General features: G+C 33.2%; 2 protein-coding genes across 2 annotated transcripts; one reads left to right on the forward strand and one right to left on the reverse strand.

The window, feature by feature from the left end:
- Window positions 1-6,582: 6,582 nt before the first annotated feature.
- Window positions 6,583-48,843, forward strand: Cpr47Ee (Cuticular protein 47Ee). Its single transcript, XM_065512854.1, has 4 exons — window positions 6,583-6,654; window positions 47,430-47,660; window positions 47,735-47,993; window positions 48,064-48,843. Exons 1-4 carry the CDS (start codon window positions 6,583-6,585, stop codon window positions 48,639-48,641), a joined length of 1,140 nt encoding a protein of 379 aa, XP_065368926.1. The 3' UTR covers window positions 48,642-48,843.
- Window positions 48,844-57,737: 8,894 nt separating this feature from the next.
- Window positions 57,738-63,324, reverse strand: Cpr47Ef (Cuticular protein 47Ef). The gene is made up of 5 exons (XM_065512855.1): window positions 63,235-63,324; window positions 60,319-61,066; window positions 60,091-60,258; window positions 59,551-60,039; window positions 57,738-59,496 (listed from the first exon to the last, which is right to left on the reverse strand). The coding sequence occupies exons 1-5, from the start codon at window positions 63,322-63,324 to the stop codon at window positions 57,758-57,760; spliced, it is 3,234 nt and encodes a 1,077-aa protein (XP_065368927.1). The 3' UTR covers window positions 57,738-57,757.
- Window positions 63,325-72,089: the final 8,765 nt, after the last annotated feature.

Consider the following 72,089-nt stretch of genomic DNA (forward strand, 5'->3'; position numbering starts at 1 on the left):
GGACCCTTATTAATTTGGCCGGCAATCCTCAGCTGCTGTTAGAAGAGTCAAGATTTTCAGAAATGTTTTTAAAGAATTTTCAGAATTATATATAAAAAGATAGATTAGAAAAGCGATTGTTGTCATTTATAAGACATCACACATCTGATACAAAGTTTTAGTCAAGTTGTCATTACTCAATGACAAGTTGTCATTACTCAAATACAACTATGAAGTGGTATAATGAGAATAATATTGATGTTATAGCAAAACACATCAATTAAACAAATTGCCCAAATCTTCGTCCAATCGAGATATATTGGGCAATTGTTAAACGTAAATTGAAAAAGCGTGCAGGTACGTTAAATAATCAGATTTTGATGAGAATAAAGTGGAATAACGGTAGAAGTGGGAAGTAAAGTTGTGCAGCTATTAATAGGAGGCATAAAAAGAAATGCCAGAAAATGTATTCGAAATAAAAACACATAAACCTGCAGTTATATTTTTAAAGCTTAATAATTTACCTTTAATTTCATGTATACAATGTTAACATACGTTGTTTCATTTAAAAGTTATGCTCGTTTTAATTCATCAGGATTTTAAGTGGCCACTTCTTTATATACTTATTGTCCTGTTTCGACGTGTTTGTTGAACACTTTTTTCGTTTGAATGAAATTACTCCCAAATTTTTTTCTATTTGTATTTTACCTGTTCATATGACTGGCGCAAAGTACAAGTCGCAATTTTGAAGATATTGCGATAAAATTTGGTACATACATTTTTTCGGCCCGAGGACGAAGCATATTGTAACTGACTGAAACCGGTCCACTATTTCACCTAGCACCCATACAAATGTTCCCCCGAAATTATACTTTATAGGTCGTAAATGGTTAATTTATATAGGTATCTATAAATTTTGCTATCAAATTTTGCTCCAAATAAGTTTTAAATAAACTGACTTAATGTCACCTAATTTTATGATGATCGGTCCGTAATTAGTCATAGCTCCCATATAATGCCCGCTTCCAAAAATCAATTTAACGAACATACATCTATTAAAACTACAGGTATAAACATAAAATTCAACAGAAATAAACTTCATATGGACATAGATCACACAGCCTAGTTTTATTGCGATCGGTCCATTATAAGTCATAGCTTCCATATAACTCCCGCTTCAGAAAATCTCTTTAACGAGCATAAATCTCTTAAAAATGTTGGTATAAACACAAAATTCAACAGAAATCATTCACGAAAATAAATTAAAAAATCCGCATTTTCATACTAAATGCTATAAATAATTAAAAGTTCAACTTTAGCATTAAATTTCTCAATAAATGCTGAACCGATTTTAATGAAACTTTTAATTCAAGAAGATATCTGTCCATCAAAGAAAATTCTAAAATATCTCTATCGGTTCAAAACTTACAGAGTTTTGGCCGATGACAAACTATAATGAGCCACTGTGCTACGTATATAAGACCATAGTAAGTTGGACCTACAATGGGTTAAAATCGGAAAAAATTATTTTTAACCCGAATTTTTTGTTCACCAAAAGTTTGGAAAAAATGTTTACCTAAATATATTTAAGATTTTTATTTTGAAGGGTATATAAGATTCGGCACTTGTTTTAATTAAATTTTTTTTAAATTGCCCAAGTTTGGATAGGTCTTGTGTTGACTAGGTCCACTTAAGTTAGCCAAATTTTTCTTCTTTACACGCTTTTGCATTAAGTTGTCTTTTCGGATCACATAACAAATATAAATATAGTCCCAAAGAACAATTTTTTCTATAAATGAAAAAAATATAGGGACGTTTTGGGGAAAAAATTTAAGAAATACGGACCTTTTTACATGATTCAACAATAGTACTTCTTTCTTTCTAATGGTACCAAAAATCCATGTCAATAGAGGGACTAATGTATTATACATTTAAATATACTAACTATTGTGCACATTATTATGAGTTTAACAAATTTAAGTTATGTCTTTTAGACATTTATACATTTATTTAAATTAAATACAACATAAAAACACAACAAGTTACTTATGAAATTTAGTACCAAACATTTTTGAAATATTTTATACAAATCTATTTGTTAAGGTTAAAAAGGCAACAGCATCGCAACACGTTGATTAAAGGGAGCAGTCTTTTGGATTTAGTACTTCTTGTAACATCATAGAAATAAATGACTAATAAGACATGGATGTTTTTCAGGAAGAAGTTGAATATCTTATATTAAGTAATTTAAGTTCAAATGTTAATTGCCTGTAATCTTAGTACTAAGCAGCATTTAAGTAAGCACTAAATTAATAATGTTTATCTAATTGAAAAATCTGTTGCAAACATCATGTCTAAATGATTTTTACTTTTTCATTTATTAATAGAATTATTCTTAATAGAAATTATAAATTCACATTTATTAAGATTAATATTATGTTTATTTATTTAGATCAATCGTCTAATAAATATTCAAAAGCTGTTTAGCAAATACCAATAGCTTCGTTTTGTCGGTATTTTATATTAATAAATTAAAACAAATTTTAAAATATTGTATTCATTTTAACAAGTTGTATCTTTTTTATTTGTGGATTTCACAAGCTTTTTTTACAATATATTCATTCAGTGATTATAAACATTAACAAGTTAGAATGTTGTATACGGTTGTACCGAATTCTAAATACCCTTCACATATAACTAAAATTATACTCGAATCAACATTGTTTCCCATTCACACATACCTTCAGTGTATGTAGGGTCTCTAAATAGATGAGTGTTATTTTAACCCCAAGTGCCATTAAGGGTTAATTTCCATTTTGGAGTTGTTATTATAAATACTAAACTGCATGTTATATTCTTCCTAAGTTTATACATATAACATCACGCTTTCTTTCCATGAGAATTCCAAATACATATTGAAACATTTTACCTTTGACCTTCGCGATTTAAGGTTTAGTGTTTTCCAATTTTAGTAAAACTTTCAGAGTATATTTAGAATTATCTGCACTATATTATTCTGAATGGATTTTACTTAACCCTCTAACCGGACAATTTTATTTCGAGGTAAAATAATATACCAGGTTATTGTTTGAAAAAAAAAAGAAATACGTTGGAATAAAAACAAACAAAAGACAAGTGTACGTTCTTGTTTATCACAATAATTAAATTGTTTGTCTCTTTACACATATTTACCGTTATAACCGGGAAAAATAACCAAATAAAGCAGCATTACATACATTTAACATACCCGCCTAAAGGCAGCCTTGCCGGTTAGAGGGTTAAAATTCAGAACAGTAAGGAAAATTCATAACAAAATATGGCCAAATAATTAGAATTTCTCGAAAATTGCTTAATTTAAATCGCAGATACGGAAAACCTATTGTAGATATTGTCACACTTTTTTCTCATTTTTATTCTCTACTGAGCTGATGGCCATAGATGCTTGTGCTCAAAGAATCTAACTTTATAATAATTGTATTATTATGTAGTTATTAAATAAATAAAATTATTACCCACTAGCAGACCCGACAGATGCCATCTCTGGTGAACTTTCTACAATGTTCTTTAAATGTCAAAACTCGTATATTCAAATTCTAGAGCTTTCGAATACACACGCCATCTTTGGTGAACTTTCTACAATGTTCTTTAACTATCAAAACTCGTATATTCGAAGTCGAAAGCTTTCGAATTCGAATATACGTTATATACGAATATACCTACGATCAATGATCAACTCAAAGCTTTTATTCAATGTTAATAATAACCACAGATATGATACAGTTTGAGAGGCACTGCTGTTTGACACAATTTGTACAATTTCGTAACAATATACATAGAAGCGTTACTGAGAAACAAAGAACCTAAGTCTGTTGGCAAAAACCAATGTTTTGAGTTTTTATATAAGTAATCGAATTTTGGTCTGAAATATGAGTGATCACAGATAGAGCTCCTTTTCTTGATTAAGCGAATTTAGATATTTTAGATTTTTTCAGAAATATGAGTGATCACAGATCGAGCTCTTTTTCTTGATTAAACGCTTATTGGCCGAGTTATTCGCGAATTTATATATTTTGAGTTATTATATAAAAAATCGATATTTGATCAGAAATATGAGTGGTCACAGATCGAGCTCCTTTTCTTGATTAAACGCTTATTGACCAAGTTAATAGCGAATTCAGATATTTCGAGTTTTAAATAAAAAATCGATTTTTGGTCAGAAATATGAGTGATCACAGATCGAGCTGCTTTTCTTGATTAAACGCTTATTGGCCAAGTTATTAGCGAATTTAGATGTTTTGATTTTTTATATAAAAAACCGATTTTTGGTCAGAAATATGAGTGATCACAGATCGAGTTCCTTTTCTTCATTAAACGCTTATTGGCCAAGTGATTAGCGAATTTAGATATTTTGAGATTAAATATAAAAAATTGATTTTTGGTCAGAAATATGAGTGATCACAGATCGAGTTATTTTTCTTTATTAAACGCTTATTGGCTAAGTTATTAGCGAATTTATATATTTTAAGTTTTTATATAAAAAATCGATTTTTGTTAAGCAATATGAGTGATCACAGATCGAGCTCCTTTTCTTCATTAAACGCTTATTAGCCAAGTTATTAGCGATTTTAGATATTAGCGATATGAGTGATCACAGATCGTGCTCCTTTTCTTGATTAAACGCTTATTGGCCAAGTTATTAGCGACTTTAGAAATTTTGAGTTTTTATATAAAAAATAAATTTTTTTATCAGCTCCTTTCTTGATTAAACGATTATTGGCCAAGTTATTAGTTTTTGAGTTTTTATATAAAAATCGATTTTTGTTCAGAAAAAGCAGCTCCATCAGTGATCACAGATGGAGCTGCTTTTTTCGATCAAACGCTTATTGGTCAAGTTAATAGCGAATTTAGATATTTTGAGTTTTTATATAAAAAATCAATTTTTAGTCAGAAATTTGTGATCGCAGATCGAGCTATTTTTCTTGATTATTCGCTTATTTGCCAAGTTATTAACGAATTAAGATATTTTGAGTTTTTATATAAAGAATTGTTTGTTCAGAAATATAAGTGATCACAGATCGAGCTGCTTTTCTTGACTAAACGCTTATTGGCCAAGTTTTTCGCGAATTTAGAATGTAGACAAGCGAATTTTGAGGTTTTATATAGATAGATTTTTGAAATTGAGTGATCACAGAAATATGAGTGATCACAGATCCAGCTCTTTTTCTTGATTGAACGCTTATTTTTCAAGTTATTAGCGAATTTAGAATGTAGACAACACTCAAATGCATACTTTTAATTTGATTTTTAAAGTTTAGTGAATCCCCTTAAATAAAAAAGTGTTTGCATCCTCTGAATGATGAGTAATTTTATTTGCTATGTAATTTTATTTCAATGGAAACTTTTGTGGACTATTGCGTGGTAAATTTTTCTTACGAATTTCACTACGAACAATTAAAAACAAATTAGCAAAATAGGTGCAGCCGTTTTCCGATTTTAGATAAATTGAAAAAAGTGAGCGTGGTCGATTTTTCTTTCAGTAAAAACTTAAAGGATAACTGCGAACATTTAATCAAAAAATTAAATCGAAAAAAGTGGGCGTGGTCAATTTTTCATTCCGTAAAAACCTAAGACAATCTATCTTTAAAAATTGGTCATAGCCCAATTTTTAAAGATAGATTGTCTAAATCGGTCCTGCCGTTCTCAACTGATGCAATTACCAAAGAATGACATTTGATTTTTATTTATACAGATTATATTGTCAATAAATCCTAAAGTCATGTTCAAAAAATTTTTAAATTTGTAGTTATGAATCTGTCGTTAAAAAAATTTAATTTGTTGGTCTTACTTGCGAATAGGTTATAGCTTTGCTACGACGAAAAAAACTCATATACAAGTAAATATGGATATACTTTAAGTAACAATCAACTTTAATTTTAATATTTCTCAAAATATGTTAATTTTGTTCCACCATTTCTTGTTCTAGTGGCCTGAGACACGTTAATGGCTGGATGAATTTTTAATAACTTTAAAATTTTTTAACCAATTTTTACGTACACATTTCTATTCTTTTAAATTAAATTAAAAAATTAAATTGTTTCCCTCAAAACTTCAGCGAGCTTGCGGCTCGTCTTAACCCCTACCGATTCACCTAAATTTTTTTCAAAATTTTACCAAAATACACCAAACTTGGGAGTGAGAGTGAAAAGAATCTGCAAACAAAATATCCGCAATTAGCTATATGCCCACCCTTATTATACATCTAAAATTATTCATCCACAACAGAAAATATACCGATCGACTCAGAATCACATTCTGGGTAAGTCTGGCTTGCTGGTTGTCTATGTAAACTTTGTGCACTAAGTACATGTCGCAATTTGGAAATTTTTCAACACAATTTATCACATGCGTCCAAGGACGAAGCTATTGAAATTGGTTGAAAACGGTCCATTATTTCACCTAGTCCCAAATGTCCTCCCGAAATAGGATTTTATAGGACATAACAATTTAATTTAGTTTAAATAAGTTTTCCGTCCAAATAAGTTTTATATATATCTACGGAAGTCATTTTACTTAATTTTATCGGTACATAAGTAGTCCCACATAATGCCCACTTCCGGATATCAAATAAATGTCTTAAGAATATTGGTAACGGTATTTACGATTATATCGGAAATGGTAATTGCAGTTATTTCGGTAACTATAGCTTAGCAGTGTCTGTAGTTGAGCTGAAACGATATTTTAGAAGTGACGGTAGCCAACATTACACTTAAATGACAATTGATTATACGCTGGATTATTTGGGATGTGTGAAGTAATCTAATGTTTTGATATTTCTTAATTGGCTGTCAGAAAAATATTTCCAGCTATTACACACCGGACGACAAACTTATACATGACTTGTATATCATCATAATATTAATAGGCAAGTCGATTTCTTTAGACCCCTTTTACACTCACATTATACATTTAATTTGGGCAAGAAATATACCATTTTAAAGGGATTTATTCACAGAAGTGCAGAATATATTTTATTGAAATCGGTTCAGTTTTTTAGAAGTTATAAGCGTTTAAAGATGTTACTAACACATATGCAAAAACGTGTACATGTGAACCTTAAGCTAAACAGTAAACAAAGCATTGCGTGTTTGTTCAATTTGTTGTTGTAAATAAATAGGAGAAACAATTAAACAGTATTGATTTCGCTCTGTTTTAAGTGAGAGTTGTTATAGAAAACAAAGAAGAAGAATTTAGTAATTTAAATTCGCTTTAATAAATATATTTTGAAGGTGTTTTTTTATTTTCTAACTCCCATAAGCATAAACAATTTTTAAATTTATCAAAGGTTTATAAAACAAATTTTGTTTATAAACCTTTGATAAATTTAAAAATTGTTTATGCATATTGGGGTAAATATGTAATTGTAGATAAGTAAATAGTTATTTTATAATTGTGACGATTTTCAACGGTTTATCACTGCATGAAGTTTAATGAAAAATGGGACGGGTCGGAAAAAATGGTGAGTCGCCTCTCATACAAAGTAAAAAGTTATTTCTAAATATTTTGTGAAATATAATTGCAAGATTCTTCAAACTTAGTCTAAATGGCTCTTTTATAAATTTTCACAGTTTCGCTGAAATTGTTCGGGATTGGAATAGTGGGCGTGGCACACCCTATACAAAGTAAATAATTAATTTTGAATATCTGGAGAACTATAATTCTAAAAGAATTTAAACTCTGTATCAATCAATTTCTCTGTTCGAAGTTTAGCTAAGCATGATCGGCTTAGTAGGAATGACCCCTCCCTTATAAAGGAAAGTTAAAGTAAAGCTTGATATTTACATAAAAGGTTTAAAAATGGGTGGGATCAGAGCAGCGGAGTGGTATCTCCCATACAAATTAGTTAGTTATTTTCGACTGTCAAGTGAACTGTAATTGAGAGATTCTCAAATTTTGTATGTGTAATTGTCGTATTTCCATTCATATTTTTTTAATTTTACTAGGGTAGGGGTAGCGAAGTGCACCGGGTTATGCTAGTACCTCTAAATATACAAATGGAAATATAAATAATTGAAATTTTGACAGAATAATTATTAAATTAATAAATAATATGCCACAGAGTATATAAATTAAATACATTAATAAAGTAAATTTAGCAATAAAAATGTATTTTAAACATGTTTTGAAACGCTTCTTTTATTTTTATTTGTAGAGTAATTATTAACAAATCATCACAACCATAATTTAATTTAGCGCTTGCACAGAAACGTATAAAATCTATTCATATTTCTTGTAATAAATGTTGGTTTTTAATTGATGGCATTAAATTGAATTGCTTGCAATTATTTGTTATAAAAATATTTATAATCTTGTGTGAGAGTTTTTACATTTAAATAAATTTTTTAATAGCAGCAATTGTTGGGTAGTTAAACTTAAATGTCATGAAGTTATAAATATGAAAACGGTGTTAAGAGGATTTTTATATGATCAGGTTAGAAACAATTGTTATACAATCACATTTACTTCCGTCTGCATTAATGGTATTTTAAGTGGTTCTTTTGCTCAACTTAAGGAATTTTTATTTATTATAGTGATCGATGGATCGCATATGGACAAATCCAGCACATAATGCATTTTGATTTTGGACGAGACTGGAATGTATTGTGAAACCTTATATATCCTTATGAATCCTTCTCACCCGAATTTCAACTCGTAAAATATTTTTCCGAAGTAAATTAGGTTATGATCTTAATCCGCAGGCTTTTAAATGATCAAATTTTGTTCGAAACAGAAACCATAGATAAATACATACATAGAAGGCAAGGAGAGAGAAATAAAAATTAAACATAATTGCTCTCATTTTACACTTGACAATACACTGTCAACAATTAAGTTTTTGACAACAAACATAAGATGTATGCGATACACTTGAACATGTTGAGCCAAGAATGTTGACGAATCTTTGTCAAACATCCACTTAATGATCGTTCCATATACTCGTAATTAACTCAATTGACAATTTATATTTAATGCTAACTAAATTACATCATTTTATGGCCAATATTAAAGCTGGAATTTCCCATTGACTTGCGGCATAATTATTATTTTTATGAATAAAATATGACAAACTAAAAGTCATAAAGAAATAATAAATTTTAAGTTTAAAGTGAACACTTGTGAAGAATAAGCAATTGAAAAACAATGTATTGAAAATAGAACTAGAATACGATTTTTTATTACAAAGTACATAAAGATTCCACTCAAAGAATAAAATCAAATCAATTTGTAAAATTTTACAGATCAAGTGCAATGCGGTAAATCAAGAGGTGGTTGGAATGAAATATAATATTAACTACCCAGCAATTCTAGGAGACAGTCCCGAACTATCATCAGGGTGACAACATAACAAGCTACGTGACTAGTTATTTTAACACGTATGACCTTTTTGGATTACAATGAGACTGCCGGATAGCTTGTCCAAAGTTGTCAACTCATTGGATTCATGTACCGGTTACATAGAGTCAGTTACCATAATAGGTACCTAAATGGTTATTGATCAGCTACATAACTAGTTATTATAGCCTACATCACCATAGTGGGGAGGGTATAATGCCTTTGTGCAGATGTTTATAATGCCCAAAAATATTATCCCAACACCCACCTTAAAGTATACCAATCGACTCAGAATCACTTTCGGATTGAGCAATGTCCGTCCGTCTGCCCATGTAAACCTTGTGCGCAAAGTACAGGTCGCAATTTTGAAGATATTTCGATAAAATTTTGTACATACAATTATTTTGGCCCAAGGACAAAGCCTATTGAAACTGGCTGAAATCGGTCATTTATTTCACCTAGCCCCCATACAAATGTCCTCCCGAAATTGGACTTTATCCGTCATAAATGTTTAATTTATAAAGGTATCTACACAAATTTGTCTCCAAATAAATTTTATATACGGAAATCATGTCACCTAATTTCATAATGATCGGTCCATAATTATTCATAGCTTCCATATAAGGCTCATTTCCGAAAATCACTTTTACGAGCATAAATCTCTTGAAAATGTCGGTATACACGTAAAATTCATCACAAATAACTTTCATATAGACCAAATTTCATGGCGATCGGTCTAAAATTAGTCATAGATCCCATATCAGCATAAATCTCTTAAAAAATTATAACTTTCATATAGACATAAATAACATGATCGAATTTCATGGCGATCGATCCATAATTAGTCATAGCACTCTTCCGAAAATCATTCAAGAAAATAAATTATGGACATTTTAAAACAAAAATAATTTTGCTTATTTACTTAGTGTAGTTTATTATATGGTCGGGCTTGACCGACAATAATTTCTTACTTGTTTTTACATGTACGTGTGCTAATTGACCTCAAATATGCAGTTTTTACTTCCAAAAAAGTACAGTACAAAAAAAAAAACGTTTCAAGTCTAGATTACTTAGAGACACTTAAGTGACAATTGACTTCACGATAGTTTACATGGGCTGTATAAAGTAACTAATTAACATCTTAATGCACTACTAAAATACATAATTGTCAAATGACCCAAATTATATAAATTTAATTCAGCCAAGTGGTCAGACATTAGTGACAATTACTGTCTATAAGGGATACATTGACTACTTGCTTAACTGCTGGATATAATCAGAACATTAAGTTGACATTTAAAATATACGATTTACTCATACCCACAGACTGTCAAATGTTATAAATATATGAGTGTAGCTCATAAATAATGAAGTGGAAGTCAATCGGTTCCATCCATCCATATATAGGTATAAGCATTCAACAGCAATCGGTTAGTATACCTTCATGTCTATAATTTGTGTTATTTTATCGATTCTTAGTAAATTTAGGTGAAATCGTTATATCTGCTTGTCTCTAGTTTCAACTAATTTATTAGGAAAAATCACGGATTACGCGTTATTACTCCAAATATTAATTAATTTATTAACTAATTGCTTAGTAGGTTTCATGAAGCGTAGTACAATATTTATTTGATATTAGATCTGAAATCCAAATGCTGAAAATCTGAGCAAAATCCTGATAAAATTTTGCACAAAGTAGTTCTATGTACTCTGAAATTACGTAAATTTCGACATAAGTCATTTAGGCTCAGTACTACAACTTGGCAATAGAAATATTTGTTGTTTCTATATTCTTACGAAAATGTATTGTAAGACTGAATGTAATGATTTATATTTTAAGGTCAAACTTAAACAAAATCAATTTTAAAGTAATAAAAATGATCTAGTAAGCGTTTGACAATAAACAATAATTTTTTTTATTTTTTTTTGAAAATTGCATTGATTTGTATTAGGTATAATTTAGTTGTTTTTGCTACACCTACCAACCAGTAATTGAATAGAACCAATTTAAAATATGAATAATAATTTCAAGAACAATACAATTGGAAAAACAGAATGTAAAACATACTTGATTACAATTGGCACCACAGCAGCAGTGATCAATATATTTCCATACATCTTATATATAAAAAGAAGTGTACATTTTGATGTCACCACTAACTGCGAAAACGGGTCGACCGATTTCAACCAAAATTTCTGTAGATGGTTTATGTGAAGTTTGCACGAAATCAAATTTTCAATGAACCTTCAGATTTTTGATTTTCGGTCTGTGGGCGAAGGGGCGTGGTAAAATCAAATTTATACACTATACCCCTAATGACACTATACCTAATGATTTCAAGGTCAGTAATTGTGGCCAAACTTTTGCAAATAAAAAAAAAGTTAAAAAAAAATTGCCAAAAAATTATTCTTATTTTTTCATTCGAGAAATAAATGCTGTTTTTCATTCCCAACGATCAAACAATGCTAATTTTAATTTCGTTGCTTAACATCATTCTAAAAATTTTAATTTACAGTGGTGTACTCTGAAACGAATGATTTGGTGTAACATGTCCGGTACATACCAAATTTTCATATCGTTCGATAAAACAAGTAGGCCGCTGTTAACATTGTACTATAAAAGTGCTTTTATATTATCAACCGATGATAAACAAAATTTCCTAAAGTACAACTAATATAGTAAACAACGTCGACAAATCAAATTTCGTTCCCGCCGAACTTCTGCCAAATACAAATGAATATTCAATCCGTTGTCGACAAGGTATTCACAAGTCTTACAACCAACTACAAACATTCGGATTGGCTGTGGGAACGTGCAATTTTGGTACCAACAAATTATGATGTCAACAAGCTCAATGAGCAAATTAATTGAAACTGACTGGCGAAACAATGAAATACAAATCGATTGACACAGTAATGAACGAAGAACAAGCCTCAATTATGCTACTGAAACATTGAAGGTTGGATCACAGATAATGTTTCTCCGCAACATAAACGCACCAAAATTATGCAACGGAACACGATTGACCATCAAAAAATGTTCACCAAATTTAATTGAGGCAACAATCATCGATGGCAGATTAAAATGCGAAGACGTAATGATTTCACGCATACCAAAGATTTCTAACGACAAAGCATAAGGCCAATCGTTGACTATTGCTGGCTTACATTTGGAAAATTCATATTTTGTATGTGGTTTGCTCCCGAGTAAATAAAAAAAAGAAACGTATATCCCCTGACCTTAAGATGAATTCATAAATATAATATCCCATTTGACTTAAATACATCCGTTTCTCTTTTTAAGGGCATATCATGCCACTGTACTTGTTACAGTGCTACAACTTTGTCAAATGACCACCTCAGTGTTTCGGGTGCGATGCCAGGTCGGGGAAGTCCGTGTTTTTTTGTCCGACACTGTATATTCAAATCGAGATGCAATATAAAACAGAATTATTGTAAGGGCCAGCAACGCGGACTGGGTTCAGCTAGTTCATTATGACTCCAATTAAAATATTTTATTACTGATTAGTGATCACAATACAGGTATCCACACAAATTCCATTACAAATAATCTTTATATAAAAGTAAATCACATTTAATTTTTTTTGGCGGATCGGTCCATAATCGGTCTCTTTAAAATGTTGGTATCGACATAAAATTAAACTGAAATATGTCTAATGTAGAAAAACCTAATTAGACGATCGGTCCATAATTGGCCATAGCTCCCATATAAGGCCAAATTCCGAACATCAGTCACGAAAAAAAATTCAAATTTTAAAAGAAAATTATCTGGGTTCAAATCGTGTTCCAGCCAAAACAAAAAATTTCTACGTATATAAATCGTTTACGTTTATCGTGAACAAAAATTTGTATTCAAAAACGTTGGGGGTATATTGATTTTGTAACAAATCGATATATGCAACGCAGACCCATAAATGTATATATGTATATTTTGGCTTCTTATTAAATTCTAAGACGATCTAGCTATATCCGTCCGACTGTCTGTGGAAAACACTGTAAAGTATGGTGGAAATCGGACAGCATCTTACTTTATCTTACTTGTTCAGCTTAATTTGAGAGTAAGGTTTTTGCTAGTAGGTTGGAAGCATAGAGAATATACTTAGAGCGGAAACTCTCCTGTCAAAGACCTAACTCAGTTCAAATATCATAAAATATATCTCGTTGCTGGGCGTTTAATTATACCATTATTCTGCCTCATTTTCAATTGGTTTAACGACAGCGGCTCCAATTGTAATCATACAGTAACTAATAGAGGGGCCAAGAACTGTGTTTGTAAATGAGTCTGCTATTAAAATAATTATTTGTGTATTTGGCAACTTCACACCTCAATCATAAATAATAAAAATGGAAGAACATAATAATAGACTTAATCAATTCTCCAAAATAACAGATGAAAAAAAGAAACACAAATCTAAAAGATTAACAAAAATTTAAAGGTGTTGTTGCATACGGAGAAACATTAAACATGAAAAGAATTTGTAAAATTAAATGATGATGATGATGATGCACCTGAATTATGAAAACATACATAAATTGTTTGTATGAATATGAATGATTCTTTCATAAGAGTACAACAAACAGTACGTAGATCTCTGTAAGTAGCTAAAATAATACACAATGATTATAAAGAATACGTTACAATTACAATTCATACGTTCATGAATGTAAAATGAATGAGCGTTTTTCATACATATTTTTTCTTAATATTTTGTTCATTTAGCGGTTGCCAAGGTAAATGCCAAAACACAAACCAACCTTTAAATCCAACAGTTAATAGCATTCGTTTTAACTTCATTCATTTCTATATATTTTTGATTCATCCACCCCGATCATCATCCATACTTGGACCACATCTTCTACTCCTATGCATGGGTAGATGTGTGTGCGTTTGTATTGGTGATGTTGTGCAAATTATGATTTGAAATTGCAGAAATTATTAAGTTGCCATATAAATGTTAGTAGATTCTCAGATGAAAAAAAACCATTTAATGCGGCAAAAAAAAAATAACCATAAAATCCAAGAGTAACAAAATTAAACGCAATCAAACAAAAATTTAAAGAAAACACCCACTTCACTGATACATGGTGGTAGATACTAATACTTTTAGGCGATAGATTCAAAAATAAGTGTGGCCAACTTTATATCAGTTTCGGAATCGAATAAAATTTTAAATCAACAAAAAACCGAAAACTAATTCACGTTTTCTTATATTTCGGGAATTCATTAACCGATTTAGATGATTCTTGACCCCATTACAAGTCATGTTAACAGTCAGTAGCATGGTAGAGATAGGAAAGAGGGCAGCTCACTTGGGTTCAAACAGTATGTCCCTTTGTGTTACCTACAAATTGAGATAAAAGAGGGCCAGATAGAGATGAGTAGAAGAAGTTTAGATGAAGGAGGTCAGAAGAAGAGAAGTGAGGAGAATAATATGCATCAGTCGTTTAACGGATATTAGGTCACTGCGTGGCGATTCCAGTGTCTGGCTTGATTAGTCAATTGACCTTCCTTAATAAAGGCACGAATGCATTTTAACTTCATATCCGAAAGCTCAGAAAGACTATTTAAGGAACGATGTCCCAGAAACCAGATGCGTAGATCTCCTAATGCCGGTCAACGACAGAGAAGATGAAAAATTGTCTCATCCTCCTCTTCATTTTGACAACTTCTACAGAAGTCGTTGCAGGGCAGACCAAGTCTCGCATGGTTGCCAAATATGCAGTGTCCGGTTATCACCGCCACAACATTGCTTAATTATGAGTGTGTCAGTCCAAGATTATATGTTTTCCGCCTTCGGTTTAGTGACGACTTTATCATTCTGCTTATAGTACAGGTGGGTTCACATCCCCAGCTTGCCTGAGCGAGCTCATAGTAAAAGTCACTAATTGCTTGCAATTAGATAACGGAATCCGCCATATGAAGTCTATGTATCCGTCAGGCATTGACTATACGAATATCCCTGCCAGATATCTTGTTATAACTGAGCTAATTAACCACCCATTTAATAGCCGATATATGTATCAGCATGAATAGTGCTAAATTCATTTGGAATTCTAAAACATAACCTAATTCCGAATTCCTGAATATAGACACCTGCGCCAACTCGATTTCCCTTCCTAGAACCGTCCGTATAGACTGAGACACTTGTTGTGTGATGTAAAAGTCAATCTATTAATTCCGTGTTGTATGGAATTATGAAACCGAAATTCCTTGGTAGGAAGGGCCTGGAAGTGCAATAATCAATCTGGAAGAATATGTAAACTTCCGATTATACTGGCGAGACCGTATATTACATGATTCCATGCACCAATCGCATTTATCCTGAAGGCAGTAGTGAATGCCATTTTTCTGGCCATTAGATCCACAGGGAGCCAGTTTAATATAAATACCGACTTTGTTGCAGTTGTTCTTCGGGCTCCTGTTATTAGGATTGCCATTCTCCTTAAAACCTTCTCGAATAGCATGCAAATTGAGTCTTTGTATAGTGCCTAACACATTACAAAGACTCTATAGAATAATATCGACCAATTTAAATACCTTCCTGCAGACATACATTGCCAAGGCTTTGCATGTCCTTGCTAGGGTATTGGGTTGCCAGCATAGAGTACTATCCAGAATAACACACTATTTTGAGCTGTCTGATAGTGTCAGTGCAGCACAGTGTAGCAGTACAAGCTCAGTTTTGCTCCACCGACTTAGTATACTGAGTGCATTTTCTAACAGTTGTGATAACGTGCGCAAGTGGAACCCAGAGATCCCCGAATGATCCTGTAATGTAGAAGGTTCATGATAAACCTAACAATTTATTGGTACAGACTAAGATCTTGTAGGGCTGATCCTACAGTTGCAGATTGTACATTATTCAAAGTACCTTCTATATCCAGAAATGCCATTAATGAAAAATTTACAAATTCAAGGGATTTTTTCAATGTTCCTCACTAAGGAGTGAAGATAGTAATCCTTATTTCAAAGACACTCGTAAGTGAATGATTCTCTTAAGGGTTTTCAGCAAATGCTTATTTGTCCACAATCTTTTGGACAAGGAGTGACCAGATCTATATTTTTCTGTAGATCAGCGGGTATTATTCAATCCAGGCTAGGAGACTTGTTAGAATCGTAGCTCCGTATGGCCCATTTTACAATATCGTCGTCAAAAAGTGCCGATTGCTCACCAAAGCTTGTGGTGAATCTGTTCCATCGGTTTCAACTTGCGTGAGGTGGTTTGTTCTGTTCAGTGATTTTGACAAGGAGAAAGATCAATAATAAAAACAAAGAATTGGAGGCATTACTCCGTGAAGATTGTTGTAAAACTCAACACGAGCTTTCATAATTATTGGGATCTACTTAATCAGCAATTTCAAAACGTTTGTAAGCAGCAGGATTCATCCTGTGTGGTAGGGAAATTTTGCCTCACCCGCCTTATAGTCTGGACCTTGCCAGAAAGATTGGAAAGGTCACAGATATCAAAAGCCAATACTTTGAATAAATTTATGTATGTATATTGTACAAATGTTTCACAATAAAAAAAAAATTAAAAACATTAAAATTATTATAGGGTGTCATACATTACAAATCCATCGTATTCCTTGTTCTAAAAAAAAGTAATTGAAATCAAATCCGAAGAAGGTGAATAATCGGTGGCTTTTACTTTAAAATAAATACAAATCGGAGTAAATTTGTCTATAACCAAAACTATCGTTCGACTGAGAAAGAGTTTAGCACAATTTTGTACGAAGACGTTTACGTTTGACTTCTTATTCAAGACATAATTTGCATAGAATTGCAGTTAATGAACCCCAAAATAGAACTCTTTCGCTAAGATCTTTTTTGATTTGAGTCGCTTTTCATTGCTTATTTTGATATGAAAGCTTATAAAAATTTATATCAATGTATAAAGAAAAGTTCTTAATAAAACATGGTTTTAATTATTCAAATCGGATGAAAACTGTAAAAGTTATTCAACTTTTCATTAATACCTTTTTGAGTATTTTCTCCCCCAGCGCATATAAATGTAAAAAAAACAGGGTAAATATTTTCGAACTTTTTTCGAAAAAGTTTAATAACTTTTGCAAATATAAACCGATTTTAATAAGTAATATCACCTTTTTGTCTATATAAAATTTTCTTTAAAGCACTGTGCAAAAAAATTTGGTTTTCATAGAAAAAAATTAAAATAACTATTGTTGAGTTTGAAAAATTACGAAAAAATAAAAAAAATTTAACTTTTTTAATAATTTAAACAATTTCTTAGATTATTTTTAAAATTTTGAAATCGGTTTTAAAATGTCTGAGTTAGAGGTATTGAAGTACTACCTACCCTAAAACACTTGTTTCAAAATAACTCAAAATTTTGAGGGTGTTCAAAATCTTTTAAAACGGTTTTAGCATGTCCTCATCTAGGCATACAACCTCGATTAGGTCGCTTTTCAAGTTCTGACAAAAAGTGTTGTTTTGAAGCAATGTTATTATCCTATTTTATTTATTAAAATCAACAATAACACATTAATTTAAATTGTGTAAAATCTGGAGAACTATTACTGTGAAAGTCTTCGAACTTTATACAGGAGTAAATAGTTATTTTCGAATATCTGGAGAACTATAATTGTGGAAGTCTTAAAATTTTGCCCTAATATCACCCTTACTATTCTACATTTTTTGGGTGAAAATGTTATGGTGTTAGTGGGCGTGGCATCTCTCATACAAAGTAAATAGTTAATTTCGAATATCTGGAGTACTATAATTGTAAAGTATTTAAACTTTGTATGAATCAAATTCTTGTCACTATACGGAGATTGGCTGAAAATGGGCGAGACTGAATTTTTTAAAGTAAATAGTTATTTTCAAATATCTGAAATACTATAATTGTGAAATTCTTCAAACTTTATATGAATCAATTTCATATCACGACATGAAGTTTAACCAAATTGGGAAGAATCGGGACAAGGTTTAAGACACCTACCACACAAAGAAAATAAATATTTTCAGAACTATAATTGCGAGATTCCTCAAAATTTGTCCGATAGCTCACTTATCATTTTACATACATAGTTTGGCTGTAAAATGGTCGGGATTGGATTAGTGGGAGTGACACCTCCCATACAAAGTATATAGTTAATTTCGAATATCTGGAGTACTATAATTGTAATGTATTTAAACTTTATATGAATCAAATTCGTATCACTGTACAGAGTTTAGCTAAAATGGTCTATATCGGAACAGTGGGTGTGAAACTTTCCATCCAAAGTACATAGTAAATTTTGAATATCTGGATAATTAAAATTGCGAGATTCTTCAAACTTTGTCTGAAAATTTTTTTTTTATAATTTTACCTAAAATTTAAAATTTTTTTATTTTACTACGTAGGAGTAACGAAGCGCAGCGGGTTATTTAATAAATACTACGTTTATACGCACGGCTTATTCGCAAATAAAAATATTGCAATTAGAAAAAAATGCCGCATAAACAGTGAATTAATTTTTTATTTGCGAATAGCTAACTCACGAAAACAACTCCTGATTAACGACACTATTTGCAAATAATATTTTAAGCATTGCCATATGTTTTAACGCTTTTAGTTTATTAAGACGATTTTAAATATTTCATTGCGTTTTTGAATTACTTGGATTGCAAGACGGACAAGAATTTTTGATTCTATAATTTTTACATTTAAAAAAATAAAAAATGTATCATATTTTATTCAATAAAAGAGCTACCAAATAATTAAATTTTACCATCCGGCATCTCATAAAAACAAGAACTTTCCGTAACCAATGTGACATATAAACAGTGAGTTAGTTAATTGCAAATAATTTTTATTTGCGAATAGGCTACGTATAAACGTAGTAAAAGTTTACCTATTTCAGTCCATAATTTAAAATTTATATTTTTAATCGCTTTTATCAGCTTTTTTATTATTTGAAGTAATAAAAACTCAGTCCATTTCAATGGACCAACAACTCACCTTTAACTAAAGGTACAAGCATCCTAGAGCGAGTATCGTGCCATTTATTTTTCATGAAAGTTAATTAATGTTTACTAATGAGTTTATTGAAACTCATAGAAGTTAATGCACTAAGTACCTATGTATAGTGTTAAATAGTGATATTCAGTTTTTAGAAAATACTATATTTCAGAAAATAAAGCATCCTTGTCTATCGGTATTTCCACTTTTTTTTATATTTTTTGTGGTAATTAATGAAAAAGTTATGTTTTTTTTTAAACGGGACAAATGGCGTCCCGTTAAGACTCCAAAACTGGTCTGTCCCGACGAAAACGGGACGGTTGGCAAGTCTATACCCTACACCAAGTAAATGAGCATAAACATTTTTCTTTTAAAATTTCAATAATTTTATTCGTGAGTGATTTTCGGAAATGGGCCTTATATGGGTGCTATGACCAATTATGAACGGATCACCATTAAATTAGGTCGTGTGATTTATGTCTATATGAAAGTTAATATTGTGTGTATACCAACATTTTTAAGAGATTTATGCACGTTAAAGTGATTTTTGGAAGCGGGTCCATATGGGAGCTATGACTACTTATGGACCGATCGTAACAAAATTTGGTGACATGAATTTTGTATATATAAAACTTATTTGGAGCGAAATTTGTGGAGATACATATATAAATTAAACATTTATGCCGATAAAGTCCAATTTCGGGAGGAAATTTGTATGGGGGCTAGGTGAAATAATCGACCGATTTCAGCCAGTTTCAATAGGCTTGGACCTTTGGCAAATTATATGTACCAAATCTGATCGAAATATCTTCAAAATTGCGACCTGTACTTTGCGCACAAGGTTTACATGGACAGACAACCAGCCAGACGTACGGACGGACGGACATCGTCTAATTGGTCATTTTTTTGATGTAGATTTAAATTCACAAGTATTGAATGAAATTTCAAGAAGTTTTCTAGGAATTTCAATTACAAGATAAGAGTAACAATTATAGGTACAATTAATTTTCATTGGTCACATTCAGCAGTTGGCTACTTAGATTAATGTAGTATCTATAAAACTGCAGTGGCAAATATAAAAATTACCTTTGTTGGCCACAAAATATTCAAAACTATAAACATGTAAACAAACTGCAGCCAAGTGTAAAAATATGCAACATCTTCCAAATGAAATAAATGTGAATGCATCAAAACAAGAAAAACTCTTAAGAATATTTACAATATTTGAAACAGTTTTCATTTCAAAAATGTCAAATTACTCGTTCAACTTCAATCATACAAAAAAAAATATATTAAATATGATTATTTCTCGCTTCAATGTTTTGTGTAAAATATTTATTAATATTAACACTCTTAGTCAGTGATACGTTCAATTTAATCCAAATCAAAATGCCACATTTTTGTCTATATGGCAAATGTCACTTGATATCGTTTTGAAAAATATCTAGAGTTTAAAGTATTTATATTATTGTACATTCAAATTGAGATTCATATTTATATTTAGATTGTGTTAATAAAATCATTTATAATCTCCTACACAAACTCACACTTCTTTACCTGCACTGTATCTGTACTGTTTAATTGTAGTCAAATACTTGCACTAAGGCAGGCAGTCGCATTAGATTGGTGCTATTTTACATTTTAATAAAAATAATAAAAGACAAAAAAGTACAAAAATATGTTTGAATTTAAATGATTTTGTTCAACATGATTATTTACATGTATACGTACGTGTGTACACTGTAAATATACACATCTCTTTCTGTATGTAGACATGCATGTAAAGAATTGAATTTACAAATAATTTACTACAAATTGCTTGTAAATTAACAAAAAAAAAATCAAATAAAATAAAAGATATTTGAGTTTAACGTATGTATACAAATGTTATGTTAGCGAATGTCAAATATTTTAATTTATTCATACGTCACCATCATCTATGAGCTTAAACGTTGGTGGTATGACTACAATTTATTTTAAATTTATTTATACAACCGTTTAGTTTTATGGTTAAAATCTTGATATTTTTATTCAAACATGGATAATGGTTAGACAGACATGGTGTCTGAAAGATAAAGTTGTCAGTGTGAATGAAGCGTATGTAGAAACCTAAAGACTTTCATAAATTCTTTCATGCAATTACCTAAAATTGTTAATAGTCCAACATTAGTTAGATTAGTACCTACTCCTTAAATTGGGTGCCATGAGGACGACTTCAACCAGGGGAATATTACTCTTTTAAACTGGCTACCTGTTAACTATTTGATCAAATTATTGGCAATGTGCACTGCAATTGGCAAATAGAACTGGAAGTAATCATAAGTAAATTTATATTAATATCATTATATGGGAGATTTCATGTCAAGTGATCCAACTTTTGAAATCGATGTCTTCTGAATTAGTATCATATTGGATATTAATTCAGACATAATTTTTCAACAAAATCGGTCGAGAACTCTCTGAGTTAGAGGATGACAAAATTTGACATTTTGTTTTTCTCATCCATGTAACTTATTTCCTATTGTTCTTAGCAAAATGTGTCCCAAATAGTTTAGATAGCTATTTCTTCAATCTTTCGAAAAAAATAATTTTTTTTTTTAAATTTTTTCCAACATCAAAAACTTTTTTGACTTTTTTTCAAAATGGGGCCTTTTTTCTCAAGGAAAGACCTTGAAGGTCTTTTCCTTGAAGCGACTAAAAACACTTCCATTTTTTTTGATAGTGGGTATAAAATATTCGAAAATAGGGCAAAAATTCAAGGAATGCGCTAAAATTATAAACATTGAGTGAGATTATAAATTAAAAACATTTCAAAATATACCTCAAACCATAAAGAATTGATAAAAAACGTACCTTTATTTTGCGTTTGTGCAGATGTTTGTAACGCCGAAAAATATTAGTCTAACACCCACCTTAGAGTATACCGGTCGACTTAGAATCTCTTTCTGAGTCGATTAAATGATGTCCATCCGTCTGGCTGGTCGGCTGACTGGCTGTAAACCTTGTGCGCAGAGTACATGTCGCACTTTTGAAGATATTTCGATCAAATTTGGTACATATTATTTTTTCTGCCCAAGGACCAAGTCTCTTGAAACTGACTGAAATCGGTCCATTATTTCACCTAGCCTCCATACAAATGTCCTTCCGAAATTAGACTTTAACGGTCATAAATGTTTAATTTATATATGCATCTCCACAAATTCCGCTCCAAATAAGTTTTATATATACAAAATTCATGTCACCAAATTTTGTTACGATCGGTCCATAATTAGTCATAGACCCGCTTTCGAAAATAACTTTAACGTGCATAAATAGCTTAAAAATGTTGGTATACACACAAAATTCAATATAGACATCACACGACTAAATTTTATAGTGATATGTCCATAAGGCCCACGTCCGAAAATCACTCAAAAATATATAGTATTGAAATTTTAAAAGAAAAATGTTGTTGCTCTTTTACTTAGTTTAGGGTATTATATGATCGGGCTTGACCGACCATACTTTCTTACTTGTTAAAATTTTTATCTTTAAAGATTTTCTTTTAATGTAAACCGATTTTTAAGGTTTTTTGAGGTAAAAATAGCTTGAAATTAACCCATTTTAATTTTACTTTTTTTTATTTTCCTTCTGAATAACATGATTTGATCTTCTCAAACACTAAATATAGGCCTAGAATCCAAAGACCATAAACAGACCAAAGCTTGAATCTATTCAAAGACTTAATAAAGGAATACGAATGAAGCTTTTAAAAAACCAATTTAAGACCTACGACTAAAGCTTCCAAAGACCATCAAAATACTTATGATTGGAGTTTCTAAATACCATAAATATACCCACTAAATAAAGATCATCGATTAAACACTCTCGAATACTTATTATAGCGCTGTGATTAAAGCTATCAAAGACCAACGATTGAAGCTTCTCAAATTCTAAATAAAGGTCTTAGAATGAATCTTGCACCTTAGAAATACAAACGATTGAAGCTTTTAAAGAACTTAAAAATACGTAAGATTGCACATTCAAATACGATTGAATTCAAAAACAAATTAAATACCTACAACTTAAGATTCCAAAGACCACAAATAGTCTTATGATAGAAATTTCCAAATATCACCAATATACATAGGTTTGAATAAAGATCTACTATTGAAATTAATCCAAGGCTAAATAGACTTACGATTGAAATAGACCTGCGATAGATGCTAATCGAAGACTAAATAAAGACCTACAAAAGAAACTAATCAAAAATTAAATACAGACCATTGCAGGCTCTCAAACTAAATAGATTGAAAGACCTACGATTGAAGCTTCCAAAAACCTCAAAAAGACTTGAACAATTGAACGATTAAAAATTGAAATTTCTAAGTATCTTAAATAGTTATGCGGTCGAATCTAATCAAAGACTTACAATAGAAACTAATCAAAAACTAAATACAGGTCATTGAAGCCTCTCAACCTCTAAATATATTGAAGCTCTTAAATACCATAAATATATCTACGGTTAAAGCTAATCGAAGGCTAAATAATGACCTACGACTGAAACTTCTCAAACACTAAATAAAGGCCTATGTTTAAGCTTCCAAAGATCAGATTGACAGGGTACGATCATATATCTGATAGTGATATACGGGATAATCAGGCATCTCTGAACGAAATGGCGAGACATTGGAGAGTGTCACGAATCTATGTTTCTGGTGGAGTCACATTCAATTGATTTGGCTCAGATAGTATGTACTTGTGCTATCGCTAGAACCCATTGACAGGAGCATGCTAAGTAGGTGCCATTATGATTTTTATGAATTCTGCATTGGATCTATGTTTATGGAAGATGACGTACTTAAAGTCGGTTGTCTTATAAAAAGCTTTCGGATCTATTTAGAAAATAATTCGCCAATGGCCGTTTGTACTACCATCAATCTCAACTGTTTCGATTTAAAAGTTATTTTTAGGGAATTTTATAGATTGGGATAAAGATAGTGAACAAAAGGCCTGGCTGGTTTGGAAATCCAGCTGAAATATTGGGACTTCTTCATGTCGTAAATCCAGACATTCCCACACATGCTTGGAATCCGAAGTAAATTTCACCACAAATGCCCTTCGGACCTGGAGTATATTACGGTTTTGATACTACCTTCCTTCATGTTTATCGAGGACAAGTAGCGACGAGGCCAAACCTGTTCAGAATCTCTACGATCTAGTTCCTGAATCAGTTGCTAATCAGTTGCATAAGAGGACACTAATTCACTGTCTACGTCGGTGGGTGAATTTTTTGGAAAATTGGGCGAAAATGCTGAGCCCATTTGTTTTCTTAAATAAGAGGACGTTAACGCTCCAACATCTCAAAACAGCTATGACTCCACTGATTGGTCTGTCGGCTTGGCACTAACTATATATGAAAGGATCAAGTAAGATTATATCATTTAATTGATTTAATATGTTTGCAATAACATTAATATAAATTAATATATATCTGCCCTTGGAACGTAACATTGATTGACCATTATCTAAGCATTACCGAAATAAGAGCAGGATAGATTCTTGATCCATCGATCATCAGGGATCTTCAAGACATAGGGACACCGGTAATAGTACAGATAAACACGTTCGACAGGTTCATTTCGGAGACATGCCAACCGTCCGTTAGCTGAGGCAGAAGTAGCAGGAATAGAAGTAAGCCACCATGGTGATCATCCAAATTAGTTACCAAGCGCGAGGAGTGTCGCAGTTTGTATAATATTGTTAAGAGACTACTACACTGGTTCGTGCATAAGCTTTCAGTAAATAAATTGAGAAACCTGTTAAGGTACTCGAAGCGTATATCCAGGATTATATTCTGCAGCAAAATGGAACAATCCACTGAGATGAGTCGTGTGCAAATGAAATGTCGTGGCTGTTGGTCAACTATTGGGAAGGAAATCTATGAGTTTCTTATCATATTTTCCAGCCAGTGTCTCTCTATCAGAAGGGAATACAATGGAACCTATTTCCCTTAAATTCACATACACTAAAACGTACTCTTATATTCAGCATAACTAATACAAACATGATTATTCTCTGGTTGATACCAATATATTCGGTCTGTCTTGCATGGTCCTTTATTCCAGAATTCTGGATCACTGTTGGGTACTATTGTCATTTTTAATGAGAAGTTCTCTGGATAGCCATGGAAACTATATTCATATCTGCGATCGTCTGTAGATCAGGATCGACTTTCTATCAATCGACACGCCTACGTGAAGTAAAAATCATTTGAGACTAATATATATCTGATTCGATATATCGTTTAAATAATATCTAGTCTTAAAAACTAAATAAAAAAGTAACTTTATTTTCCTTTAAACGACACAATGAAAAATATTTGGAGATTGACTACATATATCGTTCACTGGATTTATTGGAGTTATAATTTGGTGATCTATGTATATTTGAGAAGAAGAACAACATACGACACTTCAAAATAGTTAATAACTGCAGATCTTCGCACTACATCCATAGATGAGCTTGCTCATTTGTTGTAGAGCAAAGGCTGTGAATTTTATATTCCTCCGATAAAATTAATGGCTCCTTAAGGAAGTAAAATTGCCTAATTTGTTTAAACAATACCTTAAAAATGTTTAACTAAAACGCAAATTTTGGTTGCGTAAAAATTCAGTTCAATGTAAAATTCAAACAAATTTGATTTACATAATTTTATTTCTAACATTAAACAAAATTCTCAGAATATCATCATATCATCAGACCAATAGACGTTGCCACACCAAATGCTAGATCAAAATTCATTGCCTAAAGAAGCAGCTAAATGAATAAATTTATTGTTTTAATTAAAACAATTTTGAAAATAGCTTTTCTTGAGATCATACGAGTAGATGAATCAAATGAAACAAAAATCTTCCCATCATAAAATTAGACAAGTCAAAGAAAATTCTCATAGAACTCATACGAGTATGGAGATAAATTTGCAACACACACACCCACTCATAAAAATAAAAATTGTTTATTCAAAAGTGCAACTGCAACAGAGAAAAAAATAAATAAAATTAAATGAACAAAACAAAACAAAAAAACATCTTCTATATAATAAAGTAAGATTAATTGTATTGTTAGAAATGAATTTAGCATCACTTTAGGTGATGGGTGTAAGCACTAAGTATAATTTCTTGTCAGAGAATTGAGAAAAACCCAAAAAAAAAAACACAAACTAAAGCTCACAACAATAGCTGCTTCCTTCATCAGGTAGACTTCATGTCTGTCTATTGATTTCCCATACTGGCATGTCTAACAAGCAAAACCAAAAAAATACCTACTAAAATAATCTCAAACAACCAAAAACTCAAAAGATTAATGAATGTTGAGTTTGTGTGCATTTTGAAATTTAAATTCAAATTCAAATCCAAATCTAAAGTGAGGTACATTTTTCAATTAATTTTATTATCAAATTGATATTTTTATTTAGACAAATTTGTGTATATATTTGCAACATTTTAATTGTGTTTTTGTTCTGTTATGACTTCGTAGTTGTTTTAAATTTTGTGTAAATGCTGCACAGCAACTTATTACCGCAGCATTTGCAACTAGGTGGGCATACACTACAGCAACTTATCATCGCCGTTTGCTAATAATAAAGAGTTTTTATTTATATTTTTCAAGCACAAGAAGAATTAGTGGAAAATATTAAATGTTTTCATTTTATTTTCGTTGATGCCACAATTTGTTTTATAGCTGCAGGCAAATGAAATTTAGTTTTTTAAATTACTACCGCCAAATATCAAATATTAAATGTCAAATATTCAAAAATTTCAATTCAATTTAAATGTAATCAAAAAAGTAACGTATTCGCTAATGGTTTATTTAAAAGTATTTATTGTAGATGTACAAAATTTAATGATTCTCTCTTTATTCCTTATACTTAGAACTCTCAATCAACCAAATTATGGTGACCAAAATTTTTCACCTTTTCGGTGCTCCCAAAGTCAACATTTTTTCTCCCAAATGCCAAATTAAATTTTTAATCATTTTTTTGGGGGTTTTAAATTTTTATCTATTTTTCTGAAACATTTGTACTATAAATTTATTCCAAGTATTGCCCATTGCACAGTGGTTTAGAAATGTTTTTTTTTGGAAATAATTCGGTATCTCGGTAGCTATTGGAGATGGCGAATTTTCGAATGGCTATTTTTTAAAAAAAATGGAGACCCGAGGAGACCAATTTTGAGGGGCAACGCACTGGCCCCCATTAGCAAATCAACTTGAAAACTTCAGCTCCATGTGAAATTTCGTAACAATATCTCCAATAGTTTCCGAGATACCGAATTATTTCCAAAAAACGTTTCTAAACCACTGTGCATTATTCGCTATGACCTTTTTCAATCTTTCTGACAACATATGAATTCCGAGCCAAAATAACTGCTCATCCTTTGCCATAAGTAAATCAAGCCAATTTCGGATACTCTGTTCTGCAGTGAAGCGTATTCCAGATAGTGCGATCGAAACAAATAAAATTCAAACGGGGCAAGTACTGGACTGTAAGGCAAATCTTCACAACAACTTCTTCTCGCTTCAAACGAGTCATGATTTCAGCCGCTCATAATAGATAGGACCCTTTTGCTCCCACCAAATACAAAGCATTACCTTAACGCCATGGATATTTAAAGTTGTTGTCTGTTCGGCTGGTTGGCTGGGTTTCGATCCCTTACACTTCGGGTATCATAATGAATCCATTTTTTTTATATCATTCAAGCAGCATTTCAGACATGAAAAAACGTCTTCTAAAATCTCATGGTTTCAATTCGTATGGTACCCAATTTCCCTGCTTTTGGATGAGTCCTGCTACTTGAAAGCATTTTAAAATTGCTGATGACGACGAGTAGCTCCCAATGGGAGCAAACTCAACTAGAGTTTGTCAATAATTTTAATGGAGTAATGCCTTCAATTCTTGGTCTTCAAACTTTTTTGGCAGGTCTGGGCGATCGATGTCTTTCGTGTTCTTCTTCTGAAAAGCACAAACCATATCTCGCATGTTGAAACCGATGGAACACATTTACCATAAGCTTCAATGAGCAATCAGTGTGATTCAGAGGCACTTTGTTGGCACAAATTTTTTTATTTTTTTTCTTGAATAACTACTAAAATACTGAATTCTTGAATACTAAATGAGGATTAAAAATTAAAATTTTAATGGTTGCACCTTGGACTCAACGTCAAAAATACTGTCAATTTCGAATACATATAAATTAGATGATGGCCCTTCAATGTCTCGCATTTAAGAAAAAAAATCGCCAAAAATCCATTTATGATCCGAATGTGCTGAAATTTAAAATATAGATAGTCCTTGAGAAGGTATATATATTTGTAGGTTATATCTTTTAGTTTTTTTTTAAATTTTGCTCGATCTTTTTTTCGTATTTTATATATGACGGGCGTACAGAGGGTCGATTTTTGTTTAAAATATCACCTATATTTGCAATAAAATTCGAAAGAAAATAAAACCAACCTTATAACCCTATAAGAAGTTACACCCATCCAAAGTTGAAGCATCTTTTTATATGTTTCAACTTTGTATGGGTGTATTTTTTTTCCAAAAAAATCCCTAGATTTTTTCTTTTATAACAAAAAATTTTCTTCGGGATTATATAAAACTTTTATATGATCTGGAAAAGGAACTTAATGCAAAAACGTGTAAAGTAAAATTTAACTCACTTAAGCGGACATTGTCCCCAGCCCTATTAAAACTTGGCCAATTTTGAAACAAAATTTTAGGTTTAAGTAAAAAAATCCTAAAAACGCAAAGTAGCGATCCTCAGAAACACTTCATATTTGTATAGCCATATATGTATAGGCACTCAGTTTTTGGAACACATTTCCCCTGTTTTAGGAATTTCGGTGTTTGAAAACAAAGAATGGCAACAATAGTAATGCCACTGACTTAAGAACATTTAGATCGATATTATTTCCAAATTTTATTGTGATATCTGTAACCGGTAAAATTTTACATTAATTCAAAGTTTATATTTTTCTTGAAGGCAAATCACCATATTATAATGTTTTTGAGGTAAATGTCGTCCGAAAAAAAACACAAAATTATTTCATTTCACTAAAATATCAATCTTCAAGTCCTAAGGTTTCCACCAATATCAAAAAATTTCGGGGGGGTTAAATATTCATCGCAGACAAACAAAGTTATATAATTCTTAGTCATTATGAAATTCTAAGACTATCTAGCTATGTCCGACCGTCTGTCCATATTTTCCACAAATTTTCCACAATAACTCTCTATTGATAAGGTTAGCATGGTATTGAAAATGGGCAATATCAGTCCATGATTTCACTTAGCCCCCATACAAATGTCCGCCCGGAATGCAGTCTCAGCCGTCATAAATATATTGATTTTGTGGCAATACTGATAAAATTATGAACAAATTAGATCTAATTATACAGAAATGATACTGTAAAGTGATTGTATGGTCACTTTACAGTATCATTTCTGTCACCCTCAGAAAATGACTTAACCATTCATAATTGTCTTCTAATAATTAATATCGTCATGAAATTGGATTTCTGATCAACAGAGAATATTTGTGGAAAATTTCATTCTCCTAGGCCCTTCCCTCTACGCCATATCATGAATTCAGCACTAATATTTACTAACGATATGAAAAAAGTCCATATATCCACCATCTTTTTGAGGGCGAGTATAAAACCAATTTTAAAACATTTGCAAACAGATACACTCGCAAATATTTGCAAATAAATATTCTTTACTTGTAATGTTATTAGTAAAACTTTATTGTTTATTATTACAAAAGTGTACACCGAAAAACCCTATTGAAAAAGCTTTTATCTTAAGTGCACAAAAACTATTGCATACCTTAAGGCACTATAAAAAAAATCATAAACATTTTAAATATAAAATAGCTTTAGACCAAGTTTGCAAAAGCTTTTTTACAATTATTACAGTCAAACCTGAATAATCCAAACAAATAGTAATTGATAAATTAGTACTTTTATTTGTCTTTTGGAAACTATGAACATGAAAATACACACTTGTATGAAATATCCATGTAAGATATAAAGATTAATGTGGCAACTGCAAATTTACCTTTTATATATAAACTTACTTTTTTGAGGGAAAAAAGTATTTTTTTTTTTTTAAAAAAAATGTTTGCCGTAAAATTTTGTTAGTAAAAATTCGGATTAAAAAATATTTTTCCCGATCATTATTTCCCATTATCAATTAAAATTTTTAAGTCGTGATATACGTCACTAAAAAGTAGAGATGAGCGATATTTCCATACCTGTGATTTAATCACTGTGATTGAAAAATCACTGGTAACAATAGTTACTGAATATAGCATTTAAGTCGTTCTTTCATATTTTCAACATAATGTTAAATGTCGTTCCTTAATATTTGTCAACATTCACAACATTTGGAAAAATCACTGCAACAACTGTAGTAACAGGTACTTTTAATATCGTTCTTTAACATTTTTCAACATACTGTTAAATGTCGTTCTTTTATATTATTCAACATTCACTGGTAACGTTTTAAAAAATCACTGGTAACAACAAATGGAAAAAGTAACAGGTACTTTTAATGTCTTTCTTTTATGTATTTCAACAAACTGTTAAATGTCGTTCTTTTATATTTTTCAAAATTCACTGGTACAACAGTTACTGCATATTTTTAGGCGAATAATTTTATATATCTCCAACACAGTGTATAAAATAAAATGTTAGTAACATATCAGTTAGTTCTCTTAAAATTTTGTTGCATTTGCTGTTATTTTCCTATGTTTTTTTTACCGGCGATTTTATTATTATTTAGAAAATATTAGTTTTTGGTTAAAGTCTAGTACTCTGTTCATATTTGCGAAAAATTATGGTTTTTTCATGCGAACAATTTTACATGCTGTTTGACAGCTAGCTGTTGGTTTTAATTTCGTGCGAAAGAAGTGCTGCGTATGTTATTTCGTGTGGAAAAATAAGGTTGCCAGATTTATTTCACATGTTTTCCACAATAAAAACAGATTACTGCTTTTGCGAAATTATTTCACATATACATATTTCATTCCAAATATTTTATATGTAGTTTGACAGCATTTCGCACGAAATTTTGAACAGAGTACCTAGCTTAACATAATACATAATTGTTACTTTGCTTAACGTAGACAAAACGTGATCACAGTCACTGTTTTAAAGAACAGTGATTTATAAATCACGTTCACTGGTAACGACGTTCTTCAGAAATCACGTCTCATCTCTACTCGGAAGGCATTTGAATTACCGGAAATATAATCCGAAAACAGTGGTTGTCGTAATTTATCTCAGGCATTTATAAACCGATTTTGCTGATTTTAAATAACAAACTTTTTATGGATATATCTGATATATTGATACAACAAGTGGCTCCGCATGTATCCCGCATATACATATACATACTTTATTATTTTAGAAATTACAAACAGAATGACAAACCTTAATATGCCCTTACTAGTCATGGTTAAGTGCAACAAGATAAGTCAAATATGAGATTAAAATATCGGAACAAATTAAGTATGAATAAATTATCTTGAAATATTTAGCAAGTACATATTTATGCATGTAGAACATAATAAGATCTGGTACATGTTTAAAATAGTTTTGAAATAATTTTTTTAACTCCACCAGCCCTTTTTCAGATCAGAATTCCGATTAAAATTAATTAATCAATTTAAAATTTAACATTTAAATTATTTGAAATTTTTCTATGAGCATAAATTGCTTAATGCTGCTGCAAATTGCATTCAATACGCACAAGTGGTATACGGAAAACTGAGTACAATATAAATTCTTAATGTGATTTTGGAATTATTAATCATCATTTAATTAGCATTAAATTATTAATGGTTACGACTTTTTATGTGTGTTTTTGTTTGCGTTTAACAAGTACGAGTATTGTCTCATGCATCTGATGATTAATATCATGGATTTAAAGTGCAATACAGGTGGGGAAACTTGTCAGTAATAAATCACTTTTATTACACATTTAACATCCCTGCAGCATTTTGAACGACCATTAACTGGAACTCGTCTATAAATAGCATTTTTGAACAATACTCTGTTTGTGGGTTTGGATTTGTTTTTCAAGAACTAGCGATTTTGCTGGTGAATGGTAATGCAAAAGTGATGTAAAGGTAAGTAGTAATAATGATCATAGTTAGTTCGATATGAAAACCTGTCTGTACAATTGCTACCTCTAAAACTGCAGGGATATTTGAGAACACGCAGTCATCATCTACTACATCAGTTAGTTTATCATTTATGTTAAATATTTTCGACTTAATGGTCTATAAATGTTTAACGTGCAGTACACTAGTGATAAATTGATTTAAACAATTACACTACAACAACGTGTATTTTAGAATTTAGAAGAAAAAAAGTTAATTTTATGTTTGTAACGAAATGACAAATTGTAGCTTCATATATTATTTTTTCACATTTGGGTTTGTCGTACTAATTGTTTGGAATCTAAGTTGATGTTTACAAAAATCGAAATGTCATAATGAAATTGATCATTAATAAGAACAGTTAAAATACTGAGACAGCTCATTTCATATCATTTTTATCGATAAAATTTTGAAGTATCCAATAGTCATATGTACATTATAGAAGATTGTTTTTGTTAATTCCTTTATTAAATATTTGATTAGCTTATTTTTAGTTTAAGGTTTCTATTACCATTGATCTGACTATTAAAACTTTTTAGAGTTCAAATCAAGCAGTTTTTGATACTTCCTTCCTTTATCCTACAGTGCGCTCTAAGAATACCTATAAGAAGTCTGATCGATTTCCTACCACGTGACCAAGACCCTGGGCCTTTGCTGTGCCAAATATGGTCAAAGCATTTTAAGTAATCCACAAGTGTCAAAATTTCGCTTCTAGTATTTTAATGTAAATTCCTCAGCCTTTTTATTTTCACGAATTCCTTCATGTTCCTGGATCTCATCTAATTTCAATCTCACAATGTTGGAACTGATAGCCCTGTTATTCTCCACCTGGTAAATTTAGGCAAAGCCTACTTCATGACATCTTGAGAGGATGCAGAATTTAGAGGGATTCTGAACAAATTTTTATCTTTAGATCTTCCATGCCAAGTCTCTTGTTCTAGTGTTTTATTATTGCTGCATCCCAATGAATTAAAGAACAAACTCATAATCTAACTGTCGTTCGAAAAAAGACTTGGTCCAGCGGAAATGATTTATGAGTTTGTTTCTATCTTGGATTTGAACCAGGGTTCGGTAAATTTATGAAAGTTTTAAAGTGGCCTTCTTAGGTGTCAGAGATCCAGAATTGGTGATTTTTTTCGGTCCAGAACTGTCACAGATTCAATCGTGTTCACCTACTTCTTTTTCAATTACATTGTTGGTTGGCCTGACCTCTATAATAATAGTTTTTAGCGATTCGAGGGACCTGGCATACCAGAGATCGCTTATATCCCGCCAACTTCTTTCAGTCATCATGTTGCTTTAAGACATTGTTAACCAAACTCAGTCAACAATAGATTTGCTTCGTATTCTAGTGTTACGATGTGGGAACACTGAACCAAATTTCTTATGAAAATATCCTTCACTGGCAACACTTGTAAAATAACTCATGTTCGTTTTTTAATTTCGGTTTCACATGTATAAGAAACTCACACATAGACGATGGAGACCAATGCTTAAGTCATGTTTACCTGTTTCGAGTCATCATTTACATAAACCTCCAATTTTTACCATACAGAGGTCACCCTGCATATGTTTTCGAAGTCAGCCAAATAAATGATTAGTCTTTTTAGATCATAGAGTTTGTCGTCCTAGTTTATTATTTATGTCATCGAAAAACTGTTTGATTTATATGATTTTTCTACCTCAGTAACACAACCATCAGTCGAATGCAGTCAATGCAGAACTGTTGCCTGCGAACTCACACTATCCTTCGATATTTTAGATCCCTCGATCAGGTCAACAACCCTTACATTTCATTAGGGTTTAGTTTTATTATTATGTCCTGTGGTTTCTATAAGGAACAAAGGGCCACAAACTGATTCAATTCAGTTCTTTTAGACGGCTTGTGCTTGATTACTCTCCAGCTAAGACACTTATCTTATCTACCCTGAGGTGTCCAGTCAATGGCGGTTTTTGCTATGTCTCCTGTGGGTCTGAGCAAAGTATGGCATATCCATCGCCATTTTCGATTGAATATTTCAATCTGGTTTGTTGTAGGCGAGAATATCTGAAGGATTCTTCGCAAGTATCGGTTGACAAATACCTGCACAGCATTTATGTCACTTGGGAGCGCGTTCCACATCTCGCTGGATTTGACACATCTGTTGGACAACTTTATTTTGGTGTTGATTTGACTTAACATGCCGAATACAAGATTGGCTTTCGATATTCGGTATGTTGCTACCAAGGTAACAGAATGATGTTACATCATCCAAGTCGACGTTCCGTATTTTGAACATCTTGATATTAATGGTGTTATATCGCAGGCTCTTGCTCTTGGCGGTGTTTATCTTTAGACCAGACTTTGCCTCTTCGATCTCTAGACCCTTGAGTTTTGATACCATATATCTGTGGCTATGTGACAGTAAGCAAATATCGTCCGCATATTCAAGGCATTTAGGCTAGTTCGACTTGCATTACGTATGATCAGTAGGGGTATTAAAAAAGAGATACCGATCCTCTGAAGTCAGACGCAAACAAGGATCCTGCTCAATTTCAGACCGACATATCCTAGATTTGAAAACGGAATAGACTAATGGCACCAAATGTCATAAGCATCATATAGAAGCTGAGTGCTACCCAAGAGTCCAATTCAACTATACTGAATTGACACGAAAGTACTGTAGCCGCCGTTAACTTAGTGAGTAGACGTAACTGAATTGGGTAGTGGTCGCAAGGGCTAGCAACGGAGAGATTTTATTCTTCATAGCGACTTTTGACTGAGCGAGGAGATATCCCACTTTATACTGACTCTTAACCCAAATTCCAGACCTGCTTAAGATACTGTATAGTGGTGAAGGCTGGCACTTAGATACTTAAGCCCTTGAATCAAGTTTGAGGATTCAGTGAATAAAACTTACAGAAAATTGGCAAATTCTTTTGAATATTGTGTCACTCAGGCCGTTACTATTTGACGGAAGTCTATCACCCAGACAGTTGACTGTCACGTCTTCGTTTTGGAAGACCCATATCTCCAATGGATGTCTCGATCTACCATAATTAGACATTCGATATTCCCATAATCATCATAAATATAGAATTGATCACAGAGAACTATTGACTATCAGAGTACTGTAGCGTAAGACATTGCGAAATAATAGAGTTGAATATATTCATGAGACATATTCAGTATCGTAGCGGCCCTATGTGATCTTGAACTGATAGTAAAAAATGTCAGCTACCATGTTTATGAAAACGAAAACTAGCTATTTTACATCTTCAGTTTTAAAAACATAATTCACATTGAACATAATACAATTGTCAAAATTAGTCTGGTATTTAACAATAGAAATTTGTTGCTAATTACAACCATAAATTTATAAATTTTTTACATTGTTGCTCGTATCTCATGTTATGCTTAAACACACATAGTTAATTTATGTAAATATCTGAAAAAAAGGACTTAAAAAAAACTAACAAAACCATAATTCAAGTACGAGTACATATCCATTGGATTTATGAAAACCTTAACCTCTTCTTAAAATATCATAAATATTGTGTTTGAGTGTTTTTTTCCCATCTTTCTTAATTGTAAATTTAATCTACAAAAAGAAAAAACTTTTTTTTCACAAAAACAACCTAAAATTTGCATAAAACCAAAATTCTACAAATAAAGATCATAAAACTACAATACAATGAATTTTACATCATAAATTTATAAAACAACCACCACAGACCACCAGTAGTAACAAGTGTAAAACTAACAAAAATTCAAGTGAATCAAAAAAAAAAAGATAAATAAAACATAAAAAATCTGATAGAAATCTTGTAACTTGAAAAAGAAAAAATTGCTGCATCTCAGAGATTTATTTGTCCTTCTGTCACTGGCCAATGGAAAAACCATAAATTTGTGCAAATATTGTTGTACTTAGTTGAATGCAAATTAATGGTAATAAACATTGAACAAGATGATAAGGCAAATGTTTACAATACGTACGAGGGAGTTTTGATAATGAAATGCAGGAAATTTGTGGCAATTGTTTTAAATGTACTAGTTCAGGAAAAAATAAGTCATATTAAGTCCTATAACTTCTACGATTGTGTTAAAATTTTCAAAAGAGATCAAGATCATTTGGGTTAGTTTCGTTGCGTATCCTGTCACCTAATATCTAATATCCCCTCCTAGTCCAACGCCATATTCAAGTGAAGCTCTATCTCTTTCATATAAAGTTTTTGGCGAAAATTATTTAAAGAAATCAGTACAATTTTATTGTAAATAAGTGTCCACTTAAAATCGATACGCACTGTAGTAATCATAACAACGTCCCCTGTTATCAAAATGGAAAAAGATTTACATACGTTTTTAACAACAAATCTACCGTTATTCTACAATGAATTGCAAGTCATTGGACGAATATTGCCTAAATCTTCGTCCAACAGAGATATATTGGGCAATTGTTAACCCTTGGAGGTATAACCAGGTCTGTGCAGACCGTTTGCATATAAAAGTGTGTATAACTTTATTGTTTTTCGTGTTAGAGACAAATACTTTCATTCCTTCCTGGAATAACATTCTCCGGACACAATGAGCAAAAAATCGAACCGATTGTGGATCCTGGTTCGGCTTAATCCAGATTTTCAAATATTTTGGTTCAAACGTCATAACCAGGTCTGTGCAGACCTATGAATAATTTGAACGTTAATAAAAATTAAAAAAGAAAACTATACATGTGATAGCTATTTCCTATGTATAATGTAAGGGGTTTCACACATTAATAATGCATGTGCATAATTGTGGTTTCATTGCATATATGTATCAGAGCTGTAAATGAATCATTCTTTTTTGATTTTAATTCATTATGAATTAGCTAAATTTTGAATTAATTCATTGAATTGAAAAAATAAATTGAATGAAATTTGAATCAATTCAAACGAATTAGGCAGAAATGAATTTCAATTCATTTCCAATTCAAATGAATTTTAAAAATGAGTTGCAATTCATTTACAATTCATTTGAATTGAATTGATTTTGAATTAATTCAAATGAATTAGAAAAAAGAATTAGCAATTCAAATGAATGATTCAAAAATGAGTTGCAATCAATCAAATTCAAGAGCAGATCTCTAGGGGGAATGAACCAAAATGAAAATATCCAGTACAAAAATTGAAAAGCCTTGTCCTGTATGCGCGCCTGATCAATGAAAACATGGTGTTTGGAGTTTATTTCTTCAAGAAGAACTGATTTTTATTTTGAAATACGCTGAACGACAAAACATATTTAATATTCAAGAAGCAATTAATAATTTTTGAAATTTTGTGACCCACGACCACCTAACAACAAACTTTTTGCTAATATTTATATTATATTTATTTCAAAAAAATAGAAACTATCTTCCAAAAATAATCAAAAATCAGGAAAAATAACAATGTATGTAGTTCAAAACACAATTGAGGGCTAATTAGATTTAATTAGAATGCAACATTCACCTTAAACAACAATAGCTTTTCAAAATTATCATCTGAAAGAAATCCACGTTTAGGGATGTTTAGAATAGAGGCGTACGAAAATAATCTTTCAACACCAGCTGACTATGGTAACGGCGCACATTGGTTGAAGTTCATACAACGAGCGGCTAAAAATAGAAGAAGTTGTCCAACGACAATGAAACTTGGCACATAGACAGTTTTTGTTTGAATCAAGAAAAAATTTAAAAATCAAAATGATCCGCCCACTTTTACGCCCACCTCCCATACAAAGTGAAAATTAAATTTTGACCTACGGCATTGATTTTTGGCACATAGCATTTTTAAACACTCAGAATCATTTGTGTGAAATTTTATAAATATCCGCCCACTTTTACGCCTACTTCCCATACAACTTGTATTGAAAAAGTTTCATAACTCCCTTGATTTTTAATGCATCAACTCAATTTTCTCAAAAAATAAATATTATGATTATAGAATCGGCTCATGAAAATATATACCTGATCCGCCCACTTTTACGCCCATCTCCCATAGAAAAAACATGAAAAAGTAATCGTACTTAAATTTTTTGATTTGCAGCTTTGAGCGAAATCTATTTATGAATGGGTCTGAAGACAATAAAATATTATGCATTACGTCTTCATTAGTGGCTATACGTCCAATTCTTTGCGAATGATGTAATCTATAGGCTCTATAGTCTTTATTCCTATCTTCCTGAGCTTCCACGGATAGCATACCTGATACAAATAATAAATTAAAATGTAAAAATTTATGCTCAATGATATTTTGTTTTTCTTTGTATCATTCCTTTTTTATCAATCAACTCTCATTTACTTCTTAAAATACCTGTATTATTTTATTGATTTATTTGAAGCTTAGCTATAAATATTTTTTGAAATAAAATTCATTCGCTTATGAACTGTCCACTGGTAAAGTTGACCAAATTAAAAAGCGGCGTTTTTTTAATAATAAAAAATAATACAAAAGAGGACAGATTAAGAATTTTATAGTCCGATTTGTCCCTTTAAACAAATAAATAAAAAATATTACCCAGCTTTGACGTTGATCGACTGACTGGCTTGGGTTTACTTAATAATTTAAGTATAAAAAATAATAAAATAACAAAACACCCAGGAAAGGAGATAAATTTCTCCTTCCTACAACTAAAGAATTATGGCAACAACAACATGCATGAACGAAAATTCATGTTTTGTTACTTTATCACTATATCACTTTATAGTTTTTTTGGAAAGGAGCAGGTAGGAGCAGCTGAATTTTTCTTTAACTTTTAGCCGAGACTTCAAGCTATAATTTGACATCTTTCGTTAAACAGCACTCCACAGCGCTAAAAAGATGCAGTCCACTGAAGTTGATGAACATTGAAATTTTGATGTTGTTTATATTTTGTTCTACGAAATTTTTTATATGGAACTTTTTCCAACTTTTTTTAATGCAAATCTCATCTATGGCATTTGTCATTTACGAAAATATACAACAAAGTCAAATGATAAGTTTACTGTGATTGTACCAAAAGATTGAATATACAGTAAATTTGCATGCCATTTTAAACGAGCGAACATATATGTACTTCGATCGTGTCTGTCCAAACAAATAATAAATATATCAGCCTAATATTACGGAATCATAATATTCAGATATCTGACAACAAAATACCAAAAAATTATCCAAATCGGCGAACATGAAAAAAATTAATTTCGGCCACTCTTCAACCAATGTGCGGCGCATTATATTTAAAGGAAGACTTTTTAACCGTCGATTAATTATACTGCATACTTAATGACATTGAAAAATCTGCTGCAAATTTCGCGTTGGAGTTGGAAATGAATTGCTAATTTTTTTTCTAATTCGTTTGAATTAATTCAAAATCAATTCAATTCAAATGAATTGTAAATTAATTGAATTAATTCAAAATCAATTCAATTCATTTGAATTGGAAACGAATTGCAATTCATTTTTACCAAATTCATTTGAATTGACTCAAATTTCATTCAATTCATTTTTTTGTGTGAATGATTCGCGAATTAATTAAAAAATGAGTGATTTATTTACAGCTCTGCTACTAATCAATACATTATGGTAGTCACATGATATTTTAAAAGCATTTGACCGGGGAGTCATGATGCATTTTGAAGTCTGTGTGTGAATTTTCACACCAACCAGAGAAACAAATCTAACACGGCTTTAGGGGATTTAAAAGCTGTCGATTAACCCTCTAATGTAATCGTATTAGTTATATTTATTCATAGCCACAGTACAAATCTAAGTGATATCAGATGGTTGGTAAATGCCAAAAGAAGCAAACAAGGCACAACCAAATGCCAAAACATTATATTTATTAAGCTGAAATTTGTTAAGTTTTGTTAGTTCAAATATTCAATCCAATGACTAGAAAATGTGGATGTAATTCTGCTTTGTAAACCTTCGAAAGACTCATAATCGTCGATGGATCGAAAAAATTATTAAATTATCTTTATGGCACCTATTCAGAGAACTTACCAAGTTCTACTTCAAAGATTTTTCGAACTTCTCTATGTGCCTGGAGCTGTGAAATTCCAGCTGGTTGAACAAGAACCAGCTAGAATCGCTGAATTTTAAAACATTATTCATGGTATCAAAACTAAGGACTCCATAGGTGGGTCATGGATTATCTAAGTAATCGGAAGGCTGTTGTGAAGTTTACGACACATCTTCAATATCTTATAAAAATTATTTAGTAGTTCCGAAGGCCATGATCCTGTAGTGATTCCTGTTTAATATAAACCTTACTAAACACCTTGTGGAAGCTATCTTCTATTGCCACTATCGTAATCGGCAATGCTCTTCTTAATCGCTTGAAGTCGATTGTGAATAAATTGTGTCTCTGTATCGCACAAACATTTTGGATATCATGTTCTTTTAAAGCGTTTGACGGTTTGGAATGAACATGGATACACTCATCCGTGACTTATCAACAAATATCTTCGGATCTGCGAGAGTCCCTCATTGTTATGGATGGACATGGATTCTCTTCGAGGAATGCATTGTGATGCAGTTTTTGTTTCCAGCCGAGGTATGCTTAGTCTGTCCAGGTTCTTCAAAGGTGTGCTTCCTTTGAAATCTTTACCACAGAGCTGTCTTGGATCTTTGGGATATGTTGGTTAATGGGCGAAGTTTGTAATAGTGAATTCGACGAGATAAACGCTTCGGCTCTCGGTCGGCTAACGACTATTGTAAATACTGTCTATGGATGCAATCCGAGGAGATAAATTCTGCAGCTCTCATAGGCTGACTACAACTTATTTTCTATGACTAGCTAATGAGTACAATCCGAGGAGATAATTGCTTCGGCTCTCGGTCGGCTAACTACTAATTATTCGTAAATACGGCTTATGGATGCAATCCGAGGAGATAAATTCTTCAGCTTTCGGTCGGCTAACTACAGATTTTAACAACAGTATTAATACGAAGTAAGAATATAGACCTCGTCTAATTATGCTTTGTTACCCGGGCGCAAAGTATAAGTAGATCGGAACTTCGATTCTAGCTCCTCTGTTCATGTTTTTCTTAGATATCTTATATCAGAATTCACATAAACTGTTTGGGAATTATTGACAACAATATGCTAATATATATTGTATTAGTATTAATTATGTTATGATGATGTATTGACTGTTGTAACTGCACGTTACAGGATATGTTCGGAAGACATTACGAAGTTGAATTCTTCGATACATGACATTTTAGGAAAGATCTTATGATCTAAGAAAGTTCACTATTGTCATAGACGGATACGGATTCCCCCATCCATAACATATCAGGAAATATCTTAGGATCTTGACCGATTGAGAATAAATTCCGACTCGAAAACGCACAAACACTTTGCACTGCAATTACCAAAACTATTGCTAGATATCAAGGCATATCAGGAAATATCTAAGGATCTACGAGCAAGGTATATGTTTGGAACACATCACCAAGTTCAATTCTCCTATATACGACATATCAGGAAAGATCATAGGATCTACGAGAGTTCATCATTGTCATGTCTTCAAAGTTATTTGGGGATACCTTTTCGATTCGAGGTACGCGAATATAATGTTACGTTCGTTGTAATTATAGTAACTTTGAGTTTCTATAGAATCATTTAGGTGATTAGGCTTCCAGAGACGTTGTTGGCCATACTTCTCCCCATCTGACCTACTTCATATATACTCTGTCTATATTCGACGAAAAATTGAATTTCTGAATTTCCCATATATTGAAAAGTGCTGCATGATCAAGTCGTGCAAGGCTTCAAGGGAGGTCTTTGGATATTATAAGGGATGAAGTTGTTAACGGTCTGCTAATAATTTGGAACATTGGGGAACATTCTCGGTCGTACCATACGTATTTGAATCCGACTTCCTATTATCCCTATTTGTCTCTATTTCACTCTCAATAGAGAACAATTTTGCAAACTTTTAAATTCTCCCTCCTATATTTAACTGAAAACAGAAGCAAATTACAAAGTAAACAGAAATTTAAGCAGAGATGCTGAACACTAAAGAACTCATGGAGCATCCAAACAGAACCGGAAGTATGTAAAACTTTATTGATTTCGTTCTAATACGAAATGATGTTTTGACAGATTACAACGCGCATGTGGCACTTTTATACCGCTATTTGCAACGTATAACTAATTGGTATTCTTTAGGTTGAGGCATTGTTAAGATGCAAATACACACAATCAACCACAATATAATACAAATACAATTGTACTACATATTTGTGTGAATGTGTGTTTGTAAATGCAAAATTATGCAAAAATTCTTTTTTTTTGCGTATTTCTACAAATGCGTTTTGCAAATAGTTTCATTTCATATAAATACACGTTCTTTTTGTACTTCAACAATTAGTTTAACTGGAGGATTTACCGCGAAATTAACTCAAACGCTTTTAGACGATTGTAAAGTCTAAAACAAAATAATCGTCATCAAAAGTTGTAAGCCACCGTCAAAGGCAGGCTTCGCGTTAGTCGAGCGTGAAATAAGTACATGATTGTTTGCGACTTTGTCAAATATTCAAAGTTTTTAATTCAGTTTTTATTGAGACGTTAGCCGGCATTAACAACAAATAAGTGAAAACTACTGTACAGTTTTAGTTTGAAATCAAACGGAAATTTTGTTTTCGCAATTTGTCAGTGAATTTATTTGAGAAACGTTTAACAATTTTATTACATTGTAGTGGAATTTCTCACGCAAATCTAATGGATAAAATAAAATATCGGGTAAATTTAAAAGTGCAAAAAAATATGAAAAATTTTAAAAACTAAATAAATAGACATTGCATGTATTTAAACTAAATTCATAAATGTTAATGAAAGCAAAGGTTCTTCAAAATGTTTTGAGTTTTCAGAGTAATGAACTTTTAACAAAACAATTTCCTACAGGAAAAAAGTTACGTTATTTATATTAACTTATTTTTTATCAAATTATTTGATGCATAAGCTCAGAGCATTATAGCCTAGATTTTCCATAAAACCGAAAATTTAAAAACGCGAGTTTTAAAAGTTTATAAATGAAACATTTGGTAATATACGAAAATACTGTAAGAACTTTGCTAATATGTTGAATTCTCATAAAGGACAACTTTTTTAAAGTTTATTGTCAGGTTAAATTTGATATGATAAATTTGTTTCTAAACGAATTGGTAAATCTCTTTATTGGAAGCTTTCCAAATCTGAATTACAGAATTTTTTTCCAGCCACAAAATTTAATGCAAAAATATGCAGGGGTTCTCATGTAGCAAACCTATTTTATTGGAGTCCATAGAGCATAGATATTAGGGCGAATCGATTTCCAAAAAAGTCGCCCAAGTGACAAAGAAAATTGTATTTTAGGGATCAAAATAAGTAACTATGTCCAAGGAACCATACCTCTAAAATTTAAAAATCGCCCAAGTGACAAGGAAAATCGTATTCTCAGGACCAAAATAAGAAACTTTACCAAAGGTACCAACCATACCTCTAAAATGAATTCTGATGTTCCTTATTTTGACCCAAATGTCAAATTTTGAAAAATCCCATGATAATTTTTGTGGTAACAAGATTTTCGACTTTTTCGATTTATTATTGTCTTGTGCGTTCTTTTTTTTAAAAAAAATACAGCCTTCATTGGGGGAGAATCCTGACTTTAAACTACCGTAACTCATAGCCTGTTTCACAATATCAAAAGAAAGATTTCGTACGCATTCCAGGTGAAAGAAACTAATTTTGGTTTCCCTAACTACATAATTATGTGAACGAATGAATCAGTTTTCTTTCGCTTAGCATGAGAACGAAATCTTTCTTTCGATATTGTGAAACAGGATATGAGTTACGATAGTTTAAATTTAGGATGCTCCCCCAATGAAGCCTGTGTTTTTTTTAAAAAAAGAACGCACAAGACAATAAATCGAAAAAGTCGAAAATCTTGTTACCACAAAAATTATCATAACTCATTTATTATTGTATAGATTTTTATTTATTTATGTGTTTTGGAAAGCAACTTTCTCACAAAAAAAAAAATATTTTACTGTCTGACGATCATCTTAGAACGTGAAGAAAATTAAATTTTTTTAAAAATAGTTAGTTTTTTAACTTAAACGATCGTAACACAGTAAATTTTCAATCGATTTTCAAAAACTCTATTCTGTTTGAAAACATATACATATCTTTTAAAAAAATAAACAATTTTAAAACCAATTTCATAGCCACTTATGATTTTTGAAGTTGTAACTTTACGAAGATCATTATTTTACTACATTTGCTAATTAAAAAAGTACTAAATGAAGTGATCGAAAACTCCATGTTCATCTAATTCAGCTTTATTTAGAGCAAAAAAACGTCAGCACGTCAACACAATGGCTAATAAATAAGTTACATGGACGAGAAAAAAACACCTGTTTGCCCAAAATGTCAAATTTTGACCCCCTCTAACTCAGATAGTTCTTGACCGATCTTGTTGAAAAATTGTGTCTAAATTATTATCCAATAAGATTATCCTATCCTTCGTGATATCGGTTTCAAAAGTTGATTCACTTGACATGATATCCCCCATATTATTTATGACAAATTTTATCTTGATAAAGACATTTATAAGAGATTTAAGAGTATTTAAGTGATGTTTGGAAGTGGACCTATATGAGAGCTATGGTCAAAAATTAACCGATATTCACAAAATCTTGTATTATGATTTGTGAATACAAATTACTGATCTGTGTAAAATTTTGGTTCAATATCAATATTTTCTGGAAGTGGTCCTTATATGGGAGCTATAACCAATGTGTATATGGGGATTAATTAGGATTACGCTATCAACTTAATAACGATATGAATGCGTATTCAAGTGATTTTCGGAATTGAACTTAGGGGGACTCAGCAAAAAATTTAGTCTTAAGATTTGCACCAAACTTATTATTGCTGAATTTGGTACGGACTCTGCTATTTTATAGTCATTGATTGACCATAGCACATACCATATTTCGGGAAAAATTTTGTACGAGGGCTAGGAGAAATCATGGACCTATTCTTACTATTTGCAACGGAGTTAGTCCATTTATTATTAACAAGAGTGTAAAATTTTATGATAATAACTGCAACAAATTTACACCAATAACAAAAAATATGTAAAAATTATTTAATCTTTTAGACATTGTCTCTCATAGAGAATAGACATAGAGCGGAAACTCTCCTGTCAAAGACCTAACTCAGTTGTCAGAAACCTAAGTGGTGAGAGTGTATTAGTAGAAAAAACTATGTGAAAACAAAAACAACACTCGTATGTGTGATTATTTTGAGTAATTTTTTTGTTTGAGTTTTTTTCTAGTTTCCGCTCTATGTTTTTTCTATGTCACCAAGTTTCGTAGTTAATGAGTTGTTTAATATAAATAAAACTAAAACACAAAATTCTTAAATATTTTTATAAAAAATAATTTATTAACAATGAAAATTAATGTGCTGTTTTTCTATAGCGAACGAGTACTTTGAGTGGAAATTTAACATGTGTTTTGTTATTATAACAAAAACAAAATACATATAAAACCACCACTCAAAGCACTCGTTCGTATAGAAAAACAGCACATAAGTGTTATTTTCGACTATCTCGAATGCCCATCAGTAATATAATAGGTGCACCTATTGTTGTGAGTTCTGATTTCGTTAGTTGTTTATTTTCTTTTACTAGTTGTTCATATAATGGTTTTTTCAGTAAGCGCTTCCTATCTTTAAATTTAATTAAAACAAAGTGTGTGTGAGATATCATCATTATGTATGGAATATAACATCGTGCAAATGTCCGCCGCAGCTTCGCTGAGTATTGCGCATCCGAAATGTCGAATTTTCTATGACTCTGGCGCATAAATCAGGCTGAATTTGATCGATGACTCGGTGAGGAGTTCACATCACCTCCACGTTATATGACATGGTCATGTTCATTGTGCAGAATGTCCAATGTAGCATGAGGTGTGGCACTTAGCGCCAGCCTGTTGAAACCACATGTCGTCGGTTTCAATATCTTCCAATTCAGATAAAAAGAAGTTGGTTATCGTCGACCAATAGAGCTCGTCGTTGACGCCTATCCAGCGTCGCCAGTCCAAAATCCCCACCTAACAGTGACTTTTTAAGGAAGCGTTGGATGATCAAAAATTGTTTGTTTTGAGTTACAAAACATTTATTTTGATATATATCCTACTTGAATCCCACTACAATGCCAAAAAGCTCTTAAAGGAATAGACCTAAGCTTTCTTTTGAGCAAACAAAAAATTAAAAAAGGGCCCATTTTGTACAAAAAGTTGTCTTGAGTTACAAAACATTTATTTTGATATATGTACCTATATCCCACTTGCATCCCACTAAGCGACCAAAAACCTCTTAAAGGAATGGACCTAAGCTTTCTTTTGAGCAAACAAAAATTAAAAAAGGTCCCATTTTGAAAAAAAGTCAAATTTGATCTCGGAAATAAATGTCAACAATTTTTTTTTAATAATTCTTTAAGTTACACGGATGTAAAAACACCTGTTTGGCAATAGTGTCAACTTGGTGTAAAATTGTGTCTGAATTACTATCCAATAGGTCTAACCTTGGTGCAAATTTCAAAAGTTGGTTCACTTGACATATTAGTTTACTTATGTATGTCTAATTCGGCTTAACTTATAATATATTGCTAAACAATCAAATTACTATTATTACTTTTCTTTATTAAGAATCTTAAACTTAACTTAAGTATGTTTTCTTTCAATTCATTTAAAATTAATCAATTCATTATTGAACTTTTTATCTTCAAAACGTCACTTAAGGTCAACCATGTAGACGTCATAATGACAAAAAAAAAAAAGATATAAATCTTGAAAACATTTTGTTTATTTTTGTCATTTTTGTATTTTCTTTCTTTAGCTTATAGCCGGCTTTTTACTGACATTCACACTGTTGCTGAAAACATGTCACTGTCAACAAAACACACTCTTCAATCAATCACCATTCCAACGACAATCACCTTTTCAACGACAACAACTGCGCCAACGTCAACAATTACAGCAGCAACAGCCGCAACAACTCTTTCCCAATACACTCAACACTCTAAATCCACTCAATACACTGCAGCCCATCTCACCGATATTACCACAAGTAAGAGGGACAGTTATTTTTTTTTAAAACAAATTTATAAAATATAACATAAACTCCTTTTTAACTTTTTGTAGAACATTTACAATCGCAACTATAATCAGGTGAATCCTCAGAATTTTGTACCAATTACCGCATATCAGAATGAATTGAACTATGATGGCAGTTTCTCGTATGGCTACTCAGCTGGTGATGGTACTACAGCTCAGGCCCAGGGTTATGTAAAGAACTTGGGTTTAGGAGAAGCAGTGGAGGCTCAAGTTGTGCAAGGTTCATATTCCTACACCTCACCGGAAGGTACACCTATAACTGTACGTTATATAGCTGATGAAAATGGTGAGTGGTTCTATTATATATTCTCGTGCACCAAAAAGCATTTAAATTAATGAAATTCTATAAATTTTAGGCTTTCGTGCCGAAGGCGCTCACATACCGACCCCACCACCTACACCAGATGCAATTGCCAAATCTCTTCAGTACACCGCCAGCTTACAGAATCCATATCAACAGGACTATAGTCCAAATATAAATCCATATCAAACCCCTTTTCGACAGTATCCCAATAATATAAGACCTGGTCAAGGCCAACTGACGCCCCTGCAACTACAGCAGCAACAACGTTTCTTACAGCAGCAACAGAATACCGGCCAATATACTCCCGATAATCAATTTGGCTTTTCGCCACCTTCGCCCTTCTCCTCAGGCACACCATTTGCCCAGGGAAGCCCTAATCAATTTGGAAGTAATTTGCAAAGCCAGGGGAACTTCCTGCCGCAACAGCAAAATCTCACACAGCAACAGCAACAAAATCGCCAGCAGCAATTGAATAATCAGCAGCATCAACAAAACGACCAGCACCAACAGCAATTGGCTACACAAGAACTTCGTTCAAGACCCAATCAATTGGTGAATACTTTTGGCTACAATCCCTATCGTCGCTACAAGAAGTCAACGGCAAAATCTGTAAAGGAAGAAGAACACTGATGAAGCACGATAATTGTCACCTTACTGTTCATATTTTATATATAAGATTTTTGAAAACTAGAAAATTGTTTAACTGAACAACTTCTTAAGAAAAAAACATATTATAAATATTTTAATTTTACGGTATTTGTTACATGAAATGTAAAAAAAATGAATTATTAATTGAATGCATGAAATACATGTACTGAAAATCCAAAACAAACTGTTGTATACCTTAAGGCGTTGTCAGAAAAATGTATGGAAACAAAATACAGAGTGACAAGAAAATTTACGATGATATTACTTAAATTAATCCATTCAAAATATTGCGAACATTTAAACAATTCGTTTCAACATTTTGCCACAATATAATTTTTATACCCTCCACCACCACAAGTGGTGAATGAGGGTATATATAAGTTTGTCATTCCGTGTGTAACATTGAGAAATATTCATCTGAGACCCAACAAAGTATATTTTCTTGATCCTTATGAAATGAGCCATTTCCGTCTGTCTGTCCGTCTCTGTAAAACACGCTCACGTCCAAAATACGCAAAAAAAATTGGTAGACTTGCAAAAAATATGTTTATTGTTGTCCTAAGCAGGTTGGTATTGAAAATAAGCAAAATCGGTTCAGTAGAACCAGAGCTATGAACAAAAATGTGAGACAACCTAAAAAAAATTTACAATTTTCACATATTTTTGGTTATTTGTGTAAGATTTGTGTTGCAGATAATACCATAAAACTTTACATACGTTATTTTTATAATAAAACGACTAACTCTGGTGAAAATTATAAGAATCGGTTCATGATTTCTCCTAGCCCCCATACAAATTTCTTCCCGAAATATGGTTCTATGGTCTATAAATGCCTTCAGAATTGCAGTATCCATACAAAATTCAACAAAAATAAGTTTAGTTCTAAAAGAAATCGCAACACTAAATTCTTTGTGGATCGGCCCATATTTGACCATACCCCCATATAAAATCACTTACGAAAATCACTTAAATTAGCATAAATTTCTTATAAATATCGCTATTAAGTTGAAATTCGTCATAAATAATCCCCATATATACCAAAATCGATATACCTAATTCTATGATGACCGGCCTATAATTGGTTATAGCTCATATTTACATATATCAACCTAAAAAATATGTATGCAGGTGGAGGGTTTTAAGATTCTGCAAAGCCGAATATACCGTTCTGTTTACTTTCCAATGGCATATAGGCTAATTATGAATCATATTTATAACCATATTGTTACGAAATTGTACTTGAATTCAAATATAACGATTTTAATGGCTGATTTAAAAGTAGCATAATGCTTTCAAATAGCAGTGCTGTAATAGCTAACTGCAACATATCTGTGGGCATTATTAACATTGAATAAAAGCTTTCAGTTGACCATTGATCGTAAGTATGGCAACGCTGTTTGCTGAGACCGTATATTCGAATTCGAATATTCAGTTAAAGAACATTGTAGGAAGTACACCACAGATGGCGTATTTTTTTTTTTTAAAACAGACACAAACTGCGAAGCATTTTGCTTGTCTGCAGATACACCCAGAGTCTCTGGCGGGAATCAAACCCGCAACCCCCAGACTGATAGTCAAGCACACTATCGTCTAGTCTAACTGGGGGTATGTATTAGAAAGCGATAGAATATACGAGCTTTGACAGTTAAAGAGCAATCTAGAGTGCAGATGGCAGTGTTATAAATAGTGGCAGAGGTTGCAGTCGTTCGAATAAACATCAACTGAGTGCCTTAAAGTGTGCTGTGTTTTTCAAGTGAATTCGTGTACATTATAAATTGTGTCTGTATTTCTGCGAATTTATAAACGTGTATAAAAAACATTGAGTGACTATTTAATTCTGTTGTTGTACATTTTAAATAAATAAAGAGTTGTTACACTTTTTAAACTACTAAAAGGATTTTATTTGCAATCAAAAGTGTACGGTTTATTTAAAGGAAATAAACCAACGTTTTGAAAAACTTAAAAATATACTAGAGTTTCCAAAAAACCGATGAATTTCAAAACCGCGGTTTCGGTTTTAAAAAATTTATTAAATATCTAACAAAATCAGTTGATAATATAGGAAAAGCTAACAAAATTAAAATTCAAACTTGACGGGTGTTCGAGAGGATAAAAAGTAAAAAATCGTATAGCAGAAACGCAATAAACGGAAAATTCTAAGAAAGTTTCCCCAAGAAATCATAGGTATAAAATCAAATTCTATTGTATTGTATCCAATAAAAAAAAACTATTAAAAAAAATATATGTAGATTAGAGTTCGTTTGTGACCAGGTAACGTCATTTGTTTTTCGGGTATCATAATTTTTCTGAAGGTTTTTACACAAATAATAAATAATGGCGTCCTGTTTTTTGGAAAATTTCAACTCTTTATGGTGGTTCAACGCACCTAAAGACGCGCATTTTGAGCACATTTTTCTATAGAGAAAAAGGGGTTGAATATATTACAAATCTGATTACACCAGTCGATTGTGCATGAAAATTAATACAATTGATGTTTTTCGAATCCTTAAAAATAGTTCCAAAAACCAACAACAGGTGGCGTAAATTTCAGAAACAAAATAAAAAAAAGTATTTTAGATTTTTTAAATATACACATTTTAAGCCTATCAAAATGGAACCAATATTTCCTTTCTATCATGTTTTGTTAAGGCAAGCTAAAAAAAAAATTCTAAACTTTTTTTTAAAAATATTATTTTCTTGTTAAACTGTTGTGGGTTTTAGGAACTATTTTTAAGGATTCAAAAAACATCAATTGTATTAATATTTGATTCAGAATCGACTGGTGAAATCAGATTTGCAATATATTACACCGTTTTTGCTCTACAGAAAAATGAGGTCACATCTTACAAATAGATATAACTTTAATATATCAGGATACTCATTTTATTACACAAACCATCCGGATGGTAAGGCACATGGCGGTACCGGTATCATAATTAGAAACCGATTGAGACACTATGCCCTAGAAGCGTTTTCAAAGGATTATATGCAAGCAACATCTATTCGCCTTGAATACCCAGCTGGAGACCTAACTCTGAGCTCTATATATTGCCCACCACGTTTTTCGATGACCAAGGAAAAATTTGAAGAATTCTTTATAACACTAGGAGATCGGTTTCTGGCATGTGGAGACTACAATGCCAAACATACATATTGGGGTTCGCGATTGGTAAATCCCAGAGGTAGACAGCTGTATAAAGCTCTAGTTGATCGCAAAAATTGCTTAGATTTTGTGTCTCCTGGACACCCAACTTATTGGCCAACTGATCCTAGAAAAATTCCTGATCTAATAGACTTCGCCATATGCAGAAATATTATTCGGAATGCAATATCCACAGAAATATCCTATGATCTATCTTCTGACCACTCTCCTGTAATTATTAATTATTGTGAGAGACCCAACACCCCAAGATTTCCTAAGGACTCTTTGTATTTTAAGACAAATTGGCTAAAATATAGGAAATATATCAGCAGTCATATCCACACAAATCCTAATTTACAGTGTGAGGAAGACATAGATAGGACCGTTAATGACTTCACGTCATTGATTGTTTCGGCTCTGGAACACTCTAGGTGCCAGATCCCTCCAAAAACTAATACGCCTATTTCAAGTTCGGATATTGAAAGACTTCTTCTCGAAAAGAGAAGACTCAGAAGAGAATGGCAACATAATAGATCACCTGCTGCAAAGCAGAGGCTGTCCGCAGCAGTACGAAAACTGAAAAGAGCCCTTCATTTAGAGGAGGATCGCATAAACGAAAAATATATTAAAAGTTTGACGAGTACAAAATACACAAATTTCTCTCTTTGGAAGGCAACGAGGAACATTAAGCCACCGGTAGAGGCACAAAGCGCTTTAAGAAAAGCTGACGGAACCTGGGCACGAAGTGCTATAGAAAAAGCCTCAGTATTTGCTGTACATTTAAGTGAAGTGTTTCAACCCAACTCCACGGCAAATGAGTTTGAACTAGAAGAACTGCCAGCTTCAACAATGGCTAATGCAGCCCAATTCGATATTAGTCCTGAGGATGTTAATAGAGTAATTAAAAATAAATTAGACTTGAAAAAATCACCGGGATATGATTTAATAACGCCATCAATGATTAAGAACCTACCAAATGTGGCAATAATTGTGCTATCTATATTGTTTAATGCGATCTTGAAACTAGGAATTTATCCACAAAATTGGAAAATTTCTCAAATAATAATGATACCTAAACCGGGTAAAGATTTAACCCTGCCATCTTCTTATAGACCTATTAGCCTACTCCCTTGTTTGTCGAAGTTATTCGAAAAAATATTCCAGGAAAAGATAATACCTTTTTTGAATGATGGAAACATTATCCCAGTACACCAATTTGGTTTCCGTGAACATCATGGCACCATTGAACAGGTCAATCGTTTAACTGGAGAGATTCGAAAATCTTTTGAATTAAAGAAATATTGTTCTGCCATCTTTTTAGACGTTGCTCAGGCTTTTGACAAGGTATGGCATAAGGGTCTAATACATAAAATCAAATGTTTACTACCACTATGTACTCATAAATTGCTGGAGTCTTATTTATCGAATAGACTTTTCAGAGTTAAGTACAATGATTATGTGACGAGAGAATGCAAGATTGGAGCTGGCGTTCCACAGGGAAGTGTACTAGGACCTACACTATATTTGATTTACACCTCCGACCTCCCTACGTGCGATAAACTAACAATTTCAACATTTGCTGATGATACCGCCATTATTAGCTCAGACGAAAACCCACTCATGGCATCTAGTCAACTACAGAATTACCTCGTACGTGTGGAGTCATGGTTGAAAAACTGGCGAATAAAGGTAAATGAGCTGAAAAGTAAACATGTTACGTTCGCTCTAAGGAGAGGAAATTGCCCACCTGTCACACTCAACAACGTTAATATACCGCAGTCTGATTATGTCACCTACCTTGGTATTCATCTAGATAGACGGCTTACTTGGCGCCGACACATAGAAACCAAGAGACTTCACATGAAGTTAAAAGCCTCTAGCTTTCATTGGTTAATCAGTGACCAATCAAAATTAAGCCTTGAATATAAAGTCATCCTGTATAAGACCGTTTTAAAACCAATTTGGACATATGGAATTCAATTATGGGGAATGGCTAGCAACACCAGTATTGATCTTATACAGAGGGCCCAATCTAAAATTCTTAGGACCATGACGGGAGCACCATGGTACATAAGAAATGAAAACATCCACAGAGACTTAGAAGTGACATTGGTAAAGGAAGAGTTCGAGAAAGTCCGTGAGAAATATATTGTGAAGCTGCGTAACCATCCCAATACGCTTGCAAGACAACTTGTGCAGACCCAAACCCGATCCAGGCTCCGTAGAGCAGATCTACCACCCCGCTAAGATGAGTGACAGTTTACCATAATGGCTCTCTTGCTGAAGAGCAAATAGTTTTAATTTTAGTTATAAGATTTAAATACTTATTGTAAGGTCAAAATAGACAGATTCAATAAATCAATAAAACGTTAAAAAAAAAAAAAAAAAAAAAAAAATACGCGTCTTTAGGTGTGTTGAAACACCACAAGGAGTGAAAATTTCCAAAAAAAGGACGCCATTACTTTTTACGTTATTTTATTTACGCAAAAACCTTCTGAAAAATTAAATCAAAAAATCTAATGTACATATACTGAGATATCATTGGATAAAAGACGAAATGCGCAAGATAGGATTTGATTTTAGACCTATGGTTTCTTGGGGAGAATTTCATAGAATTTTCCGTAGATTGCGTTTCTGCTATACGATTTTTCGTGAAAAAAATCGACCCACCCTAATAAACATATTTTTAGTTTTTATATAAAAAATCAATTTTTTTTTTCAGAAATATGAGTGATCACAGATCGAGCTCCTTTTCTTGATTAAACGCTTATTGGCCAAGTCTTTAACGAATTTAGCTATTGTGAGTTTTTATATTAACAAATCGATTTTTGGCCAGAGATCACAGATCGAGCTCGTTTTCTTGATTAAACATTTATTGACCATGTTATTAGCGAATTTAGAAATTTTGAGTTTTTATATACAAAATCGTTTTTTGTCATAAATATAAGTGATCACAGATCGAGCTCCTTTTCTTGATTAAACGCTTATTGGCCAAGTTATTAGCGAATTTAGATATTTCGAGTTTTAATATAAAAAATCGTTTTTTATTCAGAAATATGTGTGATCACAAATCGATTTTAAATTTAAATTAGTTTTTTAAAAATAAAAAAAATATAAAAAAAAGTTAACACGTCTAGGATTCGAACTATCGATGTCAATCTTGTAGTCCACTGTTCTACCCACAACACCACTGCGTAGCTATCTGATTCTGTGTAAATTATTTTTAAATATAAATCGAACTTTTTTTACAAAATCTCAAATGAAAGCTTAGGTCCATTCCTTTAAGAACTTTTTAGTCTCTTATTGGGATGCGAGTGGTTTATCTATAAAAATAAATATTTTGTAACTCACGAGATACAATTTTTGTGTTAAAACATTTATTTTGATACTATCCCACTCGCATCCCACTGAAAGACCAAATTAAAAAAGGGCCCTTTTTAAAAAAAGTTAGATTTTGCAAAAAAATGTGAAAAATTGCATATTTTGAGTTAGAAACATTTGATAGGTATCCCACTCGCATCCCACTAAGCGACTAAATAGGTCTTCAAGGAAAATATCGGAGGTTCTCTTGAGCAAAAAAAAAAAATTAAAAAGAGGGCCCATTTTGAAAAAAAGTCAACAATGTTTTTGATTTTGCAAAAAAGTAAAAAATTGCATTTTTGAGTTACAAAACATTTTTTTTATAGATATCGAACTCGCATCCCACCAAATAGGTCCTCAAGGAAAATATCTAAGCTTTATTTTCAGAAAAAAGGTCCCTTTTTGAAAAAAAGTTAAAAAAGTTTTTGATTTTGGAAAAAAAATATTAAAAATTTTGTATGTTGTTTTTAAATATTTTTTTCGAAAGATTGAAGAAAAAGCTATCTGAACTATTTGGGACACATTATGCTGAGAACAATAGGTAATAAGTTACATGGATAAGAAAAATCACATGTTTGACCAAAATGTTAAATTTTGACCCCCTCTAACTGCGAGAGTTCTTGACCGATCTTGTTGAAAAATTGAGTCGGAATTACCAACCAATAGAACTAACCATTTCTTATATACAATTCACTTAAGAATGAAAAATTATTTTAAATCTGATATCTACCGGACAACCCATAGAATTGATACAAAGCACATACATATATCGACAGTTGTTTCTGAATAAAGGCCCGAGATATTTATCCTCACTGATAATTTAATGATGACTGGCAAGTACATAAATTGCCTTAAATATTTATAAAATTACCTTAGTAGTAACATTTTTGGAATTTGCGGGTACTTCTCTGCACGCAATCAATCAAGTAGAATCAATATGATTCCATTTTGAAAGGCCTCATAAACTCAATGAGACTCTAATTCAATACAATATGTATTAGTGATATGTCCAACAATTTCACATAATATGTTTCCAGATATAGATAGAATCTTTAGTATACCTACATATATGTTCGTACATACATCTATATTAGAAAATGGGCATTCACAGAGAAGGTGAAAGTTCTCTGAGATAAAATACTTCGGTTTGTATTTAATTTTAACCCGGATATGCCGATTGCTTGAGCTTGATCATTTTAAAAGTACTTTTATATTATTTTGGAAGGAAATGAGAAATAAAAAACTGTGCAATTAGAGTTTTTTAAAAATTTATTAAAAAAAGTATTTTTTTAAGTCGTCCTATATGTAGGACATTGGGGTCACAACAACAAAACTAAAGCGCAATAATGAAACATTCATGCATATAACAATCAAGCTAATCTTCATAAATATAAATTCCAAAAAATATACACCCTCCTAACCATGAAAGAAATTTTAAAGATAATTTTTGTTAAAGTCGACTTTATTTTAAAATAGAACTTTTGTTTTTATTTGAAAACAGCTTCAAAACTTTTTCCACATATACATTCAAATAATTGAAAATATTTTTCAATGAATGTAAATAAAAAGAAGAAATTTCAAAAAATTATAAAAACAAATTGTACATAAAAGTTCAAAACAAAAAGCTTTTTTTTTTTAAATAATAAAACAACATTTTAAATTATATTTGAAATTTGTTTTATGGTACGAAATTTAAAATAATAGTCAACTTTATGGACTTAAAATCGATTTTAAGGCTTTCGTAGTTAGGCTGATAGTATTTATTGTAAATGTACAAAATTTTACTTTCCGTACAAACGAGATATGTCCATAATGACTGAATATGGGCATTATGAAAATATCACAAATTAAAAATTCAATAACTCAAAAATAGTATCAAAAAATAATGCGATCACACAATCTCCCATAAGGTATTGGTGAGTACTAAGTATGTGAACAAAAAAAATGGTATTTTGATAAACGTGACGTATCCTGTAAACAACAACTACATGTAGTACAGTCGGCATATCTGGGTTAAATATCCCTATCTCAAAAAATAGTAAAGCCTTTATGATTTTTTTAATTTCTTGAAATATTAAAACAATGCTAACATACTTTTAGTATCATTATTCAAAATTAACAAAAAATTCTATTAAAAAAAATATTTTTTTTTTATTAATATTATCTTCTTTTAGTTAATTCCCGTTATGTTTTAAATAAGTACAAACTTAATTATATTTACAAAGAATTTGGCAAATGCTGTTTCAATTTCAACATAAATTCAAATTTCTTACAAAATTTTGTAGGTCACTCACTAGCCATATTCAAATATATATTTTTAATTACGATTAAATAAAGAAATAATAAAGAAAAGTTAAATAACAAAAATACTTATTATACTAAGAGCCATTTTGTTTATAGCGAGAAGGTTTTGTTTTTTTAAAGTGTCTAAAAGATGTGTAACTTATAAATAGATCCTGTCAGACGTTGATGTAATATTAAGTGTAGGGGTTTTCTTGAATTTATTAGCATGTTAAGAGAAAAGAGGAAATACTTAAATGCTACGAGTATTTGTGGCAGATATCGTTGCATGTAAATTTTGCTTATGGAAATAAATTTAATAATTGTAGCCAGTTTGAGGATTAAAGTCGCCACTTGCATGACCGCCGCCAGGTTGACCAGGTGGAGGCGGAACGTACGATGTGCCAGGACCACCAGCACCTGCACCTCCTCGGCCACCCGCTCCACCAGCTCCTGTACCACCACCAAATCCACCTGCACCTCCTTTACCACCGGCACCACCAAAACCACCGGTGCCTCCTTTACCGGCACCGCCTCCACCACCAGTTCCTGCTCCACCACCATAACCACCAGCACCACCTCTACCTCCTGCGCCGCCGGCACCACCTCCAGCACCAGAACCTCCACCAAATCCACCGGCTCCTCCTTTGCCGGCACCTCCACCAAAACCTCCAGCGCCACCAGCACCTCCACCAAAACCACCGGCACCTGCTCCACCACCAAAGCCTCCAGCTCCTCCTTTGCCGGCTCCACCACCAAAACCTCCAGCACCTCCTTTGCCGGCATCTCCAGCTCCACCGGCACCTGCTCCACCACCAAAACCACCAGCACCTCCACCAAAACCTCCAGCTCCACCGGCACCTGCTCCACCACCAAAACCACCAGCACCTCCTTTGCCGGCACCACCTCCAGCACCACCAGCGCCAGCTCCTCCACCATAACCTCCAGCTCCTCCTTTGCCGGCACCACCACCAAAACCTCCAGCACCACCAGCGCCAGCTCCACCACCAAAACCTCCAGCTCCTCCTTTGCCGGCACCACCTCCAAAACCTCCAGCACCACCAGCGCCAGCTCCACCACCATAACCTCCAGCTCCTCCTTTGCCGGTACCACCACCAAAACCTCCAGCACCACCAGCGCCAGCTCCACCACCAAAACCACCAGCACCTCCTTTGCCGGCACCACCTCCAAAACCTCCAGCACCACCAGCGCCAGCTCCACCAAAACCTCCAGCACCTCCTTTGCCGGCACCTCCACCAAAACCACCACCGGCACCTGTTCCACCAGCACCTCCGGCGCCAGAACCTCCGCCAAAGCCGCCAGCTCCTCCTTTGCCGGCACCACCACCAAAACCTCCAGCACCACCAGCGCCAGCTCCTCCACCATAACCTCCAGCACCAGCTCCGCCTCTACCACCGGCTCCACCGCCCGCACCAGAGCCTCCACCAAATCCACCGGCTCCTCCTTTGCCGGCACCTCCACCAAATCCTCCAGCACCTCCTTTACCGGCACCTCCACCGAAGCCTCCACCACCACCGGCGCCAGCTCCACCACCATAACCACCACCCGTGCCTGCACCTCCTCCTCTACCACCAGCACCTCCTGCGCCTGCTCCTCCTCCAAAACCTCCAGCTCCACCGGCGCCAGATCCAGCACCTGTTCCAGCACCTCCGCCTCTACCACCGGCGCCTGCTCCTCCTCCAAAACCACCAGCACCTGTGCCACCACCACCGCCAGAACCTCCTCCTCTACCGCCAGCGCCTCCATAGCCACCAGCACCTGAGCCTCCACCGCCGGCACCAGCACCTCCTTTACCAGCGCCTCCACCAAAACCTCCAGCACCACCGGCGCCAGCTCCTCCACCATAACCACCACCAGCACCGCCTCCTCTACCACCGGCACCGCCTGCTCCACCACCAAAACCGCCAGCACCTCCTTTACCGGCTCCTCCAGCACCACCGGCGCCGGCTCCACCGCCATAACCACCACCAGCGCCAGCACCGCCTCCTCTACCACCGGCACCGCCTGCTCCACCACCAAAACCTCCAGCACCTCCTTTACCGGCACCTCCACCAAAACCTCCAACACCACCGGCGCCGGCTCCTCCACCAGCACCGCCTCCTCTACCACCGGCACCGCCTGCTCCTGAACCACCACCAGTGCCAGCTCCACCACCGAAACCTCCGCCGGTGCCTGTTCCACCACCAGCTCCAGCACCGCCTCCTCTACCTCCGCCAGCACCTGATCCTGCTCCGCCGGCACCGCCTCCATAGCCACCGGCACCACCTGAACCAGCACCACCACCAAATCCTCCGGCACCACCGGCTCCACCTCCTCTTCCACCGGCTCCGCCACCACCAAAACCGCCGGCGCCTCCTTTGCCAGCACCGCCTCCATAACCTCCACCACCACCAGCTCCACCGCCAGCTCCAGCACCGCCTCCTCTACCACCGGCACCACCACCTCCATAACCACCAGCACCTCCGGTACCAGTTCCACCTCCTCTACCACCAGCTCCACCTGCACCGGCGCCACCACCAAATCCACCAGCACCGCCGGCACCACCGCCAGCACCAGTTCCACCACCGGCTCCGCCTCCTCTACCACCAGCACCGGTACCACCACCAAATCCTCCAGCTCCTCCAGCACCACCGCCGAAGCCACCGCCAGCACCAGTTCCACCACCGGCTCCGCCTCCTCTACCACCAGCACCACCGGCACCACCACCGGCACCACCGCCGAAGCCACCTCCACCGCCAGCACCAGTGCCACCACCGTAACCACCGGCACCAGTACCACCTCCTGCACCACCAAAACCTTAATAAAATAGTATGTATATTAATTTAGAAGAATATTTAAATGTTTTTAAGAACTTACTACCAGGACCACCGCCGCCACCACGACCAGCTCCGCCACCAGCACCACCACCTGGTCCACCTATAAAGCCACCACCTGGAGCAGGTTGAATACCTTGTGCTGCCAGTGCTTTGGCAATTGCTTCTGGAATGGGAGGTGGCGTTGGCAATAAATCACCAGAAGGTTGGAAACCATTCTCATCAGCCGTATAAGCTACTTCAATTACTTGACCATCCGGCGCTGTATACGAGTATGTACCCATAACAGATGGTATTTCATTTTCGGAACCTTTATTTTTAACCGTGCCCTCTTCCTGGGCCTTAATGCCATTGCCAGTTTCATAGCTGAATCTGTAGTTGCCATCACCATCATTTTCATTTACAAATGAGAGTATGGGTATAACAGGACCAGCTGGAGCAGATGGTCCTGAAGGAGCTCCTGGTCTGGGGCCTGCACCACCGCCTTGAGGACCAAAGGGTCTGCCTTGACCACCAGCGCCAGTAAAGCCACCCAAACCATTATTTCCGCCACCACCAGTACCGCCTCCGCCTCCTCCACCACCGCCAAAACCACCTCCCGCACCAGTTCCGCCGCCTCCACCGCCACCAAAACCTCCCGGTCCACCTGGGCCACCCGGTCTTCCACCACCACCTCCTGGACCTTGTAAGCCAGGACCACCACCAGCCGTAGCAGCATTTGGCGGTGGTGGCAAATATTTATTGTCTAGCCGGGCAGCATGCGTTAATGTCAGCAGCGTTACCAGCAATGACTGCAAGAATACAATAGTGAAAAAAACAATGAGTTAAAAATTATGGTATTTGGAACATTGGACTACAACAGCTCTTGACAACAACTAAAAACAAAACATGTCTATAAATATTTCGGCAAATATATGTATTTTTTTCATTTACAACGTGATACACGTTTTTCATGCTGCCGGCATGAAATTTTTCGACACAACCTCCATCACTCATCTTAATGTGGCAGAAACCACACATACAAAAATTGATGTAAAGTTGTTTTTTTTTGTTTGTCAATTTTATACAAGTGCATGCAAATAAATGTACAGAATAGATAAAAATCTTAAAATAAAAGATTTGACTAAAATAGTAAATGTTTAAGCAAATTATTTAAATGCCAAACACTGGAGACTCTATGGCTGTCGAAAGTGCAGCAGATAAATTTGAGTTTCCAACAATTAAATAATTCATTGAGCAATTTATTCCAGTCCTGTCAAGTTTTTTTTTCTCAAATTAAAGTTACTAAAATATTTTGACAACGTTTAGCTTTAAAACTCATTACTTTTTGCCATGCGATCTTAAAAGTCATTTGATTATTTGAGATTTTTAAGGTTAAATTGATTAAAAATTATTGTATTTAAACAAAGAGTTTACTACTGTACAATCAAATGTGTTGAGTGCAATGATTTTGAAGATTGTTTATTTTTTGTTTAAAAGAATTTCAAAATATATAAAAATGGAGACTTGATGGACAATAATTGGGGAGATTCGAAAAGTGCATGAATCAATTGCTAGTTTAAAAAATCTTTTAATAAAACATTTTTAGATTCTTTATACAGATTTATAAATTAATTATTATTTTGTTGTATTAAGAAATGTTTGAACATCTCAAATTTTTGACTTGTTTGAATGTAACATGTACAAAATTAATCGAAATAAATATTCATTATTTTAATTGTTCAAACATTTTTTTTGTTCGAAATTTTAATAATAATTTCAATTCGGTTTATTTTTAATGCAAAATTAATGTAATTAACTGAATGCCAATAATAACAATTATTAAAAAATCTTATTAATTAACATGTCTCTCATCATAACCAAAATTAAAAATAAAATATGTATAAATTATTTGAACAAAAAAACACAAAAGTAGCATCATCATTATTTTATTTTCATTACTACAATGTGGTGTTTTTTTCTTCTAAGTTCATGCCCAAAAGTTCGATGTAAAACAATAAAAATTTTATTTTATAGATACAAAAATAAAAAAAAAACATTCTGGACAGAAAAAAGTGAAGGGAATTTCCGACACATCAAATACCAGCGCATGAAATGCACGTTTTAAGACTGGGTCATACATATAAGTACTATGTATTTTTGTATATAGAAACTGAAATTAACAACAGCAACGAGTATTACTGAATCATCGACTGCTTCATGTTCATTTATATACCAGATACTTTATGCGGCACTTTACTCTTAGCACAATTTTATCGCAACAACACCAGAAAAAATCTTTACAAGGTACTAAATGAGAAGTGTACTTAATGCAGACAAATAAAGAATAACAGAAAATGAATAATTTTTTAATTTAAAATGCATCTTCAAAAGGTGAGGCAAAGTAGAGAATTCTTTAGATCAATTGAAAATGAAGAGTAAGGCGAAGTAAGAAAAAGCTACAAACAATAAATTACATACTATAATCGGCGTGTCCTAGGTGGATGTCAATTGGCTCTACATATTGGTGTGTGACTTAAAAATGTGGGACTTTTTAAAATTTTAAGCTTTTATTTAGAAACGTTTGTTCAATATAAATTTGTACAAAGTATTGGACATTGTTAGCTATGACCTTTCCCCATCTTTCTGACAACATATGGATTCCGTGCCAAAAGAACTGCTCAAATTTTGAGAACAAAAACGAATCAAGTCAATTTCGGATACTCTGTTATGAAGTTAAGTATATCCCAGAGAGAGAAAGTTCGGCATCGATTGAACCAAATCTGGACTATAAAGCGGGTGAGGCAAAACTTCCCAACCACTTCTTTCTAAATAGTTCTTAACAGGTATTGCAACATGTGGACTAGCGTTGGCATGATGGAATATTACGGTTTCATGTCTGTCCGTTCGTTTTAGGTTCCCTTTGATGGTCAGGACAGATTTTAGCAGCCTTTTGGTACCACCAAATACTGAGTATTACCTTAGCACCATGGATATTTGGCTCTAGTGTCGATTCTGAAGGTTGGCCGGGATTCAGATACGATCTCTTACGCTTCAGGATTATCGTCATGATTCGGTGCAAAAAAATATTTTTTACAAAATTCTTTTAAGTTCTTTCAGCTTCAATTCGTGTGGTACCCAATTTCCCTGCATTTGGATGAATACTGCTGCTTGCAAACGTTTTGAAATTGCTGCTTGAGTAGCTCCCCATGATTTTTCAAGCTCTTGTTGAGTTTGACAACATTCTTCATGGAGTAATGTCTCCAATTCTTGGCCTTCAAACTTTATTTGGCTTCAGCGGTACTTTTTTAAATTAAAGAAGTAAAGCTAAACTTATTAAATCCTAATCTTATTAATTACACAATGCATGGTAATTCAAATATCTTATTATTTCCTGAAATCGTTCCTGTCACTTTTAATATTGGAAAATTCGAATCAAATATACACAAACACTACTCCCTCTATCCTCTCTCACATAACCTATTTTCCTAATTCCATCACAATGCATTGCATTAGTAGGGGTCGTCCCTGAGTGCTGGTCCAAGAAAAAAAATTAATTACTTCTGATGGCTACAATCAGTTTACTTAGAGACACTAAAGTTGCAATATATAAGTTTTTAAAAAATTATTAATATACAGAGAAAACAGATTCGTGTTAGCAACCGAATTTGTTGCCAATCCAATACCTTAGTGACCGAAGTTTACAGTTGTGGCTACAAAATTTTAAAAGGGGTAACAAAAGTTTGTTTTCTTTAACCGGAATTCTTCTTTGTCAACTGACTTTCTGTTGATTGAACCGAAAAATTCTATGTGTGCAACCGAATCATTCGATTGGCAACAAATTCGGTTGTTATCACGAATCTGTTTTCTTTGTGTATATAAAATCTGGGTCCTTATAAGACGATCTTTCTGTGGATAAGGTTTGTTTGGTATTGAAAATGGGCTATATCGATCCAACATGTACATAAATGAACTTTTGATATAATGATCTCAATTTGTAATATTTTTAATATTAACTAATTGTAAATTTTAGTAATTAATATATTTTGCCAACTCGCCTCAACAATGCCTTTTGCCGCTGAGGCAGGCAACTTATTGTAATGGATTAATTGAAAATAAATAAAATTTATAAAAAACAAGTAAGAGTGCTATATTCGGCTGTGCCGAATCTTATATACCCTTCACCAAATTATACTTCAAAATTTTAAATATTTTTAGGTAAACAAAATTTAATTTTTTTTCCAGTTGTTTTTTGAATTTTTTGAAAAAAAAATTTTTCGATTGTTATTTTAAAATTAAATTTTTATCTTTAAAAAATTTTTTTTTTAAATTTTAAAAAAAAAAATTTTTTATATTTAAAAAATTTTTTTTTTTTAAATTTAAAAATTTTTTTTGTTTTAAATTTTAAAAATTTTTTTTTTGTTTTTTCAATTTTTTTTTTTTTAAAAAAAAATTCGGGTTCAAAATTTTTTTTCCCGATTTTGACCCATTGTAGGTCCAACTTACTATGGTCTTATATACGTCGTTGCAAATGTCTTTGAAATATCTATCATTAGATATCCATATTGTCTATATTAATGTCTTAGTAATCCAGATATAGGTAAAAAATAGGTCAAAAATAGAGGTTGTCTTGGTTTTTTCCTCATATCTCAGCCATTTGTGGACCGATTTTGCTGATTTTAAATAGCAAAATTCTCGAAAGCATGTCTGACCGAATTATTGAAGATTTGGATACCGAAGATATCTGGGGTCTTCAGAAAACTGATTTCAACAGACAGACAGACAGACGGACAGACAGACAGACAGACAGACAGACAGACAGACGGACATGGCTTAATCGACTCCGCTATCTATAAGGATCCAGAATATATATACTTTATAGGGTCGGAAATGAAAAATGTAGAAATTACAAACGGAATGACAAACTTATATATACCCTTCTCACGAAGGTGAAGGGTATAATAAAAAAAGTTGGAACAGAACTTTAAATGAATAATCCTTTTTTTGATTTTAATTCGTTACGAATTAGCTAAATTTTGAATTAATTTTTTTCACAACAAAAAAGAATTGAATGAATTTTAAATCAATTCAATTCGCGAATCATTCACACAAAAAATGAATTGAATGAAATTTGAGTCAATTAGGCAGAAATGAATTTCAATTCATTTTCAATTCAAATGAATTTGTAAAAATGAGTTGTAATTCATTTTCAATTCAAATGAATCTGTAAAATGAACTGGAAATGAATTGCAATTCACTTTGACAAATTCATTTGAATTACAAACGAATTGCAATTCATTTGATTTTACTCAAATTTCATTCAATTAATTTTTTTGTGTGAAGGATTCGCGAATTAATTCAAAAAATAATGATTCATTTACAGCTCAGAGTTGGAGTCACCCAAGAAATGATAAATTGTACACATTTACTGCTTGTAAAATTTGATTATTTTCGAAAAGGAGTTCATAGCTAAAACCTTTTAAGAGGTTCAAAAGTAATAGGAAAGCTAGTGATTATGATGGTCTGATACTCACATGAATTTGTAATAATATTTGTGATAAATATTGTTACGAAAATGTATTTGATTTCAAATATAACGGTTTCTAACGGCTGGTTTAAAGTTGAATAAACCTTTCTATTTCTGGAAACTTCTAATTGTCTAAGTATTTCTAGTAGAAAAGTTCCTACGTACCTTAAATTGTTGTATTTGTCTCAATTACTCTGCATGCAAATTAATTGTTGATAATATTGTTTACAGGCCGATTAACAGCAGTTAACATAACTGTGGACATTATTAACATAGCTGTAAAACATACAACATTGAATAAAAGCTTTGAGCTTCATAGTAGAAATAGAACTTTCAAGAAGCATCGATAGAAGGAGCTAGAAAGTTCCGGATGGTAATGCAGTGTATATACGTTGGCCGTGAGAACATGTACTAGTCGGTCAAATTTGAAACATCGTTCAGTAAAGATAAATTGAAGTATCCGGTAAAAATGTAATAATATGATCCTAACACCAACAGTAATAATTGATTAAACGGGGTTAATTCGATTTTCGGATGTGGGCTTTATGTAATTAATAGACCGATGCTCAGATGTTGGAGAAATCGAAAGTAAGGCATGGTAAAGAATATCCAATATCTTAGTTATTTTTTTAGTTTTTTCTAATCATATAAACTCTACAATTATACCATTTAAGTCCTTTTTGGATTGATTTAGATTTTAAGTACTTATAATAATTTCGTTTAGATCTGATAAAAGACTCGTTTCAGTAATATCTCCAGTTTATAGTCTGTTATCATGTTCTCATCCGACAAACTAAAGATGTTCGAAAAAATATGTTAAATTGCAAAAAAAAGAAATTTCGGTTAATCGGTTAATCTACACAAATTAATCGGTTTATTTGTTATTTGAAAATCGGCAATTTTGAATTATTCGAACAATTAACCGACCAAAATTAATCGGTTAATCGATTGAATATCTTAGTAAACACCGACTTCAAGCCTTTTTTTCAGCCCAATTTCAATCAATTTCCAACTTTTAAATTGTAATCGATGGACAGATTTTAGGATCAGTACATACTTTAATTTGTAAAAAATTACTTTCCTGATTACCGTTGGATACCATTTGGTTCGAAACCATTTCACAAGGCATAATAAAATAACTCGGAATTGAGTGGCTTACACAGGTTCGAAATTTGGTTTCTAAATTTTGCATTGGAAATGATGTAAATTTAACCCAGAGATCAAAATGGTTGGCCAAGAATACAAACATGTAAACGTATTTAGTAGCAGTATGAAAAAAAAAAAATAATGAAATATTTCAGAGGTCATTACAAAAGTAAAAATAACATTAAAAAAAATAGAAACATAAAACTTTAAATGTTACATGATTGAATATCTCATTCTTTGCCCGTGGAGATGCAAAGAAAAACACACATTGATTTCTTGATGAAGATCATCGTCTTCATCATGATCCACAACATTGTTTATTAATGATAATAATGATGAAGATTATGTTAACATGTACAATGAACAAGTACATACTATGAATTATAAACATTTTATATGTTGAATTGTTTTTTTTTTTGTTGTTCTTCTTCATACATATTTATTTTATTTATGCAATAATTTAATGATTTTTTGACAGCTAAAGTGCATGTTTTATACAAAATAAACTTCATAAATAACGATTAAAAGACTAGGGGGAAAATCGAATTGAATTCATATTGAAAGAATGAATGAATCAAATGCGAATGAGAATGAAGACGACAATGAGAATTAAACGAAATAAATAATAAAAAAAATATTAAAAGTGCAAACAATCAAAAGCAAAAAATTATATAAATAAAATAAGAAAAAAAACCTAAAACATCTGTGATTAGTAAACGAATATGTTCGAATTGTATGTTTTATTGAACTCTGGCATTAGTTTTTGTCATTTATGTTGTTAGCGGATTTTCTGCTTATGTTGCTGTTACTGCTGCTGCTGCAGACAATTTTATATTATATTTCGTTTTATGCTGTTTTGTTGCCATCGCCTAATGAACATTCATCATGTTTAATCTTAAACTTATAAACGTATAATTTTTCTAGAGAAACTACCTGCCATTATTAGTGTCTTCACCTCTTTTGTCATCGGTTTTGTATTTGCGACAAAAAAATAGTTAATACACACTTATTCTATAATTTTGTTTTAAACAAAAATCGTGCGAATCTTCTTTGATTTTGAACATTTTGTTTAGCTACCGAACAAAATCATGTGTTTACCCTACAGTTGTAAATGATGTACCGGATTATGTGCTTGTAAGTTTAGGTATTTAAGTAATGTTTTTACATCCAGTTGAAATATGGCGGCGAATTTTAGATAAATCGTTAATAATATTGGCTCTAGAAATGCTCGCTTCAAACGAATCAGTTCGGTACAGGTTCCCTATGATGGTTTGGTCAGCAGATCATAATATATAGGACCCATGGATATTTGGCTTTAGTGTCGATTCGGCTAGTTGGCCTCGCTTCACATACGATCTCTTACGCTTTGCGTTATCGTAATGGAAAGCGATTATCTTTTATAGCGTTCAAGCATCATTTCGGACATGCAAAATCGTGTTTCAGGGTCTCTCGGATTCATTTCGTATGGTACCCAATTTCCCTGCTTTTGGGTGAATCCAGCTGGTCGCAACCATTTTAAAATTGCTGCTTGTTGATTTTGCAAGCTCTTGTTGAGTTTTGCAACCATCTTCATGGAGTAATACGACCAATTTTTGATCATCAGACTTTTTTGGCTGGCCTGGGCGATGTTTGTCTTCAGTGGCAAAATCACCACTTCTTAACCGAACAAACCATTTTTCGCACTTTGTAACCTATGGAACACATTCACTATACGCTTGCTTAGTAATCGGTGTGCTTCAGCGGGACTTTTTTTTAAATTAAAGAAGTAAAGCAAAACTTCCCGCAAGGCTAGGTCGTCTATCTGACATTACTTTGGTTTGGGTACCTGCGCACAGGGACCACTACGGTAATGAACAGGCAGACGAACTAGCCAGAATGGGATCTGCCTTAGATATCTCCAATGCGGTCTCAGTAGCAACTCCACTGGTGACTATTAAAGGTATCATCTTCAGACATTTTCTTACAAAGGCTGAGTATAGATGGCGTAATTTAGGCACATGTAAGGAAGCCAAGTTGATGTGGCCATCTTTTAACGAAAAACGTACTATGCAACTTATAACCCGGAACTAAAGGGATATATCAAGGTTGCTGGCAGTATTAACGGGACACTGGGCGCTAGGCAAGCACGCAAATCGCCTGGGACTCCCTTTTAACGACCATTGTCGTAGCTGTAAGGATAGGGCAAAAGAGGAAACGATTTTCCACCTTCTCTGCAAATGCCCAGCCCTGAGCGTCAAGAGACATAAATTCATGGGCAACTATACATTGACCAACCTTGGTGAGGTATCCGGGTCTAAACTCAAGGACCTACTGAGATATCACACAGCTACAGGTTGGGTCTAGCTAACACATTTTTAGTTACATTGCGATGTAAACGACATTACATCTGACGAGTGGTGTGGTCTCATCAAAACGGGGTCCCTTCGACTCTACTTGATTGTTCGCACGTAGTGAACTACCACGTAAACCAACCAACCAACCATGACGTTATGTTGGCAAACAATTCGACATTTTGGAAGCAAAAAAACTATGTTGCTTACACTATAATGTTCAGTAGCTAAGTTAGAATAAATGACAGGTATGTACCCTTCAAAATGACATATAAGTTATTAAATACAAAAATCGCGTCCATTTATTGAAAACCCCGCATTTTTAAGTCATATACCAATAATAAAACTATTAAAAACTACATTTTTGAGGTTATAACTGTGGTCTTGATCATCAAAGTAGTAGAACAGCTCATACGAAACCTAAGGAATATATTTCCAGAGAATGCCTATATGAATTGAAAATGTGTCGAGAAGGCTCTCGCTTGTAAATTAAATTAAGAGGACTCTCGAGCACGGATAATATAGATTAGAGGCTTTCTTGTTTATAGAGAGAGCAGTCAATAATGTTAGCCCATGTTCGCTTACAAGAATTTGGAATTAGCCAGTCCATTGATGTTTTTATAGAGAGCCCTCCATTGCACAGGGTCATTTCCTCAATTATGGCTACATCTGAAATGGCATACCGCGGGACTCCACAAAATAATGTTTTCTTACCCATTCGCTACTCTTGGAACTCGATTCTATGAGTTATATAAACACGTTCTGGTATTAATTGGAATTTGAATTTTGAACCCTTCGAAACTTGTACTCTTCTTGGTAAAAATAGATTAGCATCTTTTCATTCCACGCTATCAGGCAAATATCTGGGAGATATTCTGATTCGAAGTTCTCCTCGCATCAGAACATTAAGAATATTGGTCAAGAATGATCACAGGAAAAATCTGAGCATTACACCCATGAATAACAAATGGATTTTCGACACCGTTGTTGCTATGTACCTTCTAAGGCTATATTAGTCATAATGAACTGGCTTTCTAATGATCATATGGCTAAGAACCTTGCTCTCAACGCTGCTTGGAAGCTCGATACTAATGGCATATGGAGCCATAAGAAATTCTGTCAAGCGACTACATTGAGCTGTTTCGGTGGACTCCAGCACAAGTTTTATCGACAGGGGCTTTAATTTGGAGATCACGGTATGGAATATATTCCTAAAAAACCATTTAAGTTTTCCCCTGATGGTTTGATTACGTATTTAATCTGAAATCTTTGTGTCTACACAACATCCAATCTTGTCTTGTTATTCTGGGAATCTATTAACGAGAGGGTCATACAGTTGGATTTTTTAGGAATCAGAAACAACAAATTAGCCTTGGAAACTGAATTGGGGATTGACTCATCTAAAGTTTAAATTCTCTCTTGGATGATAAGGCTAGTTGATCACAGATTACTGCCTGTTCGGTGTGCGTTCTTGAAGGTTAAATCCCCAATATAATGACTACCGTAAGAGACTATGTCTTGGATGGAATACATATAAAAAAGGCACGTTTACCTACTATAGGTGAACAATGGACACATATGTCCTACTAAATTCAAGCTGCTGTCGAGAAGGTACTATGATCATCTTCGAAGTACCAGACATACGATCGTTAGGCCAATGCTAAGGGTTAAGGAACGGCTGTTTAAGTGTAAAAAAACAAGCTGACCTTATGACTAAGAACCTTACTCTCACAGATTCCTGGATGCGAAGCTACTACGTATGGGTCATAGAATATTCGATTGATCGACCATATTGGACTATCTGTTTGGACTCCAGCATAAGTACAGAATAAGTAATAGAATATATTGCTAAGAAACCATTTAAGTTTTCCCCCTTTTGTAATATGTAATCAGTGTATGTACACAACACCCACCTTGTCTGGAAATCTCTGAACGAGACTAAATACACTTGGATTTTTAGAGATCTGAAACAACAATAGTCCTTGGATGATGATGTTGGCTAATCGCAGATTACTGCATGTCCGGTGTGCATTCTAGATGATTGAATCGGCTTGGGTGAAATACATCTCAATAAGACAGCAACTATAAAATAAAAATTATCGCAGACTTTCAAACTGCCAGGAGCTTGAGGGATATGCTAATCTCTCTACTATAGGTACTCATATGTCCTACTAAATTTGAGCTGTACTACGATCATCCTCGAAGTACCAGACATACGATCGTTAGTATTGTGAATCCAATGCTTAAAGGGTAAAGATAAGGATTGAAGAACGGCTGTTAATATACTAAAACCAAGCTGAGTAAAGGATCAATACAACTGAGCCAGAAACTAAGTAAGAACTTAGGTTCGTCAATGAGGATTAGTGAAAAAGTTTTTCCCACCAGACATTTGCATTTGATAGACCGGTATGGGAGACATTTTATATCACCATGTCTTGCGAATTCTGGCTTTGCCTAATGAGCGATGTGACACCTTATCGTGTGACTTCTTCAACTTACTGATGGAGAAAATTGTGATGAAAACGTCAATAACAACCACCAATCAGTTGAACCAGGAACTGATTAGCAGAAACGATGGATTGATCATTTGAAGGACTGCTACTTGAGCGATGAGTTGTCCATTTGTGGTCTATTACTAAGAAGAAAGAAGGATGATAGTGTCTAATTACAGTTTTCCGCCATCGCAATTTCTTAACTTTAAAAAGGAATTAAAGTTAATGCAGTGGTCATCAAACAAGCTAAGTCTTCTAAGGTTATTGATCCGGGAAATTTTTTTTTTCTAACAGACAATGCTGTGAAGTATTTTTGTCTTATCTGATGAAATATCCAAAG

This window comes from Calliphora vicina, chromosome 5 (genome assembly GCF_958450345.1).
Source record: "Calliphora vicina chromosome 5, idCalVici1.1, whole genome shotgun sequence".
NCBI classification, from domain to species: domain Eukaryota; kingdom Metazoa; phylum Arthropoda; class Insecta; order Diptera; family Calliphoridae; genus Calliphora; species Calliphora vicina.

What these genes read in the sequence shown, in the direction of transcription:
- Cpr47Ee (XM_065512854.1), top strand. Translation starts at nt 6,583, where the DNA reads ATGCCCACTTCCGGATATCAAATAAATGTCTTAAGAATATTGGTAACG. An exon ending in TCTCACCGATATTACCACAA is followed by an intron (nt 47,661 to 47,734) that starts GTAAGAGGGACA and finishes AACTTTTTGTAG; the next exon opens with AACATTTACAATCGCAACTA. An exon ending in TTATATAGCTGATGAAAATG is followed by an intron (nt 47,994 to 48,063) that starts GTGAGTGGTTCT and finishes TATAAATTTTAG; the next exon opens with GCTTTCGTGCCGAAGGCGCT.
- Cpr47Ef (XM_065512855.1), bottom strand. Translation starts at nt 63,324, where the DNA reads ATGACGATAATCCTGAAGCGTAAGAGATCGTATCTGAATCCCGGCCAA. An exon ending in CAAATATCCATGGTGCTAAG is followed by an intron (nt 61,067 to 63,234) that starts GTAATACTCAGT and finishes GTATTCTTGCAG; the next exon opens with TCATTGCTGGTAACGCTGCT. An exon ending in TGGCGGCGGTGGTCCTGGTA is followed by an intron (nt 60,259 to 60,318) that starts GTAAGTTCTTAA and finishes TATTTTATTAAG; the next exon opens with GTTTTGGTGGTGCAGGAGGT.